This window comes from Amblyomma maculatum, chromosome 9, assembly GCF_055883805.1.
Source record: "Amblyomma maculatum isolate TAMU_Amacu chromosome 9, ASM5588380v1, whole genome shotgun sequence".
Lineage (NCBI taxonomy): Eukaryota > Metazoa > Arthropoda > Arachnida > Ixodida > Ixodidae > Amblyomma > Amblyomma maculatum.
In genome coordinates, this window is record NC_139352.1 from 70,030,005 (window position 1) to 70,102,093 (window position 72,089).

Genomic DNA, 72,089 nt, shown 5'->3' on the forward strand with positions numbered 1-72,089 from the left:
ACCTGAACAGTGTGCAGTGTGAAATGTTCCTTTATGTTCCACTAATTCCTATACCGTTTGCAGCAAAGCCAAGAACAGGGCGACCTGGCCCAATCCTGGCAGCTCTGAACTCTGTGCACTATAATATGTGTGCTCCTACTGTTGACCCTACCAATTGGAGTGGGGGAGGCATGTAGGAGCGCAATTTTCTATTATAGTGCATACGATCTAAATGGCTCAGGTCACCCTTGCCTTTCATAGGGCTGCGGACATCCTCTGAAAGGGAGCACCAGTTTCTGAATGCAACATTTTGCTTCATTCCTGCTACAGAGTAAAACTGCCATTGTGAAAGCATTCAGCCGTACAACCCCTGACTGCAAATCATTTGCTAGATCTTGTTTTGTACCTTTAGAAGAGTTTCTTTTACTTCATACTGTCTGGCAGGTGTTTCAGCTTTTCAGAATTCGAATTTTATTTCTGCATCACATACACAATGCTGCGGTTGCAGGCAAAAAGCCTTCTGGAGGCTTGATAAGGCTTTCACATTCATTGCTTTTAAGCATGTGTGCTTAAAGGTAATGCATGCCTGTTATTACAATTGTAATAGTAAGTTGTTAAACAGGAGTGAGCTGTTATATTTTCTCTGCAGTCAATTAGAAAACATTGGCTCTCAATATTGTTTTTCCTTTTTTTCAAACCTCTGCAAGCAGTAGTTGGCACTGCACTATACTAGTTTTACTGCTTGCTTGATTTTATTTTGTGTACTATGTGCATTGTAAATGCTTATGTAATGTCACGAGGTTTCATTGGTATGTGGCATGAAAGTTACAGAAGTAGTGGGTTCCATCTTTCAATAATATTTTCATCACTGTCTTAACAATTTCTTAACCTTTCATTGATGGCTTTTTTTTTTTTCAGAGAGAAATCCTATCTCGGACTAAATGTTCAACAGTGAGAATATCGCCTGAAACACAGTAACCATCCCACTGCATGGAGCTTTTGTTGGAGCTTGTACAATCTTTAAGACTGAGAGGAAGCCTTATGCCATAAGTAAAATTATTTGGATCTGCTTTGCAGTCACTAGTTTCATCATGGTGTACATCTGGCATGGTTGGGTGTGTCCGAATTTGAGCACCCCATGGGCTTTTATACAAGCCTGTGGCCTCAGCTCTGTTTATTAGTAGGCTACAGTCATCATGCCTCGATTGTTTTACATATGCATAGTCACATGTATGCTAAATTATTGCGGTTTGTGAGCTTGTAGTGAGCTCATAGCATATTATTGGATATTATTGGCTGTGATCATTGAGGCCTGCTTTATGAATAGACAGAAAGCTTCATATGAATAGACAGAAACCCGCGCTAACCGTGTCAGTTCTGGAGGGAGAAGAAGACGAAGTTCTGCGGAGTGTGCGTGGTTCTGGGACGCCGCTGCTTTTGCCTGGTCAAGCGCCTGCTCTTTGCCTCCTGTGCCTCAACCCCGTCCTTTGACCCTGTCCTTCTGGACTGCCGTCCGGGTAGCGATAGAACCCGTGACATTCTGGTGGAGACGCGGGGTAAATGCAGCACAGCCCCTCAAAACCCGCTACTCTGAGTTCGCCCCCAAGTCTCAGCCGCCGCCACTTCGACGAGGAGGCCGAGATACGTGCCAGCCGGCGACTTCAAGGGCTTGCTCCTGAATTTGGTCTGTTGCCGAACTCCGGCTCTCCACAACTTACAATGGCCCGGAGTACCACGACCCAATGTCAACAGACGGACTCGTTTCTCGCACCGTCCGTGGTGTACCTACCGATGGCTCCTCGAGCGGCTGCCACGTTTCATGGCGATGCCTCCGAAGATGTGGAGGATTGGCTGGAGCAGTACGAACGTGTGGCCCGCCACAATGGTTGGAATGCCGAAAACTGTCTTCAGAATTTGTATTTCTGCCTGGACAGTACGGCTCGGCACTGGTTCGAAAACCACGAGGCCTCCCTTACATCCTGGGACACCTGTAAGGAAGAGCTGCGACGGACGTTCGCCAATCAGTATCGGCGACAGCGAGCAGAAGACCTTCTGCAAACAAGAGTACAACGACCCGACGAAACTGTAACGAGTTTTGTTCAAGACATCCTACGACTTAGCTCCCGTGCCGACCCCCGTGCCACCGAGGAAAAAAAGGTGCGTGCACTCATGCGGGGCGTCAAGAGTGACATTTTCGGCGGGCTTATTCGTGATCCGCCGACTACAGTGGCACAATTTGTAAATGAGGCGACGAACATTGAGCGAGCCGGTTACGCGAGCGGACCATTATCGTCGCCTTGCTGGAGGTCCCAGCGTTTCGAACCTTTCAGCTGCTCGCTTCCCTGTTGGTTCCCTCAACACCGCACACCTACGCGAGATCATCCGCGAAGTTGTACGCGAGGAAATACGGCAGCTGCTTCCATCTGCTGATGGTACGGCATCCTGCGCCCTCACGGATACTGTCCGCGAAGAAGTACAACGTGCCCTTTATCCACAGTGCTCCGTTGCTTCTTCACCTACGCAGCCCATTGAGACGTACGCATCCGTTGCTAGTCGCCCGCCGCCGCAGCAGCCACCTGCTTGCCGCCAGTACTTGCCTGCACAACCCCGTATCCCTGTGTACGATCTTCGTCCGCAGCAGCAATGGATGAGCAAGGCTGACGCGTGGAGGACAACCGACCAACGCCCACTATGCTTCCACTGCGGAGAAGCAGGCCACGTCTACCGTCGCTGCCCTTACCGCGAGCTTGGTCTTCGCGGTTTCCAGCGGAATGCTCCCCGCCCGGAGTTCGGCGAGCAACTCCGTGACATCGCGGATTATCTGCGCCGCTCACCACCACCCGACCGGTCTTCACGTCGCGACCTTCGCTCGACACCGTCCCGCCGATACGAATCTCCCCTTCGCAGCAATCGACGGCAAAGCCTGTCCCCTCATCGGAAAAACTAAGCCCGGCGACGTCTGGAGGTGACGTTGCCGAACCCGTTCCTGTTAAAGAGCCTCCACGTTTTTCGCCCCGCTCCCCCACGCGAACCGACGATCAACCCGACGACCTTCCCGACGAACTTCGCGCCGAACTTCTCGCCGAACTTCCCGCCGAGCTTTCCGACGAGCTTTCTGACGAGCTTTCTGACGAACTTCACGACGAACTCCCCGACGGAGCTTCCGACGACCGTCGCGCCACAGTGTACAATAACCTCGATGTTGTGATCGACGGATACGACGTGACGGCACTCGTTGACACCGGTGCAGACTATTCTGTTATGAGTGGGGAGCTATGCCGCCGACTTCGCAAGGTAACGACGCAGTGGGATGGCCCCGATATCAGAACCGCTGGAGGCCACCTCGTGAGACCAATCGGCAGATGCACTGCTCGTATTGAGATTAACGGTCTCAGGTGCCCGGTTACCTTTGTTGTACTATCGAAATGTTCCAGATACATTATTCTCGGCATGGATTTTTTGAGTGAATGCAGCGCTGTAATCGACTTTACCGACCGCCGCCTCACGCTTCGTCAACCTCGATATACCTCGGCGCAAACAAAGCCCCAAGTTTGCACGGGACGCGTTTTGGCGGAGTACGTAACCGTACCGCCCCAGTCTAGCGTATTTCTCCCTGTCACGTCCGACCACGTTGCTTCTGGCGAAGTTCTGCTGGAAGGAAGTGCTCAGCTGCTTCTTGAACGGGGTCTTGGTGTTGCTCGAGGTATCGCGCAGCTGGATACTGGCTGCGTACACGTCCTAGTCACCAACTTTTGTGGCACTCCACAGCGCCTTACGAAAGGCACGGCTCTCGGTACCATGGAGAGCATTACCGCCCCTATTCAAGTTGTTGCCCTGTCCGAAGATGCTTTCTCCTCTTTCTCTTCGCAGCAGAACGATGCACCTTTGGGTGTAAGCATTGCACCTAATCTCTCTGTGAGCGAGAGGGCCAAATTGATAGCGCTGCTTGCAGAATTCCAAGACTGCTTCTCTACGTCATCCGGAGTTCGCCAGACGACCATTGCCAAACACAGAATAATTACCGATGACGCTGCTCACCCTGTTCGTCAGTCTCCTTACCGAGTTTCTTTCAAAGAACGTGAAGTTATTCAGAACCAAGTGCAAGAAATGCTGGCCGACGATATAATCCAACCCTCGCACAGCCCATGGGCAGCTCCAGTGGTACTAGTAAAGAAAAAGGATGGCACTCTTCGATTCTGTGTTGACTATCGCCGTCTCAACAACGTCACCAAGAAGGATGTTTATCCCCTTCCTCGCATTGATGATGCACTTGATCATCTACGACATGCCCGTTACTTTTCATCCATAGATCTGAAAAGTGGTTATTGGCAAATCGAAGTTGATGAGCGCGACCGAGAGAAGACTGCTTTTATCACCCCGGATGGTCTATATGAGTTTAAAGTGATGCCGTTCGGCCTCTGTACCGCCCCAGCAACCTTTCAGCGCGTTATGGACACCGTCTTGGCCGGACTGAAGTGGCAAACTTGTCTGGTCTACCTTGACGATGTTGTAATCTTCTCAAGCACGTTCTCCGATCATCTTCTTCGCCTGAGAGCAGTACTACAAGCTATAAGAAGCGCAGGCCTCACTCTAAAGCCAACAAAGTGCAAGTTTGCCTACGATGAATTCAAATTTCTTGGCCACGTCGTCAGTAACGTGGGCGTTCGTACAGATCCCGATAAAACAGCCGCCGTCGCCTTCTTTCTTACACCATCGGACAAGAACGCCGTACGGAGGTTTCTGGGCCTCTGTGCTTACTATAGGCGCTTTGTTCCCAATTTTTCTCATGTCGCTGCACCACTTATCTCACGAAGGAGAACGTCGCCTTCCAGTGGTCGGATGAACAGCAGCGTGCATTCGACCGCCTTAAACAAAGCTTACAGACCTCCCCTGTACTCGGGCACTTTGACCAGGACGCCGAGACTGAAGTTCATACAGACGCCAGCAACAAGGGCCTCGGAGCCGTGCTCATTCAAAAACAGAACGGGACCGAGCGTGTAATCGCTTACGCAAGTCGAACATTATCGAAGGCGGAGACTAACTACTAGACCACTGAAAAAGAATGCCTCGCGGTAGTTTGGGCGATTAATAAGTTCAGACCCTACTTGTACGGACGCCCATTTCAGGTGGTTACCGACCATCACTCTCTATGTTGGCTCAGCACTCTGAGAGACCCTTCAGGGCGACTTGCACGGTGGGCCCTTCGGTTGCAAGAATTCGATGCTACAATAGTTTATAAGTCCGGTCGCAGGCACACAGATGCTGACTGCCTCTCGAGAGCCCCTATAGAATCAGCGTCTGACGGTCAAGACGACGAGTATGAAGATGCTTTTATAGGTACCATAAGCACGGTCGATATGGCAGCGCGGCAGCGACACGACACTGAACTCCGTGAAGTAATCGCCCATCTGGAAGGTCAAGAAGGCACCATTCCACGCGTCTTCTTGCGCGTTCTACCCGCATTACGTCTTCGCAACAATGTGCTATACAAAAAGAGCTTCGCAGCGAGTGCGAGGTCTTGGCTACTGGTTATTCCGGCTGACCTACGTAATGAAATTATGGACGCCTGTCATGACGACCCAACTTCCGGGCATTTGGGATACAGCCGAACACTCGCACGAATTCGTTCCAAGTATATGGCCTCAACTTGCTAAGACTGTTCGTCACTATACCAGGACCTGCCGCGAATGTCAAAGACGTAAGACTCCGCCCGTACAACCCGCAGGACATCTTCACCCCATTCCGCCGCCTATGACTCCGTTCCAGCAGGTAGGAATGGACCTGCTCGGACCTTTTCCTACGTCCAACTCGGGACACCGCTGGATTGCTGTTGCTACTGATTACCTCACACGGTATGCTGAATCGCGAGCTTTACCTTCTGCAACAGCGGCTGATGTAGCGAAGTTTTTCGTCGAGTCCATCGTCCTCCGTCACGGTGCTCCCGAAGTCTTGATCACAGATCGCGGTGCCGCGTTCGTGTCCCAGCTAATGGCAGAGATCTTGCGTTTAAGCAACACGCACCACCGGAAAACTACCGCATACCACCCCCAAACGAATGGGCTCACAGAGCGCCTTAATAAGACTATGGCCGACATGATATCTATGTATATGGACGTCGAGCACCGTACATGGGACGATATTCTTCCCTACGTAACTTTCGCTTATAACACCGCAACTCAGGAAACAACCGGGTTTTCGCCGTTCCGTCTGGTGCATGGCCGAGAGGTGACTACCATGCTTGACGCCATGCTTCCCCATGAGCCGGAGGCCTACTCTTACGACGATGTCCAACTGGTATCCCAGCACGCAGAAGCCCGACAGTTGGCACGACTACGCATCCAAGACCGCCAGCACGTCGATGCACGCAGGTACAACCTCCGGCATCGTGAAGCTCATTTTGCACCTGGTGATAAAGTGTGGGTGTGGACTCCCGTTCGTCGTCGCGGTCTCAGCGAGAAGCTGCTAAAACGTTACTTTGGCCCATACGAGGTCGTTCGCCGTATAAGCGACGTGAATTACGAGGTGATTCCGATTGTTCCGAGCACATCTCGTCGGCCCCCTCATCCTGAAGTGGTGCATGTGGTTTGCCTCAAAACTTACTGTGAACGCTAGAACCACGTATTCTGATTCTTAGCTCTGCTCGATTTAACGTTTCAGTTACGCTGGAGCGCGCATCGGGACGATGCGCCTTTCAGGGGGAGTAGTGTAACCCGCGCTAACCGTCAGTTCTGGGACGCCGCTGCTTTTGCCTGGTCAAGCGCCTGCTCTTTGCCTCCTGTGCCTCAACCCCGTCCTTTGACCCTGTCCTTCTGGAGTGCCGTCCGGGTAGCGATAGAATCCGTGACAATATATCCTCTGTAGGTCTGCTGGGGATATCCGACACGGATGTCCATGGGAGATCTAAACAATTTCATTTGGAGATCTGTTGGACATTGTTGGAGATCCATTGTAGGTCGGCAGATCTCCCACAGACATCCGTATATTCGAGAACTGACGTGTCGAATGTCCACTGGACGTACGGTGACTTACTGGGATAGTACTGCAATCGGCCCACTTTTTAACATGCAATTCTATTTTTGCATGCAGTTTTAACATGGCTATTTTTTAGTCTGCTAATGCAATTTTTGCAATGAAGCCTAAGAAGAATCGAAAATGCTGTTTTTATACCAATGCGTACGCATGATGATGCTTATGCATTTTACATGTTTTATGAGACAGTGCGTTTGCGCAAAGCTCGGCTAGCATATGCGCACGTCTCTAGGATAGAAATTTTAATTGCACACTGCTGTTCAGTGCTTTGTTGTGTTAATGAAAGTAAAACACAACAGGATCAAAACAAACACATGTTGCGTATATTCTGTTGCTTGCTTTACTGTTTCACAACAAAGGCACTGAGCACTAGCATGTGACTGAAATTTCCGTGGCACATGCTTGCTCAGCTTTACACATTGTAGGCAAATGCTTACACCAGTAGGGAACCCAGCGAGCAAGTTCCGGGAAATATCTGCCTTCAGGTGCTCGTCGGAAATGATCCGGAGTCACTAACGATAGTCTGGATGTCCGCGGTACATATGCCGAACATAGACAAATTTCCGTCGGACGTCCGAACCTCCGAAAAAGGACGTCTGTTGGCCTTCCGTCATGCACTGTGGCTGTCTGGGCTGTCACCTATTTTTTTTTTTTTTTGCAGCTAGGGCTTCTGCGCGGAGTAACTTGCGGAACGGTCGCCTAAGTTCTGGTTATTATTGGGCGGTTTTAAAAACGTCTCACTCGATACAATTAGCAGAGCTCGTACTCTGTTTCAACCCTTATAATTGTTCGCCTATCATTTTGATGAACTCGTGCGGACAGGCATGGGTTTGACTCCACCCAAACAGCAAGCAGGTCAACAACCTAAGGATACACTTTGTTAGGATAGTATAATACCTTGGGTGTGGCAGAGCACTAGATATATTGCATTCACCTCTAACCTGTGCAAGAAACAGGAGTGGGTGGGGTTCGTTAGGCTCATGATCCCGCTTTCATCGAGTGCACTTTTTTCGCAAACCAGTCAAAAAACCATTGGAACCAATTTGAATCCCAATGGGTACCAACTGGACTCAATAGGTTCCCGTTGGAATTCCCATTCCCTCTGGAACACATTTGGAAATCACATTCCAAATGGATAGTTTAGTTCTATTTGGAATTCTAGCATTTCAATTGGTTCCAGTTGGATAGGCCAATTGGATCTGCTACTTATGCAAACTCTAGAGTGCCATTTGGACATATAGTATTAATAAGTTCATGCTCCAAATGAAAACTCGGTTCAACGAATCTTTGCCAACTGCATAGCCCAATTGGTCAAACCCACTGTATTCAATGGTCTTACCAATTGAGTTCAATTGGTCTGTCTAACTGCACTGAGTGCATCCATGGAACATTGCATATTTCACAAAGAAAGCAAGGACAATATTCTGTTCATAATGACTATCAGCAGCTTAACTTGTAAAACACTCACTCCCACCTTTCCTCCCTTCCCTTATGGCGCAGTTCAGGTGTCCACAAAAACAAGTGTGACAGATACTGCACCTTTCACTTCCTGTGAACCATTATTATTCACTATCGCTGCAAGCAAAATTAAATAACAGCACTCAAATTGCAAGTCACTGGCCCCAGCATGAGCACATACAGAAAGATTCACATGTTGCACCTGTCAGCATGAACAGGGCCGTCACTATTGCTTGTGCTAGGACAAGATTGCCATGCCCAGCACCAGGACATGGCGAGAGCCAAACTTGAAGAAGCATGCAGACAAGCCTTTTAGGCCACGAAAAGAGGACGCAAAAACAATAGTAGCGAAAACGCATTTTCGGATGATACCAATTGAACTTTGTTTTCTACTACGGCAACAAAAAAGTTCAACTGCCTAAGTGATAAAGCTTTCTTAAGATTTCCTCTGAAAAATGTTAATGCTAAAAACTTCGTTCACTGTCATGATCTAAATACTCCACCTCTGGAAGAGACCATCGCTCAACTGAGGCAAACTTCGTTTATCCGTGCATGCTTTTATGTTCATTTAATGCAATTTCAGGCTAGCATATTGAAATTTAACTCTTGTGATTGTAAAACAACTCCTTTTGCATTAACTTTTTCCAAAAATTTATAATTCTGTAGTCAGTAGCTAGTCTTTTTGCTATGGTTTGAGCGTTCATTGTGGATGAAGTGCTCCTCACTTACACAACAGTGCCAGCTTTCCCTATAGACAATAATAAGGAACTCTTTTTCACGGCGGCAGTGGTATTCTTCAGCCGCGCTTGGAGTACGGACGTGGTTAGTGTGCTGCTAAGGCAGCGACTAGGAGTGCTGCGTCATCCCACTGACACATGCAGTAGAAATTCGGAAACTCTGCTCTACCGGCGTTGAAGCAGGGTTTACTGACAAAAGGCAATGACTATTATCAGGAATAAGCATGGGGAAGCATCAACAGCTTACTGGGAAGCCTCGGTCTCAGGCAAGTAATGGAATCAATAGGGCAGTGTTAAGTAGAAGTGAATCTCTCTCGGTGCCAGGACGTACACGATCACAGCTGCTGCCAGTGACTTTGGCATAGAATTCAAGCGAGGAAAACAGGAGAACACGTTGAGCACGTTTTTCAGCCGTGCCTCTGAGATTCTGCTTAAGATGACTTATCAATGCCTTGGGGAAACAATGGGGATGGGGGACTCACTTGCAGGGATACGTCCTGGCAAATGTTACCTACCTTGCAACAAGTGAGATAGGTGTGCGCAACCACACGTGGACCATTGTTTGCAGGCGCATCAAGGATTCATCACTGAAGAGCCTGGCATTAGCTCTCGGCACGGTGGCAAACACCACTTGCGGTCACTGACGTCAGGCCGGCGACGTCACTCCAGGCAAAAGCTTGGTCCCCTGCATCCCTACAGTCCAGTCGCGTCAAAGCGGAGCAGCACTGTGCATGGTGGAAGCTGTGAGCCGGTTTCGGGCTCCGGCACATTCAGTGCAGAATGATTGGTGATAAAGATATGCCATCACATAGCGCAGTGACAAAACAACAGGAAGCATGTAGGAAGACAATGCATTTGAATAATCTGTACTGGCAAACATTTTATACGAAAGAAAACGATTTTAATTTATTACACGCGGCAATTATGTACAACCACCATAATTGATGTCTCTGGTCAACAAAGTACCCTTCTTTGACCCAAGTTCCAGGCTTTCTCAAAATAAATGAAAAAGAAAAAAAAAGGAAACAGGAGGCGTAAAGATATCCAAGATTATCATGAATCATTCATCATGTCTACACTTTGTGTGTGATCTGCCTTGACAGTCTCCCTGAACTTGCTACGGAAGGTAGTAGTAAATCAATCCTCTCGAAAACACGAAACTTTCTGAACAAAACATAAGTTAGAAGAATGGAACACTCAAATCCGATCAATGAAGCCAGTTGGGTTATGCAGCGGAACAAACAACGGTGGAGCACAAAATGTCCTCCACACAACAACAGCAGCAGCGCCGGCAGCAGCAGCAGAGGCAACAATATCTTTTCCTATTCATAGTGGTATTATGTTACATCCGCAACGAAGGCCTGCAAGTTTCACCGCACTTTCTCCGTGATGAAACTGGTTCTTTGCACAATCGCGCCTGTCGAACCCAGGTGCACGCTCTATATACGTCACGCCCACTTCCACTGAAATGATAGTCAAGCAGTAGTCAACGGCTGATGGTAAGCATTTTGCAGTTTGTCTTCCCCTTTAAGCACTCTGCGGTGAGCAACAGGTCATCAACTTCTCTTGCTGCTGTGTTCCGGTTTGAGGCACGGTTGTCGTTACTTTCGACATACATCATTAGACTGTGCTTGTGCTCTTGAATATGGTGCTCAAGTGTGACACACGGTGGTAACATCCACAACAGTCCCTGCTACATTCACAGCAGTAGTGGGTAGTCTTACGCTTGTAGCCGCCATCTGATCTATCCTGTTGGATTTCTATCCACGGGATGAAAGCCGTCATCTTCCGCATCCCTATGTCGGACTGGCATCGGTGCATGGGACCAGAGAATGTGGCATTCCCATTGGTGTCAAAGGCAGCAGCAGGTAAAGAGATGTGGCAGAAGACCGGGGTGAAAACCAGTCTGGAAAGCTGTGGCCGGGCTTGGTCTTGACGATGGTGCCGGTAACAAAGTTTTCAACCACCGTACAGACGATGGAGCCATTAGGCACCATTACTCTCCTCTGGAGTGTTCTCAAGAATGCCGCAGTGAGACGGCAGCTCATCAGTCATCCCATTCTTCATCTGATTCCGAGTCATCACTGGAGTCACTGTCGTCAGCTGCAAATTAAAAAAAAAAAAGAGATATGCTTCGTAAGTTAAAATAACATCGGGTGTGTAATGTGGCTGTATATTTATATAGAAACAAAAGTTGCTGCTAAACTTAGGCCCAGATCCCTTTTACAATGGAAGGCGTATTTTGTATGCGCACAGTCCAAACAGTGCTCAAGTGGAACACAGGTTCACACAGAAAAGGAGAAAAGGAGATAACAAATGCAAAGTAGCGAGTCACAATTGCAGCACCAAGAACTCTAACAAAAGTGCAGACATTTTTTTTTTTACAGAATTGCATTAGAATTAGAAGTTCCAAAGCATGGCCTCATAGTCTCAAAAACTTTCCAAATACAGTGGAGCTTGAATATATCAAGTATATTTCGGGCTACATCAAACATAAGAGTTTAGAAACTACTCTGAACAGCAAGCCACACCCACGCAACTGGTGCTGCTTTTAATGACACTCTTTGATCTCCTTCTAGGCAGAGACAGGTCACCTGAGTGACCTTGGGGCGACCTTTCGTCCCAATTTTCTGCGCCACACTGCTCTCAAAGATTGAAGTCGACCTATAGGGGCAGCCCTTAATGGGTGTGGTGCACTGCCAAAGACATTGCAGAAACAAACTATCGCAAGTTTAACAGGAGACTATTTTATTTGCAGTACACTGATAACAGGAGTGGAGATTCTAATATAGGCAGTGGCTAGTTCCAAAGCATGCTATGCTGCAATTTTTTTTAGCAGTGGGTTGGTATACTACAAAAGCCCTACTGGCTGGTGTGCATTGAGCAGGAATGTGCGCGTAGGTAAGTGACCTAGCACACAACTGCCTTCGGTGATTTTCCCATTGTCACGGGGGCTCAAATTTCAAGACTGTTGGTGCAAAGGTGGCTTGCGACTTCTCTTGCTGCACTCAAAGGCATAACAATCATTATCCGTGCATTCATTTCAATGCAATACTGCGTAGATGGTTCCAGGTAACAACACCAGCTGTTTTGTGATCGGCCGTGGCTACCTCCAATGTGGTTTTGTTATGCCCCCTGTACGAAGCGTACTAGGCCTATGCACACCCCAGAAAGTGGCATGAAATTGTCCGCCCTTGCCGGTGTCAGTGGGCTGCACATTTTTGCACTCTGGTTCCCTGCTGTGCAGCAGGCAAGCATCATGTTAGTGTTCCTTTTCTTCATTCTGACACACCTAACATTATAAATGGCAGAATGAAAGTGGTTCCAGGAATTTGAATACCTCACTAAAAACGACAGCGCCTCTGAGTGCGCTTATTGAACTACCATAAATGAAACATCTGATATATCGTACGGCGCTGCATCCAAGCAAGTGGTGCATCTCCTAACGGCGCTCACGTGATCAGTTTTCACGCACGGAGCAGTGTCAGGAACAGCCATGCTGGCCGTGCAAAGGCACTGTAGAAATGCACGTGAGAAACATGACACACGTTTGGTGGTAGCCCCCGGTCTGGTGGCACCATTTTACATGACACTGCTGCTTTGCGGGGAAGTCGGCATTCACTGCCACATGATGAAGCAAACCTGGCTGAAACAGTTTTACATTGAAAACATAGGAAATCTGCTGGGGATTTTATAAAAATTCGTTAATTTGAAAAATTTGCCAATGTGGTGTTCATAGTAACGAGATTTCACTGTACTTCGTTACATCGGGGATTTCGTTAAATTGAAGTTCGTTACATTGAGGTTGTACTGTATATCAAAGTGCTTCGCTATACCCATCTAATTTGATATATATACTGAATTGACTGTAAACACTGCTGTGAACACATATGAGATTAGACCTGGCAATATACAGTGAAATCTCGTTACTACAAACACCACATTAACAAATTTTTAAAAAATCTCCAGCAAATTTCTCATGTTTTCAATGTAAAACTTGATCAGAATTACGAACTTCAAAATAACGTATATTTCTGAATAATGTACATATCTTATTTTTCCTTCTATAATCTAGGAACATCAACATAACTAATTCGTCTAAAATTGACAGCGCCATGGCTCGGCTGTACCTATCATCATCAGCATATCTGGTGCCAGCTCCTAGCGCCCCCACAAAGCTGTGATTTATTACGCAGTAGCGAGCAGACCTAGCCGCCTGCCTTTTTTCCTGTGTTGGGTGCCATTCGACGGTCGGCTGTTCGTGCCAATCTCGCGTGCGGGACGCTACTTTTTTGTTTTTGGATTATCTTATTGTCAAGTCTGTGCGAAACCTGGCGGTGATTTCAGCCAGCGAAATGCCGAGAAGGTAGGAACGCAGCTTTCACTGAAAAAATTCGACGCAGGAAAAAAAGCGAATCGGCCTCTGCAGACAGCTAGAGCATTGCCCCATCGACCGCTGCGATCATTTTGAAAGACCGTGATAAGATTTTCAAGCTTCAGGGAGCACTGAAGATGAGGTCGAACTCTGATGTTCTTTTGTACATGGACAAAATGCATACTTTCATCGCTCGGTGCAATCACGCATCCAATGGGATGCTGCGCAAAGTGGAAGGCATATGTGCTGTAGTGGTGTAATGTAGTGCGCGGTCGTGTTTGCTGCACGCGACAGAAGAAAATAATTGATTTCTTCAAATAAACCAGCCCTGGAGTTAGTGCAACATTTTCATTTGATGTTTTGCCTGTCTACACACGTGCCTACTGCCAAGGTACATCATTTTCATAAATAGGTTTGACCACTGGCTTATAATCGCAGATTTTTCATTACAACGATATTTAAAAATACAGTCAAACCCGAATATAACGAACTCGGATAGAGCGAATTATGTTTTATATCGAACACTCGAATTTCCGCTAGCATTATGCATATAAAATGTATTTTTTATAACGAACTACACATCGGATATAGCGAACTCAGCGCGCGCGATCGGTCGCCAAACGCCCGCCAACGGGCGGGCCTTTGTGCCGGCTCCGAGTTCTCTCCGGGCAGCCCACACTGCCGGGCCGCAATACTTCTAGCGCATGCCGTTGTCAGATGGGAGGGGGATTGGCGACGGCTCCGTTCCCCAAGGTCTCACACAGCGCATACGTCGTCACGCGCCCGCTAGGGTGCTTCTGCTGCTTCTGCGCCGATGCCACGCTTCCGTAAAACGCAGGAGGGGCTCTCTACAGCAGCTTCCACGAGGGACCCTCCTGTACGCATGCGCGGCCGTCGCCCGGAGTAGCGTGAGTAGCCTTTAAAATCCGCGCCATCAGCCAGCCTCTCTTTGCAGCGCTCCTATTCGGCAGCTGCCTACCATGTGATCAAAGACGTTCGAGCAGCTCCAGACCTATTGCGCTTCGAGAAAGAAGCAACACCGGCCAGAACTGGTTTCAAGTTTGGGCGAAGGGAAGGCAGCCTCCGAACAACGAACGCGTCAATGGCGAACTTTCCCGCATCCTCGGAGCTTTCTTTGTTCGCGTTTGCAAGTCGTGCTGCTGCTATCCTCACGATTCCGGACGTGCCTACGTTGCTGCTGGCTTGCATTCCGGCGCTACATCCTGCAAGATGACGACGAAGCAGCGGCGTGCCGCACCGCTTTCCGACAAGCTGGAGATAATTCGCCGCGTTGGCCGCGGCGAAAAAAAGTCTGACGTTGCCGCGCATTTCAAGATTCCGCGGAGCACGTTAAGCACCATTTTGAAAAACCAGTCTGCCATCAGAGGCAATGCACAGGAACGACCAAATGGTGACGGCTTTCGCCACCGCAAGCCGGCTTACGACCAAGTAGAGAAAGCGCTGTACCAATGGTTCTTGGACGTTCGCGCGCGAAATCTGCCGGTCTCTGGCCCCATGCTACAACAGAAGGCAAAAGATTTTGCCTTCGTCCTGGACGTCGAGGGGTTTACAGCGGGCAGTGGTTGGCTCCAACGATTTAAAGACCGCTACTCCATCACCGGGAAGGTGGTTGCAGGTGAAAGCCAAGCAGTGGACGCTGAGAGTGCTGAAAAGTGGGTGCAAGACGTGTGGCGTGCTGTCACGGAGAGATAGGAACCGTGCAATATTTTTAACACCGACGAGACTGCCTTGTTTTGGCAACTGCTGCCAAGCAGAACCTTGGCGCTAAAGAATGAGAAGTGCCATGGCGGCAAATTGAATAAGGCCCGAGTCACCGTTCTTCTCACGACAAACATGGACGGTTCATCAAAGCTGCGGCCGCTTGTCATAGGCAAGTTCAAGTCTCCTATGTGCCTGCGAGGATGCACTTCACTCCCAGTCACATACAACTCAAATTCTAAGGCCTGGATGACCAGAACATTGTTCGAAGCGTGGCTGCGTGGCTGGGACGAGGAACTTGCAACGAGCGGGCGAAAGATTTGCCTCCTCCTCGATAACTGTTCTGCGCACCACTGCGGCGTCACGCTCAAGAACATCGAGCTTTGTTTCCTGCCACCGAACGCAACAGCGGTTTTGCAGCCCCTCGATCAGGGGATCATCCGCGCTTTCAAGCTGGGCTACAGGAAACGCGTCGTTGAGCGGCTGTTGGTGAAATTGCGGGTTAACGACGAGCTCAAGATTAATTTGCTGGCCGCAATAGAAATGATTAACCGTGCCTGGCAAGACGTGACGCAATCCACAATACGCAACTGCTTCCACCATGCTGGACTATGTCGAGAGGATGCAGAAGCTGCTAGTGAAGCGCGCACTGTGCAAGATGACAGCGATGTTGCCACGCTGTGGGAAGAACTCGCTGATGTTATGGACGCTGTGCCCGAACAAGTTGCCCTGGAGGATTTTCTCACTGTTGACGACAACGTAGCCGTGACAGCGAGCCCGTTGGACTCGGAAATTGTTGCCGACAAGCTGGCATCTGGTGCGAACGAGGAGACCGAGGAGCCGCCGCCGGAGGACGATCGCCCTCGCCCGACGTTGCACGAAGCCCTCGCTGCTACCGATCTGCTGCGCCGATACTGCTCCGGAATACAGGGAAGTGGACTGGAGTTTGTGGAAATGATGTCGCGTGTGGAAAGTGCGATTCTCGCTGATGGAGTTAAATGCAGTGTTCAGGCGAAGATCACTGCCTACTGCAAATAAGTGAGCATTTATCTGCAATAAATTTCTTTTGTAGATTCATGGTGAGCGGCACGGTTTTTCTTTAGTTAGTGCGTTTTCGCTGCGCTGTCTGGACATCGTGTATAACGAATTTGGTACTGAAGTTCGTTATAAACGGGTTTGGTTATAGCGAAATACTTTATATAGCAAACAAATCGCATTGAATTACGCAGTTCGTTATAACCGGGTTTGACTGTAACGAATGATTTTGTGCGGTCCCGCGGGATTCATTATATCGAGATTTGGCTATATTCGCCCCATTTCACTAGAAGGAAGTTTCCATTTCAGTGACAGTTCTCACGGGCACTATGAATTCTGTCGTAGCAGAACTCTACTGTACGCTGGAGGGCAGCAAGTGACTGCGAAAAATGGGTCATAGAGTTAGTTACAGAAAAGCTAATCTATTCCAATTTTTATGCCTGAAAGTATCCATACATAGCCAGACGGCTGCAGTTATAATGAACAACGATGGTGCTACTGTCAAAATATATGTTAAAGCAATAGTACTATGTCTTGGATGCCACGAAGAGCCGTGACTGCACGACTCGGTTAGAGCAAATGCGGAGGTGTCGTAAACTCAGCCATGATCGGTCTCGAGGGAAAGGGCGCGCACTCTTTCTTACGGCCTTCTCAATCGCCGCGCGAACAATGGGAACTTTTCTCTTTGAGTTACGCTCTCCGTCACCGCAAGGGGCGCGACCTGCTCACTGTTCGCTCCGCGTCTGCTTCAGCGGCGGCGTTTGGTTTTTGCCTGGTTTCGCGTTGTCGCTCGCAAGTTTCGTGGTGAGTGCAGCCCCGAAATTAAAGAGCACAGAAGGTATATGCTGCAGCGGCATGTCGTCAACATACCACACGTGAACGGATATAAAAAACACTGTCGTTCAGCAAACGTTCGACAAGCATGGCATACATTGCGGCACGGTAGCTACTTTTGTTCATTTTATTCCGAATTTTTCCCAAGCCTGTACACGAATGGGAACAAAAAGAAAACTGAATGAGCAGTGATCACATCGAAGCTTCTTCAAGGCTAACATGACAGCAACTCGTCTGCAACTGCAAAACCGTCTTTCAGCGCTAGATGCGAAACCATTCATGTAGCACCGAAGATGAAAATAATTTCATAAAAAATGTAATGTAAATTGCAAAATGCTTGCATGATATAAAGTATTAGTATAACAGTCAAAGTAAACGTTGTAGGGTTGAGTTTTAGGTGTTATTACAATTCATATACTTGGCAATGTGTGGTATTATAAACAATATTTTAATTTTGCAAATAAACTTTGTTTTAATGAAATTTTTACATGATATTATGCTTATTATGAAAACAAAAAATGGTTGATATTCATGACACCACTTGTGCTCGAAGTGGTAAAAAAAGGCCAATACAGTCGCCGACCGTTTTTTCGGACTTGAAGGGACCCGAAAAATGGTCCGAATAATCGAACAGTCCGAAAAATCCGTGAAGCACAAAAAATCACTTTATTTAGAGGAAATCGGCTTAAAAAAGTCGCCGATTTTACCTTGCGGCAAATTTCTTTTGCCGACACTGGAAGGTTTTTCGCTAAAGCAGCTTTAAGCCAGAGTAGCAAGGCCTTCTCCAATTCGGGGTGGTCGCCTTTCCTGTCGTCCTTCTGGCTGCTGCTGTGGGACGCCTCAAAGGCGGAAAAAATCTTCTCCTTATTTTTCACGTAATCCGAAATAGTTTGCTTCGACAGTGCGAACTCCTTGGCCACGTCAGCTTGCGTTCGCCCACTCAGCACTAGCTTTATGATCGCTGCCTTTTTCTCAAGGGTCATGGTAGAATAGCTCCCACGCTTCTTTGACGGACCCGGCAGCACCGGCGGGGCCATGTCCACAGCCCGAGTGCGCACCACACCGCTCGTCAAACACGCAAAAATGAGGCACTTTTCGTTCAGAGCGGTGGAACCGCCGGACGCAATCACAAAACGGCCAAAGGATTGATGGCGCACCACTCGGTTGACGCGGTCGGAGAAACTCGTGTGACAACACGGCGGACGTATGAGACAAAGCACGAAGAGATAGCTGCCCGCGTCAGCGTTGGCGACAAAAGCAGGTTGACGGCGATGACAATCCGACTGCCACCTCGAAGTGGCAGAGATTGCAGGGGCCTCTCCTGGCAAAAATGGGGCACCGAAACCATGTCAAGCCAATCCAACTGCAGAGCCAATCCACCTCAATCCAAGATGGCGCCTGTTGCGCCGGCGAAAAGCTGATAAGATGGCAGATTTCGGCCTGCAGGGGACTGAAATTAGTCCGAAAAATCGAACTTTCGGACTTTTAAAGTCCGAAATATCCATCGCGAATATGTATGCGCTTCTATGGGGTGACTGACGGTGCCTCACTGAAGTCCGAAATATCCTACAAGTCCGAATTATTGGAGTCCGAATTACCCGTCGGCTACTGTAAATGATGAAGGTGATACTCGATGCAGTGACTTACAAATGAGTTCACCTGCTATATCGAAAGCATGCAAGAAACTTCTAAAGCGTTAAAGAAGGACACTCTCACTGAAGGCTCATTTCAAGCCTTATATAGCGACCCATTGAGGCTCTCTTCGGGAAAGTAAGGTTAATGTGCGGCACATGACTACATTGTCAAGACGGACGTTTCATCTGAGAGCAAAATCAAGGCACTGAAGGAAGTGATGGCATCTCCTACCATCCCATTTCCCACTGTCAAATATTCCGGGTCACCTTACGTCGCTGGATATATCGTTTAGTTAACTTCGGGTGTGACGCTTGCGCTATTCTTCTTGAAACTAGCGAAAGAAGCAGCCCAGCCCCATGTAGTACTCCTTCTACGAGGACAATGTTCTAGTGAACTGCATTATCTGAAACCAGAGCTTGTTGCCCTATTGGACAAACTGTTTTTTTTTTTTTCGAAAAAGCTGCCGTGCACCTACTACACACAAATGTTCTCGAAGTACTTAAGACCCTGATTCAGTCAGCATTTCAGAACTCAACACTGAGTTGCCAGAAAGGAATTGACAACAGTATGTTATTAGGTCCGTTTCTTTGATATTTGAAAAATTTCTAAGAATTCTTCTTCTCAATTAATTATACCAGGAAAGTGACAGAGAGGACCGAAAGGCCAACTCCTTCGTGCACAAGCCGTGCAGGAAGATTTTGAGCCTGAATTTTCTAGAAGCAGGTCGCATTTCGATGAATTTATGAATATATAGTGCAATGTGTAACTTTGAAGGAAAACGTTTTTATTGTTTGCTGCTCTTTTTGATTCTTCTTAACTGTTTATGCCCATTTCCTTGATTAAAAGTGGTCGCGAGACTACATACACATCTTCGGTTTTTCAACCGACTGATATGTTTTGAACGAAGCTAGAACAGCCTAGTCCACTAGAAAAGCGAAATTTTTACTATATAGTAAATTTTTGTTGTTTACTCTGAATCTGAGACGCGCCATGCATTTTTGCCGGTGCCTCTTCTGATCTAAATGAAAACGGTAACGGTTGACAGAATCTTCACCCAACAGTTCACCATGCACTCACATCAGGTTGTGCTACACCTGCTTAAAATATTCAAAGGCAGATTGCATAGCCTGGTAAATTTATTTTTGTACAAACCTTAGAGGTAAGAAATGTCGAAGTGTACCCGAAGTTTCATTCGACCGTGCACGGCCGCACTGACGAAGGCGCGCGCGCGTGAGCGGATTGTTGACTGTATTTTATTCCTTGTACACGATAAATGTTCGATGTTGATTACGGACTTTGTATAAACCATAAGGGGCGAAATGTCAGGACCTGCCGGTTGCAACTGACGCGGGCGAAGCTAAAAGCGAACGCGCGTTTCCCTTGCGCGTGAACGGCTGTAGCGCAGGAGCAGCAGTGGGGCGGTGGCGACCCCACCGAGGCGCGGCGGGCGGTGGAAACAGACCCCATTGGAGAGGCCGTAAGAGAAGAGAAGCGCTCTCTCCCTCGAGACTGGCCGTGACTCAGCCAAGCTAAAACTTTGCACTTTCCACAGGTGTGGAAACAAGAGTTTCCCAGCTTCATGACACATGACCACCCCTCCTGTTCCTTCGCTCTTCGCCAACACTATCGATCTCCAGGAAAGAAACTGCCGGCCCAAAAAGCAATCGCCAACAGAGCACTGGAACTGCAGAAGGCAGGCCCACCACGCATTAATGGGTGCATCAGTACGATTGCTTGCTGGCCCAGCCAGCTCCCCAATCAGCATTCAGCATGGTACGCTGTTACCGCGAGCAGGCTGTGAGCATAGTTGATGCGTTGCTCCTTTGTACGGCCATTACTTTCCGAGTGCGACGCTCCAAGATAGCTTCATCGAAAGATTCCGAGAGTTGCAAAACCACCTAGAGTGAAGGCGGACTGTGCACCACATTCAACTTCGGCAAAAGAAAGGATGTCAACATTGCAAAGAAGAAAACTTTTCCAAGTAAACTGCTCAGGAAGTGAAGAACTGGGACTTGGCGAACAGACACGGCCTGTAAATGTCGATCATTTCAACAACGGCCAAAGACGAGGAAAAGACTACGTGCGAGTACAAATGTAACCAGACGTCAAGAAAGCAGGATGCTGAAGACGCGTTGCAAAGTGGCTCGTTGACGCCCAGCCCCGAAACAGTTTCATCAGTGGACTGCTGATGTTTTAGGGCAAGAGACTTTGGTTCTTCGCTGAACTGTCCCGATTTCAGCTCGCACAATGAACGGCTTCATCGTTATAAAGCTTGCCACAAAATATGGTTTAAAACCGTTGGAAATGAAACAACCTCTACAGGTAACAGGAATGTCGAAACACTGTTCTCCGACAGCACTCTAACGACAGCGAGCTACGCTCAATGGGATGTATGCAATGCTGGCCAAACTGCAATCCTCTACTGTATGCTGATGTCAAAGACCCATGCCTTTAAGGGGGGACACCCCTCTTAAAACTTTTTTCCTTATTTATGGGTGGATCTGACTGAAACTTGCACCATTAATGTACTTTTGCATGCTGATTTCAAATATCTGATTAGTTTTCTTGTAGATGAAATAGCTTTCAAAATATTACCTAATTCATGTTCTTCGTTTGGAGGTGAGTTAATTACTAAACACTTTATGGCATGATGAGAATAGCCCTACCAGAGTGATCTAGAAGGATCATAGAGTGCCGCTAGTCATGAATTAACGTGGTAGAAGAATTTGAACCAAAGTTACAATAAGTCAAACTTTTATGAATAAAAGCCCAGGTTGGCACCTAAGATTGATAATTAATTCTGTAAATGTTGCCGCATAATAACTGTACATATTTTTGTCCTACAACACTGTCGAAGGTTTTCTGTTTCTAACAAGACAAGAATGAGAGCTATAGCACAAATAGACTAAGAGATATCTCTCCTCCAAAATTGCAGCACCCTCAAAATTGCAGTTTTGAGAAAACGAGGAAAAACACTTCACAGCATGTAGGTGTAAATTATGTAAATGATTGATATGTCAACAAGATCAGAAACAGGTGGAAAGTGATCTGAAGCGAAAATTAATGGCCTATGCCAATTTGAGCCAAAGTTACGCAATAGGAAACGTTTGAAAGGAAAATTCCATTTGGGTACCGAAGACAACATAACCTTCTCAGCAAATTTTCTTTTGTGGTCACTGCATTTACCTTGGTTTCATGAGACTCGCAGGATTCCCTTTCTAGAAAAAAAATTTTCAAAGCAATGGCAAGAACAGGACCAGACATATTGATCTTTAAATAATGCAACACTACCAAAATTGGGGGATTGTCGGAAGCACTCAAGCCTCACGGCATTTAATCAGGAAGGGCAACCCCAAAGACCTCATGCTATTAAAATGCACCAGGAGCATAGTCGGGGTGCATGCTGTCGCGGTGTTTTCTTTTTTCTGTTTTAGCAACGCCAAGCGAAGCCGCCCGCTTCTTTGCAGAACGTGCGCTACGGCGCAAGTCCTTTTCTTCAGCTCTCCTGGACCCAGTTGCTGTTACATTTGTACTGCATTCTTGCAGAATTGCTGCTGCTGTATGCTTGCAGCCGGCATTGAAGCGCAGCACAGCTTCTGCTGTGGCTGCTTCCACAGCAAACAGTGATGAGTGCCGCTCTTTGTGGATCAAGGTCCAGATGACCGAGTGGAAGCTTTCGTTCGAGTTCTGGGTCTTCCCCTGAATGCACCTCTGCAGCAGGCTCTTCTCTGATAAACGACTATAAACAGGCAAAAGAGCATCAGCCACATCTCTTGGCAGACTGTAATTGTGCTTTGGAGCAGGCTCCTCTTTTGCCTTTGCAGCGTTGTGGCGGCACCATGACTTATCACCGGTAGGACACAAACTGTGTTTGGGGCAGTCATCAGTAGATGTGATGTGGTAATATGTCGCCATCACAGCTCGCTGCATGGCATCCACATCACCTACATTTGATCGAAGCGCTCGGCCATAATATATTGCCAGCTTGTCAACTAGATCAGCTGTCAGCCTTCCTCTGCCGCCAAGACTTTGCTTCCCTGCACCCTTGTGTCTCTGCAAGAGGTTGCGCAAAGCTGCTCCCATACGCTTGTGCACGTGATTTATGCAGTCCTCTTTGACTATTTCAATGTAGCCATAGATTGCAGCATCTTTAAGAGCACTGAACGTGCGACTGTCCCCATCGCATAGCATGGTTGTGTAGCGCATGTTGTGGCGCTGCAGAGATCTTTCAAACAGAATTTTGCCAGCCTCTACCTCCATTTGACCAGCCTTGGAGTTGGTGTTTTTTTGGCACTGGTGGCGTGATTTCCAAAGTTCGTAGCCGTCAGTGTTTGGCTTAGGACCAATTTCGCAGCCCAGACAAAAGTTTGACAACACCACATAATCAAGCACGTAACCAGTGAAGAGTTCCACCACGGCACCGACGCCTATATGTGATGAGTGTCCGCGCGTCATCCATGTGCCGTCGTAGCACACGGCAATGTTCCCCCTATGCCCAAAACACAAGTCATCGTAGACCTTCGCCACTGCCTGCGCGGCTTGTGCCATAGCGGTCGTGGCGGCTCGGGTAGCAGCGGGTTGCAGTGTGTTCTTCAGATGCCGTTGAAACGTTTTGTTGTGCATCCCACGCCGCGACAACCCCATCGCCGAAAAGATATCGTTCATTGCTGTCTGGCCGTTACCGGTCGACAGCATTGCTCGACTAGCCAGAATATTCAGCTCAAAAGGATTGCACCTTTTCTCGCCGTCAATCCTCCGCGAGTTCCACTCGGCCGCAATCTCACCGCAGTTGTCGCACAGCACGATCAGTTTTACGGCGAGGCCATAGCTCCGGTCGCTGGTAATTAAACGCACGCATCCACGACACGTTTTGCACCGCACGGCATCCAGAAGGATATTCACAATGCTGAGGTCAATTACCGCATAGGAGGCCGTTCCGTCCGCATCTGACTCTGCGGACGCACCACTTGCATCGGCGAACAGCGCGGTCTTTCGTGCCGTCGCCGGCGTCGATACCAGTCTATCAAGCGTAGCCTGCTCACGGGCACTCACTTGAGTTATGTCACTGTTAGTGACAGGCGCGGTATCAATACGTACACGACTGCAGTCGGCACGAAGAACGGCGCCGTTGTCCAGCGGAATCGGAGAAGCGTCGCCGCCCGCAACGTGATCGTCACACAATCCCGCAGCACTGGCACTTGCTTCTTGCACAGTATGCAACGAAGTCGCATTCTTAACGCGTTTCTTTGGTTGCTTTCGCCCGTACTTGTGCAAAGAGCGGTACTTCTTCGCGCCTGGCATGACTCTCGCGTTGCACTAGCGTGGTCGGCAGAAAGACAAAATGGCGTCACTGGGAGTCCGCATTTCAGGGCTAGCTTGCCGGAACCAACCAAACGACGCCATTTTGATCACGTGCCTTAACCGGCCAATAGTAGCGCGCGCTGCATGCTATCTTTTTGTTTGTTTTTTATGGAGAAGGCGGAGCGCACAGGGTTGCTTTCCGAAAGAAAAAATAAGCCGAAAGCGCGCACTTTCGAACGAGACCAAAATCGCCGCGGTGGAGCGCGTAGTTCTCATGCGCCGGGCGATCGAAATTGGGTGTCGTTTGTCCACAATTTAAAGGGCAGTGGGTGTGGTACTGCATTTTTTAATCGCTATAACTTCATAAATACGCGGGGTATAAGGATGAAAATTTGCGTGCAGATGCGGAATGGTGCGAGGAATACGAAAATGAAAAAATTGAAAATCCGATTTTCAGGCCGATTTTCGGTGCCAAAGAGCCGTGTCCCCCCTTAAAGGAGAAACTTGTGGCAGTGGAGAGCCCCCGTAAGCTTTGCGTTACTGCCCGTTGTGGACAAACATCTGCCATCTTCAACTGACAAGTTTTGCAAGCCACAGCATGCAATCCAGCGGATGCTGATAAAAATCAATCGAGCAGATTCTGGTGTCCCGCTCTGGAGCCTTTTGTTCACTGTTGTCAAGATGCGCAAGGCTGCCTGGACAGTAAAGCACGCGATGCAATTTCCATTCCAAAGTATAAAACTCAAGTGCACTTTTGACCCTTGACAGTCGCATTTGGTAGAACGCTCTTAAACAGAAATAAAGGAAGTCAAATGGTTTGCTTACGCATGCAGGCCCTTGCTCGCTCTTGTAGAGCTCTAGCCAGAGCCCCAGCCAAGCCTTCCAGCTTGTTTTCGGACGGCGAAATCCTGGCAGAATCCGGTACCTGTGCACAACATGAGCCAAAATTAAATTTGAGGAGGTCCAAGGTCGCTGGTTAAAAAAAGAAACGCCAATCTTTAACTGCGTGGCTTTTTCCCAAAAGTTTTTTTTTTTTCTCATTTCAGCGTGCAAATGTAAAAAAACCTAGCAAGGCCTGAACAACTGGAGTTAGGCCAGCCACCAGCTCTTTTTGGTTGCCGATTGCTTTCAACAATTTCTCCCTTCGAAACCAGCCGAAAGCAGCTCCCAAGTGCGCACTGCTTCGCAATGTGCAGCACTTACCGATTTGAGCGTTACGCCTTCACGAATTTGATCCAGGAGTGCCTCGCGACTTTCGGGGTTGCTATGTGTGCTGTGCGTGGACTCTGTCTCCGGGTCAACGTGCTGCAGAGAGAAAGGAGAAACAGCTTGTGTGAAGACGCCATTGCAGCGAGAAAATGCTCGTGGGAACAAGAACACTGAAACTTCCCATTATACATCTTCCATTCCAGGGCATCCCTTGAGGAAAAAATTTGTCCCTGCATCGTATCGAGTTTTCCAATGCACTGCTGCTCACCTCGTCAATACAGTCGATGACTCATTTAACTCTCCAGAGACTGCGAAAACGTCCGAAACTTCGGGCAGTCTAAAAAACTAAATTTTGTAGAAAAAATTCCTTCACATAAACTTCTGATTGCCACTATTGTGGTGAAAGGGGTCACTAGACCAGTTTGATATTTGAAGGCCTCACCACACGTTGTTTACAAAGACAATTGGTGGCAACCAGTGTGGCAACCAATGTTCGATGGCTGTACTGCTTTCAACGAATCGCAGGCAAATACGCTTGCTTAGATGAAGTCCAGAAGCAAAAGCGAACCTGACGCTGCGAGTTTGCTGAACTGTAGTGTTTTGAGGATGTTTCACCATGAAAATTTGCCTGAATGTTTGATAAAAAATGAAACGCTAAGAAAATAACGTGAAAACTCATTATCAGCAGCGAAAATGGAACGGTGTAGAGAAATCTGCACGCTATCATAATTGCAATCTCTGTCTGTAGCCACGCAAAGGGTTCAGCAGTATCGTCATCGACACTGCTGATTGCATGTTCATGGAGGATGGCGCCAACCACAACGACGGCGCAGTAGCTCTCAAGAAGCAGCAGATTCATGGGGATTACTGGCAGTGTTTCAAGGCAGGAAGCCTCACGAAAAAATATGGCCATTCGCGCTCTACAATTTTAATGATCGTCAAAGGCTAGGGATGTCCTGCAGTTCATTCAGTCACTGATTGATTTCACTCACTTGCTCCGGTAAGTAGACAAGCCTACATGCATGAAAAAATACGGGAGTGCATGCTTTCTTTTCTTAGTTTTTCCCTTTTTTTTGCTGGTCCAGATATAATAATCGGTTATACCGATCAAATTTTCCGGTTTTCTCATTGTAAGTGGACTGCACTGTACATTAATTGCATGGGGCATGTCACGGTGCCTCGAAAAACTCCAAATAATCAAGCATGCCCGAAAAGTCAGGTCAGCAGCTTAAAAGTGATACAAATCCACGCACACAGGCGACACACTAACATGTCATCTACAGCCACGACCGAAAAATTGGACACCTGATTTTTCAGTCGTGACTGTAGATGACATGTTAGTGTGTCGCCTGTGTGGGTGGAATTGTAGCTGTTTTTTTTCGGTCATGACTGTAGATGACGTGTTAGTGCATCGCTTGTGTGGGTGGATTTGTATCAGTTCTGAGCTGCAGACCAACAATGCGATATTTTTTTCCTTCCAGCTGCAAAATCCACAGCACAGGCACAGCTGTACAAATGGTGGAGTAATGATGGTTCTAACAGACTTGCACATTGCTTGCGCACTTGTGACCTATATCAAGAACTGTGTCAACAATTTGGAGAAGCACAAGTTTCTGGCGCACCACCCAAGGCACAGATTTTGAGATGCATGTAGCTCCTGAGCACACGCACTTCTCATAAAGACAAGTGATGTCCTCTGATATTGTGATCCCAGAACAAAATCTCGCATAGGCACAGACAGGTGCTTTTATAACGCGTGAAAAAAAAAAAAAAAAACATATAATACATTATCATAGGCAGACTTGTCAGAACAGCATTCATTAAGCGAATGCAAATGATTTGTGAGATTAATGATTACACTCAAGCCTACTTGCTGGTACTGTTTGTACTTCTCCTAGAAGCCAGATGAAATGTTATAAGCTGAAACAGCTCGAGCACCTATTTCATTAAATATGCATAGTACTTGCATATATTCGGAGGGGGGGGGGGGGGGGGGGGAGGTGGTTGCACCTGACAGATATCAGTGTTACATATGAGATTCCCAAAACGAAAGCCTTTCGTCTAGCACTGCATAATTAACTGAACCTGTTCTTTATTCTGGCCCAAAAACTTAACTAAGCCTAAAGCTTGGACATCGTGAAAGGCTTTCTGCGTGCAAAAAACCGGCTGCTGGCACTATCACTCTACGCCCAGTGTTGGCAGGATTTCCCGTAAAAGGCTGTCATTAGCTAGTGTTCAGCAAACAGGGCATCTTAAAAAAGCTAGCTGGAGCACTGTTGATAAGAAACGATAACACATGTGTGGGCAAACATTTTGGGTCTGGTTGATATATGCCCTATAATCGAAAGCAACTCCTCACTGCGCAATGCATTAGGCCTAAATGCAGAGCACTCGTCATCCAGCCCGTTGTTTGTAGCGTGCAAAAGAAAGAGAGCTGACCGGCGTCAAACCCTGGGCAGGAAGATGGTTACTTGTGGACAGTGATTAATTAAAAGTCCGTGCAGCAGTTGTCAGCTATGTTACTATTAGTGCACTTGCTGCAAACGTCTGGACTAACAAACAAATGGTTCGCGACAGTCACATTTGTTTACGCAAGCTTAACTGTATGCGGCATATGAATTAACACAACAGACCAGAGTGGTTCTTTGACATTCATGCCAAGGTTCCGTCAGACCATTCAACTCGTCAAGTACCTGCAATGCATGAGTTGTGGAAACAGTTCATAAGTCAATCCTTCGGTACAGAATTGGCACAACACACAAAGGATGTGAGCCACTCACGTTGAGCGCCTTGCCCTTGCGGATCTGCTCCAGCAGCGCTCCTCGAACATCTTGGCCACCTCTGCCTGGCGCCCCAATCCCATTGGCCGCCATTGCTGGCGCAGGCGGCGGAGGGGGCGGGGCTCCCCCCATGCTCGGGGGAGGCGGTGGTGGTGGCGGAGGAGGCGGGGCTGCCTGAGGAGCGGCTGCAGAGCGGGCCCGGCCGTTGCTTAGCGGTGTCGGCGGAGCACGTGTTGGGCCAGTCCGTACAGGTGGTGGCGGTGGGACCGACCTCGGCACCGCTCCATTCGGTGGGGGCGGGGCGTGAGGGTGCGGAGGAGGCCGACTCGGTGGCCCGCCGGTGTGCTCCCGGGATGGCACCGCGGGTGGTGCTGCAGGGGCTGTGGATACGAACAACAGTGCAAAAAAAAATCAGGCGAGAAGAAACTGGTTAAAACTGGTTAACATGGCAGGACCAAAAGAGGACGTCTAAGCACACTGTTAAAAATCCATGAGATGAAACACTTGAAATATGAAAAAGAAAAAAAGGCTGGCACTTGAAGTCAGCTGAGTTCATGGCCACTTTTGTTTGGGCTACACTGTAAATGGCGACATATGAATGCTAAAATAAATGAGAGCACATCAGAGTGTGGATAGCAGTTCACTGGAAAGCAACAGAAACCTACCTTTCACATTCTTACCGAAGTGTCTCTGTAGAATAACAAGAAAAAGAAAGAACCATTCTTACTTGTATGCTAGCTGTAGTAAATGCTAGGCACTTGCTCATTCAAAGTTTTCAAGTATCAAAACAGTGCATAAGAACTCGACAAACCGGGAAGTCTGAAACTGCGTATAAATGAATAAGGCGAAGAATTGCCTATCCACAGCTCTCACTTACTAAGGTGTTTCACGCTATTTCAGTCGCATCAAGGAACTGATTCACAAGTAATTTGCATATTGATGCAAGTTGAAAAGCCTTTACCAAGCACTGTATTTACACAAATATAACGCGACTATGAATACTATATGAATGCAAAAGGGGAGCTCGAGGACTCACGAAAAAAAAGACAATACAATTACAACGCAATGACAGGAGACTCACAACAATAGTGAAGCAATGAATACGCCGATGTTATTTTGGAAGCATCACTTTAAAAATGCATGCAATAACATCAACCACATTTCCCACTACACTTTTGATTTCGGTTTCAAACATAATTCCAGATGCGCTTTGAAATTGCTTAAGTGTGAAAAAAAGAAAAGTTCTAGCTTTATTCGTGTAATTATGGTAGATTTAATCGAAATGGCTCATCCATTTTTTTTTTCCACGGCACAGAGTACTGAAAAAGGCTTTTATTCCTTTTATGCATGCTGCAGCATAAATATCCTAATGGTGTATTTTCCCCGCTTTGCGCAGCAGAGTCAACAAAATAGTAGGCTTCCTTCCTCACCAGCAGAACCTGCCTTGCCGGAGGTGCCTTTGATCATCTCGGCTCCACCGTTCTTTGCGATGAAGTCATAGATGAACTGCCGCGTTCCGGGCTCCTTGAGGTCGTTCTCTGTGACCATGGCCATCTCAAACAGCGTGCTCAGTTCCTGGCTATCCACATAGTTCTCCAACTGCAGTGGAAACCGAAAGAAGAGGGGAAACAGAAGCAGCGAGGATTGTCTCTGCACCTTGAAGCCAACAAGCAAAATGCTGATCCTGAGCAGTGCATTTTTCAACACTGTGATGATGATGTGGGCCTAGCTTGAAAACATCAAAATGAAAAGTGTAGTTTCTTTTTTTTTTTTCTAATCAATTGCAAGCATTCATTCTGGCCAACATCGCTTAAGGTGCTTCCGTGCAGTGGAAAGAGGTTTACAACAGGCCACAGTGTAGATTTTACCTTGGCCCTTAAACGTCAACAAACATGAGCGACGGGTTTCCTTGCCTTGGTTAATTATTCTCGTAGTGGGTATATAACACCATCTTAAGTGGCCCACTACAGAGCATTTACCCTGCTGCTAGTTAAGAAACTGTTGACAGAAAAAGGCTTATTCAACATGCAACTCCTCAGCACATGTTCCTTCAAAGTTCCACACACAAAACTACAGTGCAGTCCACTTATAACGATACCAGATAAAGCGATATATCCATTATAACGATCCATCTTGAGATTTATCATTTTTCTCATTGCCCCCATGTAAAAATAAACAAGATACTATAACGATCCATTATCGGCAGTACATCGGATACAACAATAGCTTTATCGCCGGCCGATAGGTGTTTACCACGAAAATTTAACTGAATATTCAATAAAAGATAAAATATTAAGAAGACAATGACGTGAAAACTCGACATTTGCAGCGAAAAGAAAATGAGCACTATCATTATCGCAATTGCAGCCGCGCAAAGGGTGCTGCTGTGGCCGTATCGCCATCACCATCACCGAATCTGCGTCCGTAGAAGATGGCGGCAACCACATTGACTAACGGCGCGATAGCTCACGAGATGAAACAACAGATTCATCGAAATTTTTGGCAGGATTTCAAGGTTGGAAGCCTCGTGAAAAAATACGGACATTCACACTCTACAATTTCAATGATTATCAAGGCTGGGGATGTCTTTCAGTTCATCCAGCCGCTAATCGGTTTCGTGCACGCAAAAGGGACTGCCGCCAGCGTACACACTACTGGAAGCGATGCTCACAGAGACTGTCAAGCTTCAGCTGCTGCTCAAGCAAGCGCGAATTTCCGACTTCTTTAAGTATGCTTAAGGTATTTTATGGCTATTGATGTATACTGTAATAAAGTGTTTAGTGCTCAGTACGATGATTAGCGTTGTTCAACCAGATTTACTCATCGCTTGTAGTAGGCAAGCCTACATGCATGGGAAAATACGTGGGTGTGCTTTTCTTTTTTTTGCCAGTCCAGATATAACGACAATCGGTTATAACGATCGGATTTTCAGGTTTTCTCTATATTGTTATAAGTGCACTGCACTGCACTGTACAAACAAACCTAGGAGAAACGATTTCAACGGCATGCACCGGTGCAATGGCATTTCCCACGCTTTGTAGTGAAGTGTGCAAACAGGATTTCACGCAAATTCTAGAAAGTGAAATTCATGCAGCGTGTCAGTCCATATAAGGTAGTATATATTGCAAAAAAGAAATTTCAGCACCTCGACGCTTTACCCGTAACTCGCATCCCTCCTCCCCAAGAAAAGGAATTCAGGCCCTTAAGCTACCAAAACAAAAGTGTCTCAAAGTGAAGATGGCCTTGTTTTATGTTTCATTTGTCTTTTTCGATAAGTACAACTGTGAAAACAGAAAATTCACCACACACACATAAAAAGAAAATACTTCATTCACACTGACTCAGATATGCTGCAAAAATTCCAAGCTGCTTTGCTGAAAATTCACACCTATCAACAGCTTTATCCATCTGGGTTAACTGCCATAAAGTTATGTCCCAAGGGGGAGGGGGGGGGATTCAGAAAGTGACCGCATGAAACTGCATCCAGCAAGCAAGTTTTGTGAGCGAAATTACATGCAGAGGTGCGATCATAAAAAACAAAATAGCAATTCTTCACGATGCTACCAACCTGTCAGTTTACAGGCATTGCTATTTTATTGAACATTTAAACTATCACAGCAAACACTGGTTAAACGTTCTCGTGCCAAAACAGATTATACACACACATTACTTCATTACACCCAAAGTAAAAGTGCTATAGCGAAAACATCAGCCAGTTAAACAATGGTGCAGCCCCTTTCTAGTTACACCCTTAACAACAACTTCTCACAAATGAACACACAGCCAAGGCACGAAATCCAACCCACACATCACACACTGCACCGAGTGTACTCACATCAAATCCTTTGTCGGGATCCCAGCCAACATGCTGTATATGCCTGGAACGAAAAAGCAACAAAAAAAAGTATAGCATAGCACAGTTGCCAAACACGAAGAAGACACAAATGGAGAGCGTCTCTTGGCACCTAGCCACATGGAGAACGTCAAACGCTCGCAGGCGCTTTTCCTCATTCAGATGAGCGAGCGTTGCGGCACATTATGGCACGATAATATGGGTCCATCTGTTGGGCAAGAAAGGATCGCTGCAGCAGCGTATATGTGCTCACTTGAAGTCGGTCGGGTTGCTGATGTCCGCCTTAGTGTACCTTCGCTGCTCCTTTGGCTTCTTGGATTTCTTGTTGCTCGTCTTTGAGGACTTCTTATTGCAATTCTGGCTCAGGAGGCCATTTGTACCTGCACAAGCACCGAAGGAAGGCATTCAGGGCACCGAAACCGGCAAGCACTCAGTGGGTTCCCAACCAGAGCGAGCGTACACACTTAATCTTGTTCCACATACATTCCGGTTATAGGTGGAACTTAGATTAAGAGTACAATAATGGGCGAGCAAGACGTCCCCGCTTTTTGCTGAAATACAATGGCTTTTCAGTAAGACTGAGAATTGTTTAGACGTGCTAGTGCTTACAAAAAAAAACATGGCGGACAGATAATTTTGGTACTTTTCAGATACTTAATGGAAAATAAAGTATCCACACATGTGCCCATGTACAGCCTCGTCCACTTCTATCTATAACACGGTCACTGCTTTCAAAGCGTCATTACGTCCGACTCGGCCAAGCAATACAGCTTAGTGGCAGGCCATGTGAAGCAACACGCCCGGGTCCTTCTGTGCTCACATCGCTTTGCATCGATATATGCCTACGTCGGGTGCAATGTTGCTTTGAAAGCAGTGACTGTGTTATAGCTAGAAGTGGACGACCCTGTAGATATCTGAACACATGGCAGCTGCACTACAGAGCAAGGACGGACTGCATATGGTACTTAGCCTGAAAATGAACTTCACCAGTTTGTTTTCTTTAGCTATAAAATGAAATAGATAATCAGAGACGTGTAAGCATGCCATATGGATACCGATGCTAATGTCAACACAGGAGAATTGACTATACAATGCATTATTTTCTAAACCGCCAACGATGTGGCAAAGACAACGCCACGAGGTCTGTGGCGTGATCCCTACTGAGTGTGCTAATGACCTAACTTGGATCCCATCAGCTGTTTGCGTAACCAGTGCATAGAAATACCTGGGCAATGCATGTGGAGGTTCATTTATGTCGTGAGGACTGAAACATGCTCCAATACTGCCCACAAACAAGACTAAATTCAGTCCTGCTCTGTGAAAAGCCTGCCTGGATAATTTAACTGACTTGGGTATGCAATAAGAGAGCTGTAGCTTCTGCCAGAAAAAGAATACCTAAGGAACGTTTGCTCAGCTGTATGTACATCCGAGTACTACAACCCCATCTGTGTTGGCCACTTTCTGCACCATCCTACTATTGCTTTCGAACTTCCCTTGACATTTGTTATACAACATCCCTTCCAGGCAATGCGTCCCCACTCGTGCAAGTGACCTCGCCCCTAAAAAATCTTTGTATGCAAAAAAAAGAAAGTGGCCACAAATGCACAAGAAGTAAGAAAATGTTATCCTACTATTGCTTTCGAACTTCCCTTGACATTTGTTATACAACATCCCTTCCAGGCAATGCGTCCCCACTCGTGCAAGTGACCTCGCCCCTAAAAAATCTTTGTATGCAAAAAAAAGAAAGTGGCCACAAATGCACAAGAAGTAAGAAAATGTTGAAATGTGAAAATCCTACACTCAAGCACCTCAAGGCAGGCATCCAAAATGAGCGCCTATAAATACTTTTTAAGGCGGATACCTCAGCACACAACAGCTATGGGTCCAGTTCAGTGCGAGCATCCATTCCTTTGCTTCTTGCCCGAAGCCAGGAGCTTTAAACCACCTGACATATACTGATTCATTTTCAAAATGCCTTTTTACAACAACCAGTGAAAAGATTATCAAAGCACCATGAAGCTAAAGTGTAGACATAATTGCTGTGAATGTTTAACTTTTGCATGCTTGTGCCGATGAGGGTTGCGACCAGATCTAGCTTGAATGACTGCAGCCATACACAAGTGATCCTATGCTGATCAAGGTTAAGCTGCTGATCTAGTGCAGCATCTCTTGAAAATTCTTTGCAGGCTTTAAACTGACTGCGGCTGCAAATGACGGAAATTTTGCCCTTCGAGTGGCACCGAACATGTTTGTTCTCTGGTAGCTGCCACGAAGTTATCGGATTCCTAGAGGGTGCAAGACAGCCTCCAAAGAGTTCACTTCAGGACTATATCGGTGAGCTCGTCAGTTCGCAACGTGGTCACACGCTCGTGGCAGCACAAGAGAATGACAAAAATTGCATAATTGTGTGCATGGCCAGAAAGTTTTCCCCCGCAATCATAAACATTCTTTAGTATGCCCCTTGCTCTGTAAAGCACTGTACAAAGCTTCCTGTACACTGTACGAAGTGACTGTCCAAAGAGCACTCAAAACTCCCACAAGCTAATAGAAAGAGTTACTGGCAACTCTTGAGCAGTTTTCGAAACAACACAAGTTCCTGACAATCCTTACAGTGTGCCGGCAACAATATATGACCATTATCACCCCCTGCTACGACTTAATCTCACCCACCAAATTAACCCTTGCTGCCCCCTGCTATGCTTGCCTTCCCTCATGAGTACACTCCTTAACCTTCGACAACCATTGGTTATCTTGCTTTCACATTCCGCACTTTGTCTATGCCCATTTCTTCTTCCTGATTTCGACTAGGATGTTGTTAATTTGCGTTTGCTCTCTGACCAACTCTTCCGACTTTGTTGCCTGAATTGTCATTTTTCTTTCCACAGCTCTTTGGACGTGTCGCCTTCAAGTCAGGTTCAACACTTTTCTTTAGCCTCCATGTTCCTGTCCCATTCACTGGTGAGTACTTGGTAAGATACAGCTCAAGCAATATTGGTAAGCTATCATTTGTAATTCAGAGTACCTACATAATGCACTCCATTCTTTCCTTGCACTACGCGCAACATCCTATTCGTAGTCTGGATCTGCAATCACTACCTATTCCAACTAGACGTATTCCATTACAACTTCTAACTTTTTTCCCCCTGACTAAAGAAAAACGTTCCCTTTTGAGACTACTGAACGTTACCATAGTTTTTTGCACGATCAACAAAATATAACAGCTAGTAATCTCCACAACCCTAAAATCAATAATGCCGTGCTAGTAAATGATTAGGTACATTAAACTGTGCTTTCAAGCAGGAGCATCTTTCAGTTTGCCACCACTGACTACTTACAGCTCAGTGACACCACTGACAAGAAAAAAAAAAGAACAAGCAAAAAGCCACATGAATCGTTGAAACGGTTGCACTTACTAGGGCCCATAGGAATCCGAGGATCATGGATTGGGATGGATTGATTATTTTTGGCCGCCGCTTGTAACCTATTTCTCTCTGTGTGAAGCAGACGAAATAAAAAAAGAAAGGCAGACGACACTTATAGTGCACAGCGCTCAAGAAATAATGCGGCTGCAATGGCCAATATGGTCACTAACGATAACCATCAAAATCGATTAGTTACACAGCCTTCAAACATGCGGCCTCATTCCTTTGCCTTTCTTTCTCTCAGCAAATAACAAAACAGCAATCATAACCCAGAAAACTGACCCATTAACAAGAGCTGCAACATAATTACTCCCACTTTATACTGGGCTAGTTAGAAGGACATACTTTATATACATAATGACACACAAGGCAATGAAAAGATGATACAACGAAAACCTGTGCCGTGCCACCTTTCCATCGTGCTAGAAGTCTGTGCCTCACATTGGAAACAATTGCTGAAACTGTCAGTCACAAGAATGTTTTGGGACTGCTCCAGGTTATCTTAAGTTCTTAATATCGCCAGCTGTACACAATTCAAATGAATCTCAACCAGTGCTAGCCGCAGTGATGAGTGAGCACTTATCTTTGTATCTGGAAATCGGACTACTCACCTTCCTTCTTTTGTCTCCGAGTTCTCAGCTTTTCTTCAACGGCATTTCCGAAATTCGCAGCCTCGTCGTCAAAGGCAAAGTTAAGACCTGCTTGGCAGTCCTACGAAGAAGGTCAATTGATTGTACCTGATCTGTGCATTTTTGACTGAGTTACACTGAGCCATATTTTTAGCAATTTAGAGTAGTTATGACTACTCCGCCGCATAGAATCCAAAAATTACAAAGTGACAATTCCCACTTACATCCGCCTCGAATGTATGGAAGTATGGAAGCTGTGCCTTGTAAGTGAATTCCACAAAGAGCTCCTGTTCCCAGACGAAGTCGTGCTTCTGCAAAAGAAATGCAATGACAACAACAACAAAATTGAGTATGATCACATGAACTGAACTGAGAATGACGGTGGCACGTTTACCCTGACACTTAGTTTTGTGAGATGCTTTTGAGATGCCCCTTCTTGCTGCAATATTGCTCTGCTGCCTATCACCGTGAAATTTTCAGTCACGCCCTCGAAATGCACAAGCCTTTAACCTTTTCATGGCCCTTTTCGTATCACTAAGTTCGACCAAGCTAAGAAATAAAGAAAGAGAGCTTCGTGTAACAGTTTCCATGCCTTGACGTTCTTCCCATAACCTCCTCTCAATGGAGGCGCGTCATCCCCCCCTTTGCAACCACCACAGCATAGAGGTAAACAGGTGCCGTTTGATAAAGTAAGGACCATGTTTAAGCAAAGCTCTCAGAAAGAAAAAGCTGGACCAAAGCACCTTTCGCCAGCCAAGCAATGCACTCACATCGAAGTCGTAGAGACGAATGAAGAATGCCTTGGCAGCATTGTCCTTGATGAAGCAGACGACGCCACAGCAGCGGCGTTGCCACCGGTCATGCCTGGGGGGCGGCCCCGAATGGTAGATTTCTGCAATGCCCATGGCAAGCACCTGCATGGAAAGGATTGCGCGCCTGTGGTACAGATAAGGCTGCCCGTGTCAATTTAAACTACGCTTTATTTACGTGGAGAAGAATGGACACACTAGAAGCCCTATTGAAGGAGAAATAATCGCCTTGGTTTCTTTCATCTGCCTAAATGCTTCGCATCAATGGCAGCTGGGTACCACCGGTGCCGTGCGATACTTTCAGAGCGCGGTTCTTGCACCCGTTTGGCAGTTGATCCAGCATTGCCATTGTTGTCGGTGTAACCGGGCTAAGGAGAGTCATGAGCCAAACAGAATTTCTCAGAAGAGAAATTCTCTTTGGACCGTGAAAAAAATAAAGGGCGCATTGTAACTACATATGCATACACACATACAAGCATCTCTCAAATTATTTGCCTCAATATATCAGAAAACCGCCTCAGTAGCTGCGCTTGAATTTCACATTAGGAAGCATCATAATCATCCTTACAATTTTCTTACTGTTCACGAAATTTTTGCGTAATGTCATGTAGAAGCTCTGTCTACTGCCCAGAGTGACCGCGGATGGCTGCCAAGTCAAGTAGAGGCCACAGAATTTTACTAGGAATGAAGACTGCAGCACACAATACGCACGCCGCCTCGGGAGTCAACTTACTGCGAAAATGTTCACAAAATTATCCAGAAAAAGCAGAATATGTGTATAAATTAGGCCTCTCCTGTTTGGGAAAACAATAAAGCGAATAAGCTGCACTGCTTCAGTGCATTCCACTTTGTTCTCAACTTTACAGAACTAACATTTTCTTTATGACACTGCTAACAAACAATTTTCATCCTTCACATTTCAAGATTTTTAGACAGAAGGGAGCTTCAGAAGTTTTAGAAATACCGCAGTTATAAAAGGACCCCGCTAAGACGTATACAGTTGTTGCCAAAGCGTCCTGCCAACTGCACGTTTCACTGTGTAAGCGGGGGAACTACTATGATGCCTCCACCACCGCTAAGCTGTACAGATCCTGGCACGTTACCTTTCACTACCCAAAGCTTACAGAGCACCAAGGATGCTTCGGGCGCTCCCTTGCAAGCAGTGACAAGCGTCCCCATTGCTCATTTCTTGACCTGCATGCTTGATCCATCATGTCCCAACATTAGCAGCAATATGCAAGTAAAAAGCAGCCAGTGACACTGCATACAGTGCAATTTCCATGCTCTGTGTGTGAGCTGGATTGAAATCTCTGACAACGGCAATCGTGCATAATAATTTTACTCAACGCGAATGTTTTCCGATGTCTGGACTCTTCCCTTCTCACTTTTTCTTCTCGCTTCCTCACTTTATATGCTTCCCTACTTGGTTTTTTGCACTTTCTCAACTCTGCCCCGGAGTAAAGGTTAAAAAGACAACACACAAATGCCAGCAAGAATGACCAAGCAAACTAAATTAATGCAGCACATGCCACAGTTGCAAAGACATAAATGAAGCTTCGATGAACTTGAAGCAACATTCTGCATGTTTTGCATAGTGAAAGGGGCCATTAACGCTATCACATTAAAAATACAGGGCTTCAGCAACTGCTGCTGCAATTTTATTCCAATGCTGAACTCATAGCTGAGGTGAAAGGTTCAGAAAAATGGACCTGCACCACACAGCTTATAAGTATGCTACCCTACTGTAAAAGCGACAGGTAAAGAATATACTATGCTGCTGTTGCATGAGACACAGCTACTGTGCACGACTGCATCTGTTCTATAAACACCGACAGCAGCAATACGCCCGTGAGGATGAATAGAAGGATTATAACCATAACAGGCGTGAGGAGTCACAGCCCATTGCCCATGCAGTACTGTGATAACATGGGCAAACAGCAATGAAAGCCCTACCGCGTACTAAAAAGTGAGACAAAGGCAGGGACAAGATAGAGCACAGCACTGATAAGCAACCCAGCTGTCTAGTGCGCAGGATGCAATACGCGCCATGAACAAATAAGCAACACAGGATAGGGAAGCAGAAGGATAATGAAATCTCTTTGTTCTCCGTTTCCTCCTTTTCAGCGTCTGGGTCATTTTTGATCTTTTCTTGTGTGCTATCCAGTATTTTAGCACGTTGGCTCCCTCTCAGCATATACTTAGCTTAGTACAGCATGGTACCACATAATCATGTGTTATTCTACTGAAAGTCTATCAATTACTGGAGGCACTGCAATCTCCCCAACACCGCCCTTAAAACATTTTGCGCAGTCTTACACACTGTGTAACGTAACGTGCAGTCAGATTACTATACCATACAGTATCAATAGATTTACTTCTGTAGACTTGAGCGCAACATTTAATGAATGACTCCTCTTACACATGAGATTTAAACCTATGTGAGCAAAAAAAAAGTGATAGAACTCCCAAGCACAGAACCACTGTGAAATCAGTGGCACTTGAAACAATAAAGAGCGGCCGCGAGGCAACCAGGATGTGATGAACAATCGTCACCGCCGATGGGAAACAGATGTGTCAGCGTCCGCGTTAATAATGGCTCGCTCTATCGCAACTCGCATCGCTTGGCGTTTATCAGCCGACACCCAAGTAGACGGACTTTGCCCCGGGAGTGCTTTGAGGCAGTGATGTTTCCAGCAGGTAAGTACGTCACGACAGCTCCGCGAGATCAAGCACACTTCCTCAGCCCACCGCGAATCCTGTCAACGTCGGCGCAGAAGCGCCGTGCGAAATCCACTGCGCACGGAGCAGAAAAACTAAGCCGCGCGTTTCACTATGCACGAGAAGAGTTCGTGTGAGTTCTTTACATCCACAAGTCGGCAGAAACTCGCTTTATGCAACGAGGAATAGGAGCGCTCTTCAGGAAAGAAAACAGAGGCGAAGCATGCTCTTTCCGCGTATTGATAAATTTGAACTTATGTAGTATAAGCAAGTGAGAGCTTGCGCATTGTGGCAGTGAGCACGACGTCACAGTCGTTGAAACAGAAAAAGAACGATGTAGCACTGACGGGGGCGAGCCGCCTCAGTGGAACGGATATTCGCTCCGGCGCTTGCCTGCCGCGCCGAGGCTCGCTGGCTGGCGAGCGAAGCGGCGGCTACGCTGCCACACATCGTCAGCGGAGGCCCTCACCGACAAAATCGCGGCGCGCGGCGACCTAGTTGACGATTTTCGACGCGGCGTTTGCCTTCTTTCTACCTGTTTGTTTCCTTAATTGCCGCCGTCTCGACGGCGTTTGACGCCCCCTCTTTTATTTATTTTTATGTTGTTTTCCTTCTCGTACCTTGTCGAACGACGGCCCGATTCAACATCGATTTCTAATTTGTCAGCGAAAAGGAACCGCACCGCGGCCGCTATTATCGGAGAGGAGAGCCAGCGTCGCGGCACGCCTGCCGTACACCCCGCAGCAGGCGGTTAACGACGGCCCGCCGCGATAAACACTTGCGTTCCTCTCGAAACAAGCGGCAGCCGCGACGACCAATTCGCGGACGGTGGCCAGGCCGCTTATCGACGCGCAGAACGACTGGTGGGAGACCAAAGCCAAAGCGTTCGCTTTAGCCCAAAGGTTGTTTGGCTGGTTGTCACCACCGAAGTGTTTTTTTGGGCTCCATGTCCACAAAAGGAAATACGTTTACTGTACTCCCCAGAGTTTGTTCTCCCTGTCTAAACAAAGCCGCTGTCATCGCTGCTGCTTCAGCAAGGATGACTAAACAAACACACTCTCTCCGGTCCTACCACTGATGACTAGGATCCGCCACTTGAAGCGGCGGCGGTAGCAGCAGCTGTAGCAATGGGCGCCGAAAAGGCAGCGGCCGTCTTTTGAACGGCTCCTCTCGAGTACCTCATTGGGCGACAAAGGGGCAATTGAGAGGCACCGAGAAGGCCACGGGGCGCAGTCGTGCGCGGCTTACCTGCCATCTGCGATCCCTGCAGGCGGAGATGATCGTGTCGTTCTCCTCGGCAGTCAAGTGTACAGAGCCCCGCATTTCGGGCCCCTGCTGACTTCGGTACGCGTTGCGTGGCTGCTGGTGATGAGACATGTCGGCTCTCATCGGTTTCACGGCGGTGGCAGCGGCGATGAAGGGATAATCGCGACCATCTTATTACGGTTCCGTTCGGGGAAGCGGCCGCGGCTTGACGGAAACGACGACACACATCGCACACAGCACCTACCAGCGCCCGATGGCTGCAAATAACTTTGCGCTGGCGACTTGCGGAGTTGGATTGGCTTGACCGATTGTGGCTTCACTGACTCGTTCCGCGCGAAGAGCCGTTCGTCTGCAGCGGTAGTACAGTGTACTATCTGCCCATCTATTTTTTTTCTCTTGACCTTAATACGAAAGTTGCGAACTGGATATGGTTGGTTGCTGTAACTTTAACGCAACGCTGTAATATTGCAAAATGTTTTTGTTTATATGATTTTGATAAATTTCAGAAGCAAAAGTTTTGTTTAGTTTCTCAAAAGCTCGCCAGGTGTTGCAGCAGTACTTTGCGTTCCCCAGCAGCGCCGGCCGTCGGCGGCGTGTGTGTCCGTCTCATTCATTGCAAGTTGTGGTTGTGTCTGCGAACTGAGTTGAACTGCATTATTAGTGCGATCGTCGCCCGTGGCATGGTGAGCACGTACCGTTACAACGGACCCAAGCCATTTCCCATCCGAGGTAAGTCACCAACAGGTGTTTTGACGGCAAGGACGGAAGAGACACCGCGCGCTGCGCAGAACAAACGAGTGCCCCTACAGCCGAGCCGGGTTACCTTAGGCCTTGTGTGAAACACACAAGTCTTTGATCGCTGTCGATGCTTCTGTTCTCTTTTGCACGATGTAATTTATTTGATCAAGCTTGTTACCGAAAGTTTTTCAGCTCGACTGTGCGGTGGAAAATGCGTACTTGTGAAATTCCGCCCGACTTGCCCGGCGTACGTGCTGGTGGAAGTTCCCCAGAATGTGGATCGATGATAGCCACCCTTTTTGGGCGAACCACTGGCGTGATCATCATCTCAATACTTGATAAAGTTCGTTCTGGACCCTAGTGCCCGAAATAACACGCTGATGTCCTGCGTTCGGCGAATGCCGACAAGAAGAAACCGGTGTGAACACGTCGAGTATTCGTGGAAACTAGTTTCGCTTGGTCATTGACAGTCGTCCTTCCGAAAATTTGCTGCATGATTCGCAACTGCGTGCTGTTGTTGAGTTTATTTTGGCCACCGACCCAAGAGAACGTTCAATGAGCGGCTCTTGTGAAGGCAAAAGCGAAGTTAAGGTTCTGTTCAGCGTAAACTTGGGAATGTTGCTCTCGCTATTGGGTGCCGAGGCCACCTGTGGCCGTTGGCCTCTACTGTGCATTCGGTCGGGTATAATTGCTGGCGATGGCCTTCCCGCGATACGGAGAGTTCGGTGGCAAACCGCGTAGTAAACTTGCTCCCACATCACCCTGACACGTGATGAGCACGTGAAACCGTTGCGACGGCGCTGCCGCTTGCACTGCTGCTTCCTTTCGGCATCGCCTAGGATTGTGCTAGAAGTCGGTTCACGTAGGTAAGTGTACGTGCGACACCGCTGCTGCAGTAATCGGGTTTCGGAGGCACGTGCTGTTTCCGGTCTCCGGTTCGGGACTACATTCGTTTTATGTTTCCGCGTTTCCGGAAAAGGCCGGTTATTATGCGCCCTGGCGTGAACTTGTACTGTGAGTTGACGGAACAGAAGTTGCCAAACGTTGAGGGCGTCCGTGTTTTGACAGCGGCCGAGATTTGCCGTCGCGAATCTCAGCGTACGAAGGTAAAAAAAAAAAAAAAAGGAAAAGAACAAAAAACAGCATGAGGGTCGCTAAGCGAATGTTTTTTTCCTCGCCTCTTTCTTCTTTTAGAATCGTCCCGTTGTTGCATAACGCCAGTACGCGGGCCTCAACTGCACGTTGCAACTGCGATAGTTTAGCATTTACCCTTTTTCGTCGTTCCCGCCGATACTTCTGCGACCGAACGAAGATTGCCACTCGCAAATCAGAGCCTCCACGAGGCTGTTTGTCATAGCGCACACTTTATCACTATATAACTGTTTCCCGCCACGAAAATTTTCCGTGAGGTTGCGAGTTGGACATCTCCATTCCTCTCCAATAGATGTCTTGCTGTGTTCTCATTGAACATAGCAAGACATCTCTTGGAGAGGAATGGACGCGACATGTGCAGTAAGGCAATAATTGAATCTCTAGGAACATCCTTTCATTTTTAAGCGCTGACTTTGAAAGGCAGTGGTTAAAATAAGGCTAGTTGAATACATGAGTGTAGGCATGCACTTGTTAGATATATCCTGGTAGATTTGGTTTGGTTTGTGGGGTTTAACGTCCCAAAGCAACTCAGGCTATGAGAGACGCCGTAGTGGAGGACTCCGGAAATTTCGACCACCTGGGGTTCTTTAATAGAGTAGAGATGTATCTCGGTATGCAGAGTGTCGCTTTGGGCCAGAAATATTTCGAAAGTATTGTCATCCAAATATGCATTATGTTGGAACTGTATCGAACTACAACACGCAGTATCGTTCAGGCATGCAGGACAGATAGTGTCGCCTGTGTGCCTGCTGACATCGAGTCGTGAAACAAGCTACTTTTAGGTCCTCGGGGCACATCATATTTCTGTTTCATCTTCCATTCTATCGACATACTTGCAGAGGTGGAAGGTAGACTGAAAATAATTTGGAAAAAAAAGTATTAAGGTGCCTTTTAAGCTGCCGTGTTCAGTGCCATTTGTCAGTTCGAAACGTGTATATGTCTGCATTCTGATTGTGTGGAGACCTCCGCTAGTGTTCTTTTTCTCCCTCAGCGGGTACGTTTGAAAAGCTCATGTTTACCTGCCACAAAACGTCCATTGTGTGGCTGCTTGTTTTTTATCCTCCTTTAAGACAAGGCTATTCACTCATTTACAGCGCATCATTCAGTCTTGCAGTCCAATTGCTGCTTTTTTCTCTGGCACCTGTCCACAGTTTCAAGCTGTTATTTTGCCAAACATGCATATAGTTTGTTTTTTATTTATATGAACGATATTTATTGTCTCGGAGCGTTAAAGGGTAGTTCTTCAATAACCTTTCTCCTTCCAATCTAGCTCTAGGAAACAGAAAAACGTCTTCAGGCACCTTGCAGGGTTTTACAAAATGTCGTGCAAATGATCTTATGGGCATTAAAAAATAACTGCTAATGAATGTTAATTTTGAATGGTTTCGACCAGCGCCTCAGGCGCTGATTTCGACACAGGATATGACAAAAAATATTATTATAAATACTATAGCTATTACTGAGGGAGGAACCTCCAATTCTGGAACAACAAATTGATCGAGATAGCTGTGATGTCAATAGGGTCATGTGACACCATGAAACCAATCATGTGATAGAGTAAAATTTAAATATAGGCTGAGAAACCCTCACACTGTTAGGTGGACCGCCAAAATTTGGCATTTGTCCTACCTCCTATCCCACCTTATGAGCGTGATGCAACAGCACTATGACTATTGTCTGTATCTCCCCTTGTGAATCCACATTTGCATACATTCACTTTGCTACTCATCTGATCGATAATCCCTCACTTGATGCCTCTGTTATCTCACGCTTACTGATTAGCATACATTCTTAAGGTACCACATTATGTGAGAGAGCACCCGACATGGTAATAAAAACCCACTTTAACTAAGGCATGTGAAAGGACCTGTGTGCCCAGGAGCAGCGTGTCTGACTTGGAATCAAAGGGTTGCACAGAGTTTTATTCCCATCTCAAAGGAGTTACCTAACTCGCCCTGTCATGTTGTCTCAGGATGTCACACAACACAGTGACCATTCAGTCACCTGCAAGCTACTACTGCCAGAGGCATACTCATGATTTTTCGCTCACAACACCGACACTGGATTTTGTGGAGAAAGGGCCCTTTAACATTAAAGAGGGAGGTAACTCATGTGTGCCCATTTTCTATAGCATTACATTCTTGAAGCATTAAAAAAGGCCCCATGTTTTGAAATGTGAACCATTCACAAGAAAGGAACATCTTGTGTCGCCACAGCACCACTCACACTGCTTGACCGGCAGATGTGTTGACATTATTCCTCGTTGAGGTTTATCAGGCTTGATAGTTGAGTTCTCTCATTTTAAGCAGTTGACTTCTCTGTGAGTAGATACCGTACTACTACTACTACTATCACTATTACTACTTTTTCTGTTATGGGTATTTCACACACCTGTTTTGTCATGGTTAGGCTTTTCTGTTTGTGCATCTCTGAGTCGCTTTGGGACGTTAAACCCGATAAACAAACTGAATTTTCTGTGTGCCTTTTGTCGTCATAACTTGCATTATTTCTTCTTTTATTTGACTTGCCCACGTTTCAATTTCCTGAAAAAAAAGCAGCTGGTGGAAATAAATGAGGGCAAGATGAAGCAGGGGGAAGTGGTATTGGTGGGGAAACAAATCAACAACGTACTTGTCCATGCCCTCTGGCTAACATTATGTGGATAGTGCAACTGTCTTTATAGCTCACTACGAGAAACCTTTATTCAATTCGGTTGCATTCTCTTTAAGCGGTGTCATTACTGCGATCACAGCAAATTTTATCTTAGTGTCTCCTGCTGCTATCAAAGAAAAAAATGTTCTTTTTTTTATAAAAAGATGCTTCAGGGCAGTATTTGTCTTTGTGTATGTCTTTGTGCTCCCTAGTTTCCAGACAAGCTTTAAGCAAGCTTTTCTGCTTCCTACTGCAGAGGCAAGCACCAGAAAAGTCTCTGATGACACTGAACAATGCCATTCTCTGTAATTGAAGCCTCCATTTTTGTCTAAAACCGTCTTTGAGTATGTGTGCATTGGTGCAGGGGGTGTCGTCCACTCGCTTTAACTTTCTTTCGTGTTGAGGCATATTCTGTGTGAAAGCCTTCTACAGCCAGGGTAATTTACTGTCAGGCAATCTTTCAAGGTTTATGGACCCTGTGGCATGTGTCGCTTGCAGCTTCATTAACAGCGCCTGCAATAATATATTGTATAATCAGCACGAATAGCCTTTGCTGTCATTATGTTACAGCAAAAGAAATACAATCAGGCTCGCCGAGCTTGTGCAATTATTCCTAGCGTTCGCCCGTTGTATTTGTTAACAGAGGCGTCGCGACGTGTTGAGCAAAAGAACAGAAGTTCGCTATAGGGCGTAGTTTTACTGTGCACGATGAATGAGAATAAGCTTGAAGGAGAAAAAAAAATAGGATAGAATACACTTACTGGCGCAGTCGACAGGATCAGTGCTGTTTCCTGATGCAGTCGGCAGGATGAAGGCGCCACTACGCAATGTAAAAAGCAGACTTCTCGCCACCCTTTTTTTTCAAGGAAATTCTTGGTAAGAAGTGAAAACCTGAAAAGAGCGCTGCGGGAAAGTGCCGCGCCGTCGGTTTACCTGCTTGCAAATGTAACTGTTGGTTAAGTATAGAACCCCGCAGCCCCCTAAATGAACGAGTGAAAAGAAAGGCAACGTTTCTTATAGCTGGTGTGATAACTAAGTATGGGGGTGTTAATTGCCATCAAGCACGAAAGAAGGCGGCGTAAAAGAAAACGGATGTTGATTGGTCACATCCTTCTCGGCACTAAGGCTGTTCACCCCCTGAATTAATGCTGAGACGAACGTAAGATAGCTTTCGTACTTGATAGGGTTTCAAGCTGCCTGGTTTGTCTTAATTCAGGTTTTTATGGTTCATCCAGTTATTCATCCCAGCTAAAGCAAAGACATTAGGATGCAGAGAGATAGCTTTCTAACTCAACTTAGCCAGGTAAGTGTTCAGTTGATATTGCTCAGTTGACATCACTCCCGGATGCTTGAGTTGCGACTTTGCGTTGTGAGCATTTGTGAGATTTGTTGGGGCCTATGGTAGTTTTTGGTTTGGTGTGTGAGGCTTGACGTCCCAAAGCGACTCAGACTATGGAAGACACTGTAATGGAGGGTTCTGGAAATTTCGACCACGTGGGGTTTATTAAAGTGCGTTGACATCGCGCAGGACACGAGCGCCTTGCTTCTCGCCTCCATCGAAAAGAGGCCGCCGCGGCCGTGATTCTTGAAAGGGGGAGGGAGCTACATGTAGCGGGGGACAATGAAGCCTCTCTTGCAACGGTCGCTGAATGGTTGCGAAGCAATTTTGTTCCTTTGTTCTGTTCGTGTTAGTAACAGTGGACGTCATCGTTAGACCAAACTCCGCCTTTTAAGAAATTCTTTTGCGCGCAACGCTTTGTAATTTCAAATTAGGTTCCCTTTGCATTTCTTCGCCCTTGTTGGGCTTCTAGCGCAGCGCAGAGACACGGCTGTCGCGAGCAGGAGTGGCCGTTTGTTGCAGCGTTCTTCCTCACGATGGGATCCTTCAGTTCGACTCGAACCTCTCCAGCACACTTCCGCGCCGAACGGCAACAATACCCACCACCGCACTCCTCCCTTACCACCAGGGAACAGCATCTCTGACGACGATTGCAAACGAGGACCCTCCCCATTCCCTCCCTATTATCTCACTATCAGTCGATCCCGCCAGCCTGCCCCTTCTACCAAGCCCCTAAAGCGACACACTCCCCGGCGGATCGGTGTGCCGGGCTGTCGACGTCATGGACACATTCACGAACGTTTGAGCGCGGTGGGGTCGTGCGGGGACCCAGTGGGCCTTGAATACCCTTGCGTCAATAAATGTTTTGTCCTCCTCCCTCCCACCGTTCACTGATGCTGGTGACATGGGCCTCTGCGTTCTTCGCCGTGTAAAACGGTCATTGGAGACGCGCGTCGTGCCGATAATGAGGCCAATTTGAAATGCGTGTGGGGATATTTACCCAGAGTATATAGGCGAATGCACCTTATTCGTACATACAAAGCCACCCATCTTATACAACTTGCCCCATTCGAACGCTCCGCCATCGCCGCCGTTGAAATGGCATTGACATCCGCCTCTGTTTGGCATGAAGAAAGTCAGTTCCTAATAAGGGAGTAATTACTCATTGACATCCACCCATGCGCAGCCATACAGCTACAGAGGAAAGCTTTCCTTTGTTGCTGTATGGCTGCGCATGGGTGGATGTCAGTGAGTAATTACTCCCTTATTAGAAATCTACTCCACCTTGGGGGATTCCCCTAAATATTTGACCTGAAAATCGGTTCGCGTCCATATGGCTTTGCTTCGGCAAGATCCGGCGTGCTTGCAGGAACATCCAGCGTATCTGGACAAATCGATTGGTTGCACAAATAAATGCGGCCTCTGCAAAAGTACCACGCATTAAAGCGCATTATATTCAACCAGTGGTTATACTGCTCGACTACTGTTCCCAAGGATGCGGGATCGAATTTCGGCTTCGGCGGCCGTTTTTCGATGGATGTGAAAGGCAAGGCGCCCGTGTGCTGTGCGTCAGTGCATGTTAAAGAACCCCAGATGGTCGAAATTTCCGGAGCCCTCCACTACGGCGTCTCTAATAGCCTGACTCGCCCTGGGGCGTTAAATCCCACAAACTCAAACCCCTATAGGCATTTCAGTTTTAAAATTGCACATGATTCGAATATTTTTAGTTTGCTCGTTGAACAGTCGCAGTCCGCCGCTGTCGTTCACGAGCGAAAGCGTAGAGCAGGAGAGCGTCCTTTAACAGTTTTCGAGTCGCCAACACTGCAACAACGTATTCGATTATGTCGCAGAAGGCCTATGTGAACATAAATATGCGACTGACCGGTCCCACTCACGACATACAGTCTGCAAAATTTAGAGCCCAGGGGCTCTGCTTCTAAGACGTGTATAATGGTACTCCTTTTGCATTCATAGAAGGCTTTCAGCTTGGAAATTGTAGGACGAGGACCTTATCTGTAGGATGTTTCGAACACTGAGAATGCGTTACCAGCCACACGGTGTGACCCAGGAGCAAAAGCCCTTGGGCTGTAAACTTCTGGCAGAGTCTGTACGGTACCAAAGCACTATCGAAGCGCGCTGGTACCGGCGGTGCCGCGCGCGGCAAGCGCGGTTATCGTGGCATCGCGCGGCCCACCTACGCTTCACGGGATCGCCGACAGGCGGCGCAGCGGTCGGAATGCGCACTGGGGTTACATAGCAGAATCCGCCTTTTTCACAAAATATGGCGCCCTCTGGGAGTGGTTGAAAACGTCCTTGGGAGATGCAGCCGCCAGCGAAATGACGGTGTGTTCTTGGCAGCTACCGCCATCTATCGCATACGCCTGTCACGAATTTTAACTACACATGCCCTCCGAGATCAGCTATGGCTGCACCGATCGCGGAGGCCAAGAACTACGCATGCGCAGCTGAGGTTGGTTGTTTGTTTTCAACCAGGGAAGAGGCGCGCATGCGCAGGGCGGCCTAGTGAAAAAGGCGGATTCTAACCCAATTCCCTTCTTACAGCTATATATATATATATATATATATATATATATACGTCAATCAAGTACATTATATATATATATATATATATATATATATATATATATATATATATATATATATATATATATATATATATATATATATATAATGTACTCGATTGACGTTGAACTCGTTCGATCGGCACCCATATGTCTGGCGTTCTCGCCGTCGGAGGTCATTTATTTCTGTTCGTTGTCGTTTTCCTTCGCGTACATCCGCGATGGAACCAGGCCGGCGGGTGCGATGCCTATCGCCGCCTGCTCGTCCGTCCGCGGCGTCGGCGCCGTGGCAGGATGCCACGAGCCCCCGCGGCGACCGAACCCGTGCCGGAGACAAAAGGCATCGGAGCGTTGCAGTTGCGCCTCTTGCGACACGCGTGTTTGTCTGAGGCGTCGATCCACACGTCTCCTCAGGTGTAAACAGGTCGCCGATCTTTTCTTCTTGCTTGCTTTGTTGTCCGCTTTCTGTACAAAAGCCTCGATGTTCGTGTTCTCACGGTGGAACAGCGCGTATGTAAAGGGTTTGGATCGCTTTATACTGTCAGAAAAAAATTTATCGTCGCGCATCTCGGAGGGGGCTGGTATTACACATCTGTGGAAAATTCTCGGTCGCTTTTGCGCGATAGTGTAATGGCTACCGTGTCGCAGGAAAAGCCGTTGTCGGTGTTATGGTTCTTCGTTATAACGAGAAAATCAGCGCCAGCATGCGGCGCTCACGGGAAAACCCGCGATTGTACTGCGCGACCGCAGTACAGATGGCGCGCAAGCAGTATAAAAGGTAATGTTTTGCTAGAGCACTATATATAAACTTTACCGCACAATTGTAGCTAATGAACCTCTGTGTAATTAGAAAAAAAGGTCGCGGAATGAACAGGTTGTCTACTCTCAAGGCGAAGCTTGAACGTCTACCTAATTTTTTGTCTTAATGTAGGGGGCGCTGATCGCTTAGAGTCACTCTAACATCGTCCCGCAAGCCTCGAAAATCACTTGGCCCGTGCAAGTCCTCGCTATCTCTCTCCCCGAACTCGCCCTGCTCTCTCCATATTCCTGCTTACTCCTTCAGTTCCTTCTATCCGCTAAGTTCCCCAGCGTGCGTTCTTAATTCATTGAGCAGTATTTTCTTTCGGTTGTTTTTCTTATTTGTTGCTTGCAAGTCTTGTGTTGACACGTTAATCGCAGAAGACTTTTAAGAGGGCGTCTTCTGAGCGCATGTTCGTAAGAAAGATGTACCTGCCAGATGGATTTACTGCTCGCGCGAGGAAGTATTGTCATACTTACTACGAGGACCTGATAACCTTTACACTTAGAAGTGGCGCGCGCCGGCTTTGTACGCAAAGTTCCAGGTGGCTTTCAGCTGATGAGTCTTGTGGTATGCGTTGCGTGTCGTCGGCTTCTGCATGCGGGCATCCTTCTTGTGCACGCAGGCTGTATCAATATTCTGGTTCCTTAGCACGTAAGCACAGTTTTTTAGAGAGGCTCCCCTCATTACAATTTCATCGAGTATGGCGGCAAGAAAACGCAATGTTATAGCTTGTGCAGGGTTTTTGACAAATTGAATTCAGCTTATAGCTAGATTTGTAATGAAATTAAACTAATTCCTGCATTTATCTCGCAGCTTACAACCAGAGAAGTGACACAACGGAAAAGACGGCATATGCTACTTGGAAGCCCATTGTGCCCACAGTTTCAGCAGCAAACGCAGCGGGAGAACAAAGAAATCAGACTCACATACATTCCAATGATAGGAACAATTGAATAGGCAGAACATGTGAGCGTGATGTCAGTGTTGAATTTCCTGTTCAATAAAATGCAGTACTGAAATTAGGGATTTATGTACAGACTGTACAGAAGTCGTTCGCGGTCACTTGGCGAACCTATGCTCAACGTCTATATTTTCGAGCAACGACCTGACTCCGTCGAAATCGTCTTTCGATCGTAACGACATTCGCATTCATAGCAAAAAAATCACAATTCTCGCGGCATGCATGGGCGGCTGCTTTGGAAGGGATGGAGGAGGGGGAGGAGGGAACTTGCTTTGGAAATTTCATTGCACACGGCACGTGCTTTTGCTGCTCTCTCTCTTTGTTCGCCCAGGTTGGCGCAGCTGCCGTGGCGATGGTTGCTCGCAAACGTGTTAGGAAAACCACTAAAGTGCTTGTGGCGTGTGCGGCCACAATATGCTCAAGGTCGCACGATCGCATCCCGGCCGTGGCGGCGCAGTTTCGCCGAGCGCGAAATGCAGAAAATTGGCCGAACGTTTTCCCCCTGCGGCAGTGCTTCCTTCAGTGACAGCTGCATGAGGTGAGGTGTCATACAGTGTGTTTAGTGCGAGCGTCAGCCCGTGACGTTACGGAGATGCGGCGGCGCTGGCGGCAGCAGTGACTTTCGCTGTGTATATAGGCTGAAGCCGGGACTGTATACACGCTTCGGGTGCGCCGCCTGTGCATGCTTCCGAGCATCATTCGTGATATTTCAGCAAGTTGTGAAGCGTTGACTGCGCAGCGAAGCGGCGCAAGAAAGAAAATTAACCAGTTTTCACAAGCAAGTTTTGTCCTGTCGGATAAAGGTTTAAGAAACAGGCAGCTTGCGTGGAGCGCGACAACCTCTTCGGTGATCGATCGTCTTAGTGGCTAGCGTGACACTTCTGTGTTGTAACTATATCGGTTCGTTTGCAGCTCTTAATCATCACGGTTGCCCTTTGGTTTCGCGACGAATGTGGCAAGAACAGACGCCGGTAGCAAGTTATAACGTTTTGCCGTGGGCCCAACATGAAAAATTTGGACGCGATATTCAGTGTCCGTGTGCAATGAGGGGATTCACACACTATACAGTCCGAACGTCTGTTCATGCCGAGAACAAGGAGAGAGAGAGAGAGAGTAAACTTTAATTGTTTAACGGAATAGCGTGGGTGGTTTCCTCAGTCCATTATACCATTGGCCTGGGCTAGCTATCTCCCGGGCCTTGGTGAGCAGGATGCGCTGCTCAGATAGCCGTGTGGGCCAGCTCTGCCTCCCACTCCGCTTGGCTGAGCGCTCGAGCTTTATATTTCTTGAATTGCTCTTTGCAGTTCCATATCATGTGAAAGATGTCCGAGACTTCACCGCATGCAGTGCATGTGTTATTTTTGAATTTTTCGAGCCACGTTTCGTGGTACTTTGCTAGGTTTGGGAATGTCCTAGGCTGTATGTTCCTCCAGGTTACTGCCTCCTGTCTGCTGAGGTCTTTGTGCGGTTCTGCGTATCGTTTTCTTTCTAATTTGAAGTATTGTATTCGTTCCCCGTATGTGAGAGGGGTTGCTCTGGGGCAGCTGACGCAGGTGCCGGAAAGTATAAACGGGCAAGCAACGACAGGATAGCCCGAGGGCATACTTTCCGAGAACAAGGACGCAAAAAGTAGCCGACAGCCACCCGCCGCGGTCACAGTGACCTGCTGTCACGAACCCCCGACCGTCAAAAGAGGCGCGGGATCCCCTTTACGGTTACCCGTCGTCCCTCTGAGGTTTGAGAACACATTTAAAAGTTAAGCCGGTCAACCCGTGAAGTACATGTGTCGGTGTACGATTGAGGAATAAGTTCAAAAAAGGTCACTTTTTTTGCAAACAATTGAATGTTTATAATTGGTAGTCCAAATTACACTGCATAATAATAAAGTGCAATGAAAAAATAAAACGCCGCGGCAAGATATTGACAAACGGCGACTAGTTAAATGACAAGAGGAAAACCCGACAATGAACAAAACGCTGATAAAAAGAAGACTGTAAAGATAACAAAGCAAGTATTCTAGATATAATAAGTATGGTCAAAAGTCACACAGCAAACACAGCGAAAAATATTAAGCCAGGTAAAGGCTAACAAAAGCGCAAATAGTGTTCGATTGAACAGTCTGTGGCAAAAGGAATCCTCACGGCTTTCTTGTTAGTTGAGACGTCGAGGGCTGAGTGGATCCGTAGCGGCGGCCGTACAGGTGAGGAGAATGATGCGTCGATCGCGGGCCCGAGGAAATAAAATACGCTTTCCCGGAGCGGCCGCGAGAGTGGCCCGGAAATCTAAATCTTCCCAGGGCGCACTGGCGTGGGCGTTCTGCGGTCGGTTATTTTATACACTCGGCTTGGTGCGCAGAGCCCGCATCAAGGACAGGCGGTCGCTGCCCCTGCCGGCGTGTTGAATCCTGTTTTGAGGAGCGGCGAGGTCCCGTATGTTTCGCTCTATAGCTGACGCAGAAGCTCTCGCAACTTCCGCTGTATGATAGGTGAGGCAGCTTGTGACTCCTGCCAAAGGCTGCGTTGCCGAAGCAGCACGTACAGCGAAGTTGGAAATTTAGCATGACTTGCAGTTTTTCTCTATTTCCACTTTCTCGAGCTCAAACGAGTGACTATTTCAACATCGGTCCTGGAAAGCCATCAAACGTCGCTATAGGATCTCGAACAGGTCACGCAGTCTTATTTCCAAGAGTATTGGAATGTTCTCATTTCAGGTCGTGCAGAATCTCACTAACGCACAAAATGCCTCACCAAAAGCTGCTGACCTGACCAGAATAAGTACGGGGTAGATGTTTAACATCCCAAAGTGACACATTCCATGAGGAGTGCGAAACGTGCAGAATAAGACGGGCACGTGTATAAAACGTTTAGGCGAAGACCTTTTTTTATACTTTTCTCAGCAGATTGAGCGTAATTTTAGCTGGAAGCTCAAGGCAAACGTCTACGTATGCACGTGTGTAGCTCTCCTAAAGCAAAGAAAACATTCTCGACGACCTCCAAGCGAGACCACGACTGCTGCCTCAGGAATTGCCGGCTCACATGATGAAGTCACAGAGTACAGAGATGTGACATTTTTTATTTTTTTTTTTTTTTTTTCGCTAACTTGCCATGAGGCATACTATAGAAGTCATATAAATCGTTTTGTGCCAGAACTGGAGGGGGTTTTTGCTTTTAGTGTTGTCCGTTTGCCACTTGGAGAAATCATTTTCCTTCGTCGCCGGCAGTCTTACTTCATGGAGAACGTGTCCTTGACGCCCTCATCCTTGCACAAGTCCACAGCAGTTGGCGAACATACACCTCTGCAGCCGGTGTAGAGCACTTAGGGCAGGTGGTCGCTCCTGTGTCTTGAGAATCCCATCGGCACTTGACCGACGGGGTAGGCACTTGACCGACGGGGTAAGGGCCGCCCCAGCGCTTATTCTTCGAAGGGATTCCTTCACCAGCCTAGTTATGAGGGAGGGGGTAAGTGCATGGCGGGATGAGGACACGTGTACTTTTCCGCAGAGGGGACAACGGAGTGGGTATCAAACGGTAGCTTGGTGTGGGGTGCATTAGTGTTTGGAATTTGGTGTGCGAGGTTGTCAACTTTTTCTCTGCTCAGCGTTCTAAGCGTTGTCTTGTGTCCAGTGTATCTGGATGCATATCTTTGTTACCTTATTAAGTGCATGGATCTCCTGGGTTACGCGCAGTGTGTTTGTCACTCTTTTCAGTTTTATGGCGGGTAACGAGTCTATATAGACGTGGGCTTCTGTTATGGACTTTATTTTATTTATGACCTTCATAGCATCGCGGATTGCATAAAGAGCTATCACAAGCGGGTCCCAATGTTCTGTTTAGTATTCATTATGTACGTTTAGCTTTACATGAATGTATTAAGTTTCCAGTAAGTAATCTTCCACTTTCACTAGTGTCAAGATGTTTGGAGAAAGGAGCACATCTCAAGGTTCATCATGCGAAGTTGTTTCGTATCGTGCATGGTGTCATCCTCCTTGCATGCGCTAGCATCCGGTCCGGAAGGCGATACGTTTATACGATTAGCTTGTCTCCATGCCTCGAGTTTTCTCAGCTTCATTTACTGTAATCAAATATACGCACCTTAGCTGCACTGTTTCTGTCAGCTATTCCGTCTCGTGTATGTACTAAAAAAAGATACAAAACTACTCTCCATGCATAAACAAAAACATTTCTTGCACCAAGGAAGGCGCTGTCCGATATATTCGCTTGCGCAAGTTGGTTTCGAACATCTTACTCTTACCTAGAGGGAAAGCTGTGCTGCCATCTGTGGGAGTTTACATGGAGTTTCCAGACGACCAGTTCAGCCACCATAGGCGCCCAAAGCATCATGGGTCGGAGAGCTACCGAGTGCAGAACTACAACTTTTGGCCAAAACTAATGCAAATACAAACGTTGTTCTACCGTAAATAATGTCCTAAGATTGAATATTGGGGCTATAAATTGCAAAAAGAGAGAGAAACAGCATGCCAGTGTGAGATTTACCCAGTATAAGCGATGGCTCTTTCTCCTATTGGCCTAGTTTTGAGCGGCACAAATACCAATATTTCGCACTTAATAGGGAAACTGAAATAAAAAAAAAAACGTTATGAAAATATTCATGGTTGCGCAATCACTTAAGGAAGTTTTTAGTGGCATTTCGGGAAACAGAAACCATTTATTGGCGACGTCTGGTTTTGCGCCTTTGCTACTATGGCTTTTGCGGTCTATGTACGCACCTCGAGATGAATGATGACGACGAAAAAGAAACATTGCAGTAACGCCACTCCACGTACCCGAGAAAACCCGCCTGCCCCGCAACAAGTAGCACACCGGCCCATGATTCCTAGCGCGGTGGCTGAAGTGCAGCGCCCTCAGCTTCCCCTCTAGTTAGTGTAAGGAACTGTATGATTTCGAAAGTATCGTCGCTTGGGGCAGTGTATGCATGCAGCCCCTGTCGCTACCGACCGCGGCGCTATCTTTGTTTACACACATGCCGCTAGGGGTGTAGGGCAAGGTAGAGCAAAGCTTTTGGTTCACACCAGGTGGTGGTGGTGGAAACTCCGCTTTAAAAAGTGATTGGTTTTAGTACGCATTTTTCGGATGCTTACAAATTATCGCGCCTAGAAGCGGTCAGAGAAGCTGCCTGCGATTTCCGTCATTGTCTTCGGGAAATCACAATTCATTTCTTCTTTTTCGCCTTAATTACCCCTACGGCTGTTATGTCTAAGAATTTTTGCTACTGCAACTCTAGAACGTATTTTATTTTCCCGATGATTGTGCATTTATCAACAATCTGCAAGTTTGCTATTTAGACGCAGTTTTCTTTATTAGCTGAGGGCGCCGCCACTATTGATAGACATTCGAATTTTGCCGTTCAAAGCCGCCGTTTTCATGAGCCCTATTGCAAGTTTCGCAAATGGTAATATTAAGGAGCTCTGGGACGTAGAGTGCATGACGCCAGGTCGTTCTAGATCACTCAGCCGTCACAAAAGGTAGAAAGGGAGGGAAGGGAAATGGCGAAAGGGAGAGAGAGAAGCGAGAATGACGCCCCCCACTTGTCTTCCCTTCTAGACTGTACAGTCAAGGACAAAAGTTTACGGGACGCGAGTTCAGGGGAAAATATTTATTTCTGCTCGGTCGCGTAAATATGGAGAATGAAATTACTTGGTCACGAGGGGACTTGCGCGCCCCATTCAGAGAAATAAAAAATGCACATGCAAACTAGCGAGGCAACGAAGAAATAAATGTTTTTCCACAAATACGCGTCCCGAAAACTTTTGTCCCTGACTGTACATTGTATTTATGGCCCGTGGAAACAAAATGAAATCCGCCAGCATCGCACACTGTTTTAGAAATAAGAAGAAAAAAAAACGCGCCCTCCTAATTCCTAACTAATAAGTTATCTATCACATAGCCTAAAAATTTCTAACTAATAAGGTATCGCACAACCTAAATCGACATCATGAATTGTATCCTTACACCTGCAATGAACTCTGGCCAGTCCCCCACTGCGGGTATGTGCCACATGAACCGAGAAGAAGTGGTTGGACGCTCCACTGCTACATCCAAGGATGCGGGATTGTATCCCGGCCGCGTCACCGCATTTCGATGGAGACGACAAGAAAGCCGTCCGTGTGCTGTTAATGTAGGTTGTACGTTAACGAACCTCAGTTGGTCGAAAATTCCGGAGCCCTCCACGTCACTCATAGCTTGAGCCACTCTGGGACGTGAAGCCTCATTAACCTAACAAATAAAAACGTAGTTTGATGCTTTTTTTTTTCCTGGCTCAGCTCAGCTTTAGCTGTATAACTCAATATAGTTAATCTGTAAGTTATTTGTGATAAAGCAGACATTTGTATCTTCCCTAGATAATCGATTATTATTTCAATAAAGGGCCAAAATCCCTGAAATAGTCCGTTTTCAGTTTCCATATTGCAGTTATGTTGGTTGGTTTGGTTGGTTTGCGGAGTTTAACGTCCCAAAGCGACTCAGGCTATGAGAGACGCCGTAGTGGAGGACTCCGGAAATTTCGACCACCTGGGGTTCTTTAACGTGCACTGACATCGCACAGCACACGGGCGCCTTGCTTTTCGCGTCGTCGGGGTAGTAAAAACTGCCGCATTGTAGTACAGTGCGAGAAGAGGCTATAGCTGTCCGTCTCTATGTAAGCTTTAGGATCATATTGCTCACACTCTCTTTACGGGGCCCTATACGGTATGTGTAATTGTGTATAACACCTGTAGCGCGGCACGTAGAGCGAGTTTAGTTTGACGAAGCTCGTGTTTTAGCGGTCGATATATATGCAGTACTTGTTACAGAGGTTTTCTTAGCCAAACTTTACGCGTCTGTGAGGTCTGTATTACTAGTTGCTGGAATGAGGACTCGTTAACTTTATTAGCGCCCTATTGACTATCGAAACCCTACTGAATTTTTGATGCACGCTATACACAATCAAGTTGTGCCTAAACTGAGCGCCGCGTAGTATTCACTGGTGATGCGCCACGTTTGTGCGCTTGCTGCGAAGTGTAAACGATTCTAATAAACTGCTTTCCCGTTCGTTGTCTCGTATTAATCGAGCCGTTACTTACGTCCACTCGGACAAATGGTCAAAATTAATGGTCCGCCGTCACGCGAAGTATCTGTCGCCGCCCGAATAGGGCTTATACTCCAAGGTGTCGTAAGTTAGGACCTGCGTAGCTTGTTATCGGAGCTTTTGGAATAGAGCCAAAATAAGACTCGCGTCTTGCGCGCGGGCCGCTACACCTCTGTGAAGGCGGCTATTTTGAACGGCGATACTATCGCCTTGACTTACGGTTGTTTGGAGTGGTTCTTTCGGCGTAAATATCCCCTCAATGTGTCCTTGTTCTGGCGTTAGACCTTGGGTCAGTGCCGTTTTAGAATCGGCAGTCGATTAACTAGAAGTCGTCATCGATGTGTCATCTATTCACGTCTTCTGAGTGTCGCCGGATGACGGGCCATGCGCGGCTGCGAAGCTTGAATTGAAGCGGTTGCTGTTCGTGGTAAATTCCCATTGACATATAGGAGAAAGGGGCGGGAGCATCCGGTATACGAGTTGTGTTGTGCGCCGATTGGCAGTTTACTCAAGCGGTGTGTACTAACCGCCAGAGTCGTTCTTCAAATATCGCGACTGTGACGGGCGGCGCCGCACGTAGGCTCATGGTTAGGGCGTTCGACTGCAGAGTCCATGACACGAGCCCGAGGACGCGAGTTCTTTTCCGGCCATGGCGGCCAAGTTCCGGCGGAGTCGAAAAGTTAAGCTTCCATGTAGTGTACGATGTCAGTGCACGTTAAGGAACCGCAAGTGGCCCCAAATGGTCGAAACTAATCCAGCGTCCTCCACTAGATCGGAATGGGGGAAAAAGAAAAAAAAAAAAGAGCTGGATTTTTGGGGATCATTTGGCGCCAGGTCTCCAGTATAGTATACGTGGGATTTAGCGTCTCACTTCGACGTCGATTTTAGAGGTTAAATTATGTATACCATACTGAAGTTCCAACACTTTGCGGCATCGCTCATATGTACCGTCCGGAGTTCCGACTCAACGGGTCCTATGAGAATCGCAGTTCCTTTCGCGGGTAGTGACCGCATTATGCCCCATGTTTTCCTAACATATTAATTGAATTACTTCACTCCGTCGCTCTCTTAAGACTGATTTACTTCACTCCATCGCTCTCTTAAGTTTACTCGGTACTCATGTCGGATCTTTCAAGTGACGTGACCCCCTGTGCTCGAGCCACCCTGCCCCTCTTCGGCGTTGTGACTACAGGCCTCGCGAGTGGCCCTCTCACCGGGCTCGTATCTTTCCACTGACGTACTACTTGACTGCTTAGGCGCCCGGTGTAGCGATGATGGCGAGGTTGTCTGTCAGTTCCGCGTTTCTGGCTGTTGCAGCCACAATTGACAGGTGAGGAGGGGTTAGGAGACTGACAACAGGCGCTCCTCTCTCATCCCCCTCTGCATCTGGCGCCAGTCTTCCTGGGCGGGCGCTAGGCCAGCCGCGTAGACGAGAAGGCGCCGCGCGATCCGCTGCCAAATCGCCGTCGGCGGACACGCGGATCCCTTGGGCGCCGCAGCCACGCGTGGCATTTAAATTTACGCTTGGCCTCCCCCTTCGCCTCTCCGCAGCATAGTAGCGTGCCCTTGGCCATGACACCGCTAGTGCGCTGCGGGTGAGATGGGGGAGACCGGTGTGGGTAGAACTGTGCAGCAGTGCGAATGTTGTAAACGCTCAGACGCACGATTCTTCATGGAATGCAGTCCGGCTTTTCGTCGCCCACTGCGTGTCGAGTTCGTCGGAGTATTCTTGTTTTGTCTTGCGCAATGAGAAACAACCCACACGCCCCCGTTATTTGAATACATATGGGTAGATCTGTAAAATAGTAATAATGTAAGCTCCCCTCTCCCCCCCCCCCCCCCCCCCATGGATAATCACGCCCCGCGTAGCGGTCAGGCGAACTGTCCTTGAGCTACCGTAATAGCCGACAGGCGGCACCACTTGTGTTCTCCTTCCCCCCCCCCCCCTCCCTCCCGTGTCTTCCTCTTCCCATAGTGGGGAGGATACTTCAGACCGCTTTTCGATAGAGGTGAAAAGCAAGTCGCCCGTGTGCTGTGCGATGTCAGTGCACGTTGAAGTGCTCCAGGTTGTCGAAATTTCCGGAGCCTTCCACCACGGCGCCACTCATAGCCTGAGTCGCTTTGGGGCGTTAAACCCCATAAGTCAAACTTTTGTTACAGAGAGAAGGGAAATGGCCTAGTGAATTCGCATGAGGCTAGTTACGAGTACGTAGTCAGGCGTGAGTTATACCGCTGCCCCGTTTAGACACATTACTAGTATACTTATCAGTATATATCTGACTGTCGGAAGGAGGCCGCAGAAGATGCGCAGATTTTTTACCCGGAGTATGGTACTAGAATGACGCGGTGAGTTTTATCTGGCGGAGGTGTGCACTGGGCGTCCGGTCGGCGCACAGCGGCTGTGCTGATTGGGCGTCAGCTGCTGGAATGACTCGGCACCACTGCACGGTTCTCGAGGAGAAGCAAAGCCACCTAGACTACTCGGAGAAGCCGTGGGAAGAGCGGGGCATCGCGTGACCGTCCGCCGTATATAAAGACGCGGAGGCAAAGGGGTGCGCTGGCTGGCGCTTCGCCGCGGGAGAAGGAGGATCACGCCCGATTTGCCGGGCTTCTCCTGTCTCCGCTGTTTCAAAGGCACGCCGCTCCACCTGACGCGGAAGACTGCTACCCTGCGCTCCTCTTTTGTTTTTTTTCAGGGATTTCGGGCGTCTCTCTCCTATCAACGAGCTGCTTTGTTTTGCCTGCTGGCACTGTCGACGAGTTGCGGTGATGTGGGAATTGCACGAAGCTACAAAACGGGAAGGAAGGCTGCGAGTGATTTGAAAGCGAATTGAATATAAGCAGAAAGAGGCAAGGCAAAAATAAAAATGAAAAATAGCAACGGGGAGCGTGGATTAGAAGCAACCTGAATTAAAGGTATCCTAGCGGGAACGAAGAGCAGGAAATGAACCCCGGTGGAGTGGATTCCAGGGGAAGGCAGCATGGGCCAGCAGTGATTCGGGTGGCCGGATGAGATTAGGAAGTTCGATGGGATATAGTTTCCGCAGCTGTCATTATACAAGGTATATTGGAGTGGTACGGGATAAATAATTTACTTGCAATATGAGCGACTGAGGTTGTGATGGCTGTTAAGGAAGAAAAAAAAATTAAGAACACTGCAGAATCTGCATTGGAATAATGCGAAAGCGCGGATACTGCTGTTGGTTGCTTCAAGTTGCTTAATACACTTCTTGTTTACCCATTTTAATCATTGGTACTTTCAAATTGCGAGCCAATCCCTTCCTATGCCCTCTTCGACTCTACTTCCGGTTGCGTGACGTCACATCCTCTACGTCACAATAATTCACTTCTTGTTAATTCATTTTAGTCTGGTACTTTCAAATTGCGCGCCAATCCCTTCATATGCCTAATATGCCCTTTTTCGGCTTTTCCGGTTGCGCGACGTCATATCCTCTACGTCGCAATAATTCACTTCTTGTTTATTCATTTTAGTCTGGTGCCTTCAAATTGCGCGCCAATCCCTTCATATTCCCTTTTTCGGCTTTTCCGGTTGCGTGACGTCACATCCTCTACGTCACATTAATTCACTTTTTGTTTATTAATTTTAGTCTTTGGTACTTTCAAATTGCGCGCCAATTTCTTCCTATGCCCTTTTTCGGCTCTACTTCCGGTTGCGTGACGTCATATCATTGACGTCACCCTAATTGACTGCCTTATTTAACTACTTTAGTCTTTGGTACATTCAAATTGAGCGACAATCCCTTTTTTTGGCTCGTCAGGTTGCGTGATATCACATCTTTGACGTCACCCTAATTGACTGATTTAATTAACTATTTTAGTATTTGATACATTCAGATGTGGCGCCAAGCGATTCGCTACTGAGATCATTTTCGCCTTTACTTTTCATTTTTTTACCTCTAATTAATTCCCTAATTAACCTATTGGCGTGATTATTTCTTTGCACACATTACATCACCCTCTGTCGATTGACAGCACTCATTAACCTCTACGACTTCTCAATTACTTGTCTGCAGCGGACACGATTTTGCAGATTTCCGCCAATCACTTCCATATGCCCTTTTCCGGCTCTAATTGCGGTTGCGTGACGTCACATCATCTACGTCGCATTATTTCACTTCTTGTTTATTCATTTTAGTCTTTGGTACTTTCAAATTGCACGCCAATCCCTTCCTATGTCCTTTTTTGGCTCGACTTGAGGTTGCGTGATGTCACATCCTTGACGTCACCTAAGTTGACTTATTTAATGAACTATTTTAGTATTTAATAGATTTAAATGGGGCGTCAAGCCATTCTCAATGAGTCCATTTCGCCTTACTGTCATTTTTGCCTCTAATTAATCACATCATTATCTTATCGGCCTAATTAACTATTTTAGTATGTGATGCATTCAAATGAGACAATTTTCCCATTTAATGTTTTGTTTTTGTCATTAATTACCTGATTAACTTATCGGCCTAATTATCTTTATACACATTAGGTCACCGTCTATTGATTGACACCACTCAATAACCACTATGGCTTCTAAATTACTCACAACCGCTGCGGACATGATTTTGCATATCTTATCTCTAATTACCTTATTGGCTTAATAATTATTTCGGACACAACATTACGTCAGCCTCTATCGATTGACACCACTCATTAACCTCTACCACTTCTCAATTAATCGCAACTGTTGCAGACGCGATTTTGCGGACGCGGTCTGCAGACAGAAATCTGTGAACATGGCGAAGTATTGCTTTCGCGTTAAAAAAAAAAAAAAAAAAGCATGATTTTCGTATCATCCGTGGTGGCCCTAACTTTAGGAATGGGAAAACCAAACACTTCTGAATATTTGGAACGCTCGGGATGCAAAATAAGCTTCCTGGCCTTCAAACTTTTCGCAGAGGGCGTATACTACTTAATGAGCGTTGTTGCGCTGGTAGCCTGCGTCACCTATCGTCCCCGAAATCAGTAACGCACTGATGTGAGCAGTAGTACGGGCGTGCAGTAAATTGGAGTCATTCCAGATTATATAAGAGACGGAGAAGAAAAACGGATGATTTAGGTGGTGCGTAATTAAATTCGGTGCCAAATCCGGTACAGCAGCAAAAGGTGCAGCATGGTTTTTTCTTTCACATTGGCTGTTATATAATTGTTTTTGTTGTTGCTCACTTTAATTTTAGGTCCCTACCCGTTAAAAGGTCGGCGGCAAAAGAGGAGGAGGGTAGAGGAGTGGAAAAATAAAATGCAACACAACCTTCGCAAATAGACGCGAGCGCACCGTCACGTTGCTGGTGGATTAAAATATGAGCGGTGTTATTATCGAAAAAATATTCCGCCTTATAGTACTAGTAATGATTCAGGTAGAACGAAAGGAAGAAGATGGTTTGCATGGTATGAAGAACTGAACAAGTGTAAATGGGGTACGCCTCAGTTCGCAGATGAGCCAACGTTTCGACAAGTGGACTTGTCTTCGTCTAATTCAGTTATTTAATTTACGTGCGAGTTCAATTATATTTATGAGGAAAAAAGAATTAATCACTATAGTGCTTGCGACAATGCCAACCTCGTTACCGGATGGCAAGGGAGAACCTATAAGTGACGACCTTTCGTGACGAATGATATAGTTAATGCGAGCTATATAAGCGTCTGTAGGTTTATGGATATGTTTATATACGTCAAAACCTATTAATACCCCTGTGGTCAACGCGCGGTCATAACATCTCCATAAGATAGTATGGGCTCATTCCGTGATTATTTGCGTACCCAATCACGGTGCATGGTTACAGTGCACCAACACTGAACTGGTTTGGTTTGGTTTGATTTGGTTTGTGAGGTTTTAACTTCCCGAAACGACTCGGGCTATGAGAGGCGCCGTAGTGGAGGTCTCCGGAAATTTTGACCACCTGGGTTCTTTAGCGTGCACTGACATCGCACAGCACACGGGCGCCTTGCTTTCCGCCTTCATCGAAAAGCGGCCGCCGAGGTCGGGATTCGTTCCCGCATCCTTGAGCATCGAAGTCAAGCGCCCTAACCCCTGCGCCACCGCGGCGGGGCGCGAACATTGAACAGCTGGCACCAGACCTCGTACGTTTTCTTGTTCTGTTGATGCGAACACGTGCATACTCTTGCTATCGCTGATATACCGGGTGCACGTCGGTCCACTGTGAAAGGGAACACAATTTGATCATTCGTGTACCTATGCGAGACAAGCACATCCTTTTCCTTTTTTCTGACTATAGTTTTCTCCTTGACGTTTAATATCCAAACGCCTTTTTTTTTTTTTTTCAGTTTTATTATAGAAATAATCGAGAAATTCGTCTTTTGGGCAAACTGATTGCTCTCTTTCATGCTGCGGGGAACTGTCCTATGGATGAGGAGGAAAACATAGGGGGTCCGGCCACGTACCGTGCACAGTCAGTGAATGTGCACGGTGGCCAAACAGGCACCTACAAGGTTTATCTCATCTGTACTACCTCAAGAGTAACTTATATTGTCCGCATGGTATGTTTGTTGTTGCATCACACTGCGCTATGTTTCATATATTGCATGATGTTCCTTATTGCTTCATATCGCACGATGCTTCATACTGCTTCAACTTGATTGATTCGGACTTCCCGCAACCTTTACTGGCATGGGCGTTTTCATTGAGTTGGCGTCCTTTCTAACCCGATTTCTCTATCTCTTCGAGATAAAAGACGAAGTATTGCTCCCATGTTTCTTTTATATCGGGGCAGCGTATCGTTTTCCTCACGGAGTACTGCTCGTTGAAATGAGAGCGCTCTAATCAGCTCAGTTGCGAATGTTCCGTTTGATAGAGCCGGCGTTTCAAATCCGGCTGGCTGATAGCAGCTCCCGAGATTTTCGCGTCATCTATGGGCAACTCTGTTGACTGCGTAGGGACATTTCACGCAAGTGCGCAGAGTGTCGCAAAGTGTCGCTGGTTGCATCTAGGTACTGCTCTTAAATTTTTTTCTAATCTGGCTACACTAGGTGTCTAGATTTGAGGACGGGAGCCTCGGTCACAACCGGCGTACAATTAGGAAGCTCTGGTCTGAGTCATTCCTTGCACAAATCTCAATAGATATATTGAATGTATAGCCTACAGTCTAGAGATATTCTTTGTGAAGAATATAGTCCTCCGTGGCCCACTTTTCCTCGTGTACCACCGTTGGCTAACTTTCCCATAACCGTTTGTGTGTGCCCCTGTGCAGACTAACCGCCCGTACGTGTGCCGTGGAGAGGAGGTGGAGACCGCATGCCCGCCACGGCACCGTGTTGAGGACCACGCTGTGTGACCACCACCACCACCACCCGTCCATTTACACTACCCTGCTCGTCTTTCACGCACGCATCCGCCGCCATGCTGAAGCCACGGAACAACAGCATCTCGGCGGCCCGCAAGTACAGCAACGGCACCAAGCCTTTCCCCATCAGAGGTAAATCCCTTGCACTACACTTCTTGCTTGCCTGCACGCCCTGCCTCCCTCAAGTTTATTCCGTAGGTGTCAGAAATTCGGACGAATTTGACTCCGAAACCAGCGCCGGCAGAGTTGGAACTCCGAATTGGGCTTAAATCCATACCAGTGGGGGAAGTAGCAGCCATGACCCCGAAGATCCGTCGAAGACTCTAGCCCATGGAGTTTTTTTCTTCCTCGGTGATCTAGCCGCAACGTGATTGCGCCGCCATTGCTAAAAACTGTCTCGCTGTACTGCTAGCAGATGGCGCCACATACACTTTGCTGTGTTTAGGCTCTGGAGGCATTTCCATTGGAAACACGCAGGTGCTAAGCGTTCTCTGAACTGTTGCAGCGCAGTCCGGAGAGATCGCGCTGAAAAAGCCAAGATGCACTGACATCGCACAGCACACGGGTGTTTTAATACTATGGCAGTAAAAGCTTCGTCGGAGAAAAACTCGGAGACGTTAGCCGGCGTCATTTGTTCGATGGTGGCCAACTCTCTAATTGGTCGATAGGTTTTACGTCGTCATCAAGTCCACATGATATGACCCTGTAGACAGGTGCGCTGGAAGTTGACAGGCGTAATTCCGTTTCCTCAACGGTAGGGTCCCGCAACTTCTTTCTCAGTAATGTCGAAATTTGGACTAATTAGTAGCGATCCATCTAAAACAGCGCGCATAAAACACGAAACACAGAGAAGAGCAGGACGGACAAGAGCGCTCTTTTCCGTCCTGCTCTTCTCTGTGTTTCGTGTTTTATGTGCGCTGTTTTAGATGGAACTTCTTTCTCCTCACTGATTGCCTCTCAGCGGGTTAAACGACGATTGTTACCGACAGGTGTCTCTGAACGCAACCTAAAGGGACGAGCCAACATTATCATCATCATCATAACATATTCTCACTGGAGGTAGGAAATGACTACGGTTATAGTGCCTAGAATATACTGGCTAGTGTGACAAGCGCCCGCGCTACCCTATGGGCGAGGATGGCGCTATTTGCAATGAAAGCCAATCGTTAGCGGCAGAGGGCGCTGCTTGTCGGGAGGGTGCCACCTGAGCAGACGACGCAGTTTTCTCTCTTCAGAATACGGCAATCTGTTGGTGTTGTGCATGCGTGTTAAACCTGCTTCTGCGCGTCTTTTGCTGCAGTAGTTTATTTACGGTGTAGGTGTTTGCTCATGCGAATCGTTCCGCACTTCTACCTGCTCGGCGACGATTGCATCGGTTTTTTTTTTTTTCTCGTTTTGTTAGCGCGTTTTGTGCTCGCCTGTATCCCTTCTTTTTTTACTGTGTCGCCAGTGGGGAAGCGCGGTTCCCGATTGTTGTTTCCCCAGTGACTCTCACTAAACTGCAGAGAAAAATGCCAAAGAGAAAGTGGTGGTGCACAGAGAAGACTTGCTTTTTTGGCAAACGGGGCTACCGCTAGAACAAGGAGCGTACGTATTACTGCGCTATCTGATGCTACGTAAGTACGCATTCTGTACAATGGGAACGAAGCATCGATAGAAATGACGGAAGGTAAACGGCAACTGCTTTTGTTGGCGAGAAACATTTTTGGAGCATGCAGTTATATTCACAAGGATGCAAACTTGGGCGAGTCGGTAACGGTGCTCCATGGCAGTGTGTAGCACAAAGAGTGTGCACAGGCGCTACAGACAGCACCTGTGTTGTGTACCTTTTCTGTGTCCCTCGATTGTCCTTTTGCGCTACACATATGTCATATGGGTGCATTTATATATTAGGCGCATGTTTCACCGTAAGTGCGGCATTATCAACGAGCTTCATCGCGATTAACCGGCCGCGTCTCGTGCATATTGTGTATCTGAGAAAAAAAAAAAAAAAAAAAAACTTCGTCAGCTTCTTCATTCAAAAGATGGTGACTTCGGCAAAACCTTGTGCAATCGCAGGCCGCGATGTACCTTAATTAGCCGCAGTAAGTAAAGGTTCCTCGTTTGTGTTCTGCTGTTTTTTTATTTATTTATTTTTTTCAAATACCTCACGGGCTCCGATTGGAGTATAATGTGAGGGGGGTTACATAACTGGGGTGCGAAACAGAAGTATGCAGAAAATGGTTATTTTAACATCGTTATTTTCAAAACGTTAACATTATACCCTCCACACCTTGTGCCCAAGACGGCACCAAAAAGGAAGGAAAGAAGCATATGCGAGCAGCAACCAGCTCGTAAACGCCATAAGCGGGACGCAGGGACTGGACCCGGCGATTCGAGCTCGGAAATCAACGAGGGCTCCTGTTTTCTCGAAGCTGGCTTTCAAGACTGCAACGACTCCTCCGGCTCCAGTGAAGCGGGCATTGTGGGTGAACAGAGTGGTAGCCAGGCTACACTGCAGACACCTAACCACCACGGAGGCCGTCATCCGTTTGAGGACATTCTCATTCCGGTTACATGGATGCGGATACCTTCCGTGGATGACAGCCTAGCCTATGCTTAAGACCCAATAACTTTGAAAAGATGAAGGTTGACCATGCATTCCAACTTTTTGGAGATGAGGTTATTAAAGGACTTTTTTTGCACCGGCGGCATGTGAGACTATATACACTCGGTTGCAACCAACAGAAGACTTCGTCAAGCTAATCAATCGCCTGATACGAGTAATGACCTTTAGGATAACCAAGCGTGCACTTAAGCCTGGTAGCCCAGACATGCGTTTCTTGGAAGTCATTTTAGGATATCTGGATAAGTGGGAAGAACATGCCAGCATTGCCTTCCACTCGCATTGTCACCTTTGATTAAACATGCTGCCTTCGTTCTATTAAACCGAATCTGTGTTTCGTGACTTGTATTCTTTGAGTTTGAATTCCTCCAAACGCGAAAGCTCTCATGTGCGTTTACCGGGTTAGCGTGTGGCTCACGTACCGATTGAGCTTTCAAGTTCGAGCAATCTGCACAAAGCAATTCGATATTAACATTAGCATGTTAAAACGTTATATCAATCCTACGTTCCTGAAAGAGCTCTAAAACAAAGTATTAAACGTGAGCCAAAGCAATGCGCAGCTCCTTTTCCAACTCTCAGCAGCGCGGCGCAATGTGCGCGAGAAACCGGCTCGCACCCTCTCGCACCACAGCGCCGCTATGCGGCCGGCGGCGGCTTTCATTGCTATTCGAGCCATCCCAGCCGGCGCGCTCGACACACTAGTCAGTTTATTCTAGGCACTATACTACGGTGAAGGTAACTGAATGTTGTTCCCGTTGTCATGCCGTCACGTCGTGGCTTAAAGGAAGATTGTTACCGACAGGTGTCTCTGAACGCAACCTAAAGGTAACATACACTCACTGAAGGCATAGAGTTTCTTACTCTTGCCTAGAGGGAAAGCTGTGCTGTCGTCTATGGGAGTTTACATGGCGTTTCCAGACGGCCAGTTCAGCCACCATGGGCGCTCAAAGCATCATGGGCCGGAGAGCTACCGAGTGCAGAACTACAACTTTTGGACAAAACTAATGCAAAGATAAACGTTGTTCTACTGTAAATAACGTCCTAACATTCAATATTGTGACTACAAATTGCAAAAAGAGAGAGACAGCATGCCAGTGTGAGATTTATCCAATATAAGCGATGGCTCTTTCTCCTATTGGCTTAGTTTTGAGCAGCACAAATACCAATATTTCGCACTTAATAGGCAAACTTTGAAATAAAAAAAAAAATGTTATGAAAATATTCATGGTTGTGCAATCACTTAAGGAAGTTTTAGTGGCATTTCGGGAAACAGAAACCATTTATTGGCGACGTCTGGTTTTGCGCCTTCGCTACTATTGCTTTCGCGGTCTATGTACTCACCTTGAGATGATGATGATGACGAAAAAGAAACATCGCAGTAACGTACCCGAGAAGACCCGACTGTCCCGCAACAAGCAGCATACCGGCCCATGATTCTTAGCGGGGCCATGGTGGCTGAAGTGCAGCGCCCTCAGCCTTCCCTCTAGTCAGTGTAAGGTAACTGAAGGGTGTTCCCGTTGTCATGCCGTCACGTCGTGACTATGTTCACGGTTCGTTTTGCGGCTATTAAGAATTAAAAACATCACATAATGCTATCTAAAGGGGAACACACCCCAGGAAAGATCTTGGTAGGTTAGTTTAACGTTGCAATTTGAAGAAAAAAAAAAAGTTCCACTTATAGGATTCGAAGAGATTCGCTCAGTGGTCAGATAAGTAGTGTCAATCCATTGCACCTCTGAAGCAACGAATACGGGATGCTTTATCTGCGCTCTCATTTTTACAATACTTCCGCTATCTGTCGCTAGGTGACGCTGCTTAGAAGACCCTAAATTCTGGAACCATATAAGCTGGCTAGGGAAGAAGAATCAAAGAAATCAGGATCGGATTCAAGATAACGAGGGAAATTGTTTAAAGGGAGACAACGCAGTGAACTACATTACATCAGTTATAGCCGAGTCATTTAAGAGCGACGATAGGGTAACCTCCGCAAATCAGGAAGCAACACAAGGTAGCAGAATACAAAGCAGCTTAGAACTGACCAATCTAAACTGGTAAAAGGCAGAAACAAAATATTCGTAAAAACACACAGGAATAGATGGAATTCCGACCAAGCTGATTAATGAACTTGGTTCAAAAAGTAAGGAAACGTTGTTAAAAGGTCTGGAAACAGTCATAACGAATAAACGAATTCCGGACAGCTGGCGGCAGAGTAAAATGAATTTGATTTATAAAGGGAAAGGAGAAAGGATGCACATAAAATCCTATAGGCCGATTACCATAACATCTGTTATGTACAGGTTGGCCATGCAGGCGGAGAATTAAAGGTGCAAGCATGGGTAGAAAGTAACAAGATACTCGGAGAACTTCAGAACGATTTTAGAAATGGTAGGCGCTTAGATGATAGCCTGTTTGTGCTTACCCAATGCATTGAAATATCTAGAGTGAAAAATATACCTTTTTATTTGGCCTTCCTGGACATAAACGGGGTGTACGACAACGTAAACAGGGAACTCCTGTGGAACATATTAAAAAAGGAAGGTATCGGTTATGAGATAATAGAGTTCCTACAGGAAATATACTGGGATAACAAAGTAGAAATTACATGGGAACGGATAAGAAGTACGGAAGATGTCAAAGTATGCAAAGGATTAAGACAAGGCTGTCCTCTATCAACGCTGCTGTTCATGCTTTATATGATAAACCTGGAACGGAAGATACAAGGCAGTAACCTAGGTTTTAACCTGTCATATAGATTAGGTGGAAAGGCGGTAGAGCAGCGCCTCCCCGGTTTGATGTATGCAGACGATATTGTGCTGCTAGCTGAGAGTCTGGAAGAATTGCGAACTCTAGTTAAGTAGTGCGGAGACGAAGCGGACGCTCTAGGCTTCAGTTTTAGCGCAGTTAAGTCGGTTCTGATGATTTTCAACGGCTCAACTGATCAGGGTCTTAAAATACAAGGCCATGAAATACCCAGAGTAGCAGAATATAACTATCTGGGGGTATGGGTAAACGAAGGATTGGCATACATTGGAAAGCATGACCAATCACTTAAAGCCAAAGGGTGAAGGAATACCGGGATTATGAAGCATAGCGCATTGTGGGGATACAACAGGTATGAGGTTTTGAGGGGTATTTGGAAAGGAATTATGGTGCCCGGACTTACTTTCGGAAATGTGGTTTTGTGCCTAAAATCAGAGGTACAGTCGACATTAGAAATAAATCAGAGAGCCGTTGGACGATTAGCTCTATAGGTGTCCACGGCAAAACTACAAGTGAGGTGGTACAGGGAGATATGGGCTGGGCATCTTTCGAAGTGCGGGAAGCTCAGAGTAAAATATGAGGAACCCCTGAGGAAATTGGACAGTAACAGATGGGCAGCTAAAGTATTTAAATACCTGCACTTAAAAATGTTGACTCACAATGGAGGAAAGGAACTAGGAAACTAACTATAGTAAGTATGCTAGTCACAAAGACGGAGAAATAAAGGCATTAAGCAACAGGTGAAAAACACAGAAGGTAAAAATTGGATAAATTCGATGGAAAAGAAGCAGGGTGTGGAATTATACCGAAAGTGGAAAATGCAGGTCAGAAAGAAAGCTTTCTTTGATAACTCAAGAGGCAGCGCCCTACTTTTTGAAGCTAGATCAGGGTGCCTTGAACACGCAGCTACAATAAGAAATTTAACAAGGACGATGACGCATGTGCTGTACGTGGTAACTCCAGTGAAACAATTTGACCATATTATACTAGAATGTAATGGTATCCATCCAGAAGTTGATGCAGGCGCAGTCACTGTTCCTGAATCTCTGGGGTTTAGAGATACCAGTGGCCGGGTGAATAATCCGGCGGTGGAAACTAGCAAAAAACGACTGGGAAGATTGGTGGCTTAAAAGCAGAAAAGTGACATAATGTTAGTGAAGTAGAAACGAAAATTCAGTAAATAGAATGATGGTATAGTTAACTAATCTAAAACAATAATCAAGATATAGGGAGAAAAATGAGCATAACTACTGCTACCACCCCATTTCAAAGGGGACGCTTCTATATTCCATCCATCCATTCATCCACGCGCCAGAG

General features: G+C 47.0%; 1 protein-coding gene across 2 annotated transcripts; it reads right to left on the reverse strand.

Moving 5' to 3' along the window:
* Nucleotides 1-10,082: 10,082 nt before the first annotated feature.
* On the reverse strand, nt 10,083-41,098 carry LOC146179339 (actin nucleation-promoting factor WAS-like). Of its 2 annotated transcripts, none has more exons than XM_084578977.1 (12): nt 40,771-41,098; nt 36,766-36,909; nt 36,220-36,306; nt 35,978-36,077; nt 35,358-35,435; nt 32,198-32,324; nt 31,927-31,969; nt 29,522-29,690; nt 28,092-28,471; nt 25,306-25,407; nt 24,928-25,027; nt 10,083-11,306 (listed from the first exon to the last, which is right to left on the reverse strand). In XM_084578977.1, exons 1-12 carry the CDS (start codon nt 40,909-40,911, stop codon nt 11,251-11,253), a joined length of 1,527 nt encoding a protein of 508 aa, XP_084435103.1. In that variant the 5' UTR covers nt 40,912-41,098; the 3' UTR covers nt 10,083-11,250. The 2 variants fall into 2 exon arrangements, with proteins under 2 accessions (XP_084435103.1, XP_084435104.1); XM_084578978.1 differs by having other exon boundaries at nt 36,766-36,931; nt 40,771-40,909.
* Between the last annotated feature and the right edge of the window lie 30,991 nt (nt 41,099-72,089).

What these genes read in the sequence shown, in the direction of transcription:
- LOC146179339 (XM_084578977.1), bottom strand. Translation starts at nt 40,911, where the DNA reads ATGAGAGCCGACATGTCTCATCACCAGCAGCCACGCAACGCGTACCGA. An exon ending in TCGGATTCCTATGGGCCCTA is followed by an intron (nt 32,325 to 35,357) that starts GTAAGTGCAACC and finishes GTGCTTGTGCAG; the next exon opens with GTACAAATGGCCTCCTGAGC. An exon ending in AGCAACCCGACCGACTTCAA is followed by an intron (nt 31,970 to 32,197) that starts GTGAGCACATAT and finishes TTTTCGTTCCAG; the next exon opens with GCATATACAGCATGTTGGCT.